We start from the raw sequence: 59,156 nt of genomic DNA, 5'->3' as shown, positions 1-59,156 counted from the left end.
ATGAGAAATATTTTAATAAAAAAATTATATAAAAATAAATTTAATATATACTTCTAGATGAGCTTTAAATTTCATTTATATTATGGCTTAGATAATTATATATTATCGCATTAATTTTGACATGTCGATCAAATCGATGGATCAGTATAAGTATTTGTTATCATGAAATATTATATACATATACACCAGGAGCTAGCTATGGATCATCATCTCCATAATAAATAATTAAAGTCTTTAAGTTTAAATTATAAAAAATGGTAAATAGATAAGGTGAACATGAGATATATAAGGACTCTTAATACGTTAGTACTTCATGTTCTTATTCAGTTGGATGGGGCCGGCCGGGTCAAATCAACATCAACTGCACTAAAGACTAGATACAAAATATCGATCGGACTGCACAAAGGGTGGTTCTCAATTAGTTGTCAGACGATCCAAAACTTTAAGGAAAATGCTACATGCCCCGCTGGGGGCTCCCGCTGGGGCATGTAGTATTTTTTTATATATATTTTTAAAATTTATTTTTATATAGATATTTTTAATAATTTTAAATATTTTAAAAAATAAAATAAAAATTATAATATTATTTAAAAATATTTTCTTAATTATGAAGTAGAATAAAAATTAATATTTAATGATTTGTATTTTACTTTCTGATTAAGAAAGTGTTTTTCTTTTTTACTTTCTGATTAAGGAAGTGTTTTTTATTGATTTATTTTTTACTTTCTGATTAAGGAAGTATTTTTTAATTATTATTTTTTTACTTTCTGATTAAGGAAGTGTTTTTTAATGATTTTTTTTTTACTTTCTGATTAAGGAAGTGTTTTTTAATATATTTTTTTTTACTTTCTGATTAAGGAAGTGTTTTTTAATGATATTTTAAATTTATTTTATTTTTTAAAAATATTTATAAGTGTAAAAAAAATCTATATAAAAAATAAATTAAAAAATTACACATAAAAAAGTACATGTTAAGCTCAACGGGAGCCCCCAACGGGGGCTGTAATATGACTATTTTAAATATTTTTAAAAAAAATCATAATATTATTAAAAAATATTTTCTTAATCATGAAGTAAAATAAAAAATTATAAAAAAATATTTTTTTATAATTTTTTATTTTACTTCATGATTAAGAAAATATTTTTTAATATATATTTTTTACTTTTGGATTAAAAAAATATTTTCTTAATAATATTTTAATTTTATTTTATTTTTTTAAAATATTAAAAAATATTAAAAAATCTATATAAAAATTATTTAAATAAAATATATATTAAAAAATACTACAGCCCCAGCGGGAGCTCCCAGCGGGAGCCCCCAGCGGGGGCTGTAGCACTATCCAAACTTTAATTTAGGGACATTAATGCAAAAGAGTACTAGACGTCGCTCAAGCATTGGTGGTCGGCTATACCGTTTAAGCGGTAAAGTTAAAAGAACTTTGGAAACTTCACGCCTCGCATGGCATGAGGTCTAACTCCATTCCCAATTGCATAGAAAAAAGCGTATATATTTTAGTCGGAAAAATATTTGCATCAGCCCCACACCAGCACACATTCAATCTATTGAGTGTAAAAAAAAATAAAAAAAAATAATGTGAAGTGTGTGCTGATGTGGGGCTGATACATAGCATTCCCCATTTTAGTCAGTCCATCGATCGCTTTATACTTAAATCCATTCCAAACAGATTAGAATGGCATGATTTGTCGATCACTCATCTAGCTTTTGCCGCCGTTGCCCTTAATTCCTTTCCCATCAAGAGATCCAAGAGGCAAGAGCCTCTCTCTCTCTCTCTCTCTCTGCTTTTGGCATAGTCAATTAGTATAGTACTACGTCTTTCTATTCTTAGGTTTCAAGAATATTAGATACAAATCTTCACCTCTAAATCTTTTCCACGAAGAATATATATTTAAGCATCTAATATTCTTGTTTATCTAGACTTCAACTAGCTTATACTCGAAATGAAATTAAATGAGAGAAAATAGAAAAATAAAATCCCATGTAGAATCTTTCAAAAGAAAAAATAAATCTTAATTAGAAAAAATTGATTAACTCAATAAAAAAAACATAAAAAAGTAACAAATAAATCTTATGTAATTGGTCATCTCTCTAATTGATTTAACACATTTCTGATCTCTTTTTTCTCAAAACTCGACTTTTATTGAACTTTTCTTGTTTCATGATTTTTTTTTTTTTTTTTTGGAATCTTTTGGCTCCCAATCAAGCCCTTTATTTTCATAGCAAGTCATTGATTTATAAAGATGTTAGTAATGTTCCCTAATTACCAAAAAGGTATTCATTAGCATGAGTTTTTTTTTCTTTTTTTTTTTTTTTTTGCTTGAGTATTCTTATGATTATGTTTGTAAATATATATGTTGATATTGGGATTTCTTTTTTTTCTTTTTTTAATTCTGTTATGCCTGATCAGTTTACTTTATGATGACAAAGCTTTTACTCCTGTACTCCATCTGATCTTTAGATTTCTAGTATTGCTAGTGAGACATAAGTAATCCAAACACTCTCTTTTTAAAGGTATATTCACTTTTTATCATTATTAGTTTATAAACAGCAAAATCTGCTTTTCTGAGTGTTCATAAAATTAAAGATTTTTGGATTCCAATTTGTTTCCCATATAATTACCTTGTTTATTGAAAATAATGATTATAATTACTTCTAAGAATCTAAAGCAAGTTTGTAAAACCAAATTTAATAAAATTCTCTCTAAATTAGTAATTTCCCAATAAAGATTAAATGAGCTATCAATTGAAAATGTGATATAAAGTCTTAATTAGTAATTTTGCATTGCAAAAAGATAAAAAAAAATTAATTTTTTAAATAAAAACATAATATAAAAACTAGAGTTAAAATAATTTTATAGAATTTTATTTTATAAATATAAAAAAAAAAAATTGCCTTAAAGTTTTCGCCTGATGCCCAACAAGCTATTGAGCCGGCCTTGCCGGCATGTTTAGAATATCGGACTTATATAGTTTACTCTTGTTTTCGATTATTCTAGGAACCATATCGGATACAAAATCCTGGTTCGAACCTTTCATTTTTTTGGGGAAGTAATCGAGGATTAATTGTTCGTTTTCTTTTCATGAACAGAACAGGAATATATCTTCGGTTATTTGGCGAAACAAAGCCATGAAAGTTGGAGATGCTGCTGCGGGAGCAGCGTTGGGAGAGATATTTAATGGTTCGTGTAAAGTAATTACGCATGTAACAAAAAGAACCATTCAGTTCCAATCCTATTTGGAAGGCCTCAAATCTACGCTGTCTAGACTAGAGGTATTGATCGAAGATATTCGACAGTCACACGAAGAGTTAGGCCTTTCCCCAGGAGGAGAAATAAAGGCATTGGTCGAGTTGGTGAAGAAGGGAGAGAAGCTAGTAAATGAGTGCTCGAAGCTCAAGTGGTGGAAACAGAGCATCAGATTCGCTTACGCGGACAAACTCCGGAACCTGGACAAGGAACTTCTGGTGTTCTTTCAGAGGGACATCATGGCTCGGATTATGAGGGATTTGTCGGAGTCTGTGAAGTTGGTGATTGAAATTCGTGAGAGAGTAAATCCTACCGAGAGGAGTACTATTGATCATGGCGAAGGGGAAGGATCCGCCTTCCATGGAGATCATGAAGAAGATATTGCAGCTTCTGCTGAGCCGGAAGGATGATCTTGATCTCGTGTCCATGCATATAGCGACGGATCGAGGATGCCGGATGACCACGTTTGTGAAAAACTATGACTTCTTCAGGACGAGGAAACCGATCGCTATGTTTATCTTGATTTTAGATCTTTTAAGTGAAGGGAATTTAATATACGAGAGTTGTTATTTCACAGATCGAAATAGTTTATATATAATTTATTTTATATAATCGTTTTGAATAAAATATTTTTCTTAATATATTAACTCAGCAATTAAAAAATATTTCTCGAATTTTATACATGAATGACGCTAAATACAGTCGCAAGCAAGTCTCGCGCATCGGTACGTAGGACTACTATTAGTAGTACACGGTATGGGACAGAGTGAAGGCCCTTCTCACCTCCTACAAGTCGCCCGACGAAGTCAATGGGTTGATACTCGGAAGCTTCCTCCGAGCTTTTGGACTTGTCGAGTTTTTGTTCACTTTGGTTTCTTAGGTATTTGATACGAAAATCTTTGCTTCCATTTAGTTTTGTAACATCCCATATTTTAGTATATTTTTAATGAATGAATTATTTTTAATAATTTAGAATTTATTCTCTTATTTTAAAATTATTAGATTTTTAATTGAAATATTTTTATGATTTTTAATTTACAAAAATTATTTTAGAAGTTCTTTCCTTAAATTAATTATTGTTATGCATTTAAATTTCTTCTCAAATTAAATTAACTTATTATTGGGTTTAATTATTTATTTTCATTGTAATCACTGCGTTTAAATTATTTTATTTCACTGGCTATTTTAAAATCGTTTCCGTTGAATCATTTGTATGACTCAAGATGTGAGGATTAGACCTTATTTCTTTCCCTGCATTTTCTCTTTCCTCTTTTCTTTTTCTTCTTTTTCTTTTTCTTCCTTCTTTTCTTTCTTTTCTTCTCTTTCCCTGGTTCTCTCCCGTGCGACCCAGCCCGCCCTCTCTCCCGTGCGTCATTCTTCGTCCACCTAGCCCCGCCACGTCGCACCGCCATGTGCGACACCGCCCGGCTCCCAAGCTCCCCCAGCCGCCGGCGACCACCACCCTCCGATTTCAGCCCCAACCGCATCGCCGTTAGCCCCCACGCGCCACACGAAGCTGCAGCACCTCTTGTGCTCGCGCGCCGCCGTCACACCACCTTTGGCCGCCATTTCTTCACTACATCATCATCGACCTCCTAGCAACCCATTGAACCCAACCCCACCTCCGATCCGTCACCGGTGAAGCACATTTATCAACATTTTTCGTTTTGGGTATTTTTCACTTCAACCACCATTTGCGCCTCCACCTACGGCCAACCACCACCACCACTAGCTTCACCGACATCCCTAAGCCCTACCCTATCAATCTCGGGTCTTCGTTTGCATCCGTTCAAAAGTGGATTTTTGAGACCCACGGCCACAGTGCATTTGGCACTGTTTTGTTGCTGCGTTGCCGCTTCTAGCACCTCCATGATCTTTCAAAAATTACATTATAGCATTGTAAGTATTTTCCCAAAGAACTTTTGAGATTTAAATGTATTTATGCGCTAACTCATATTTACTGTTAATTGTTTGGTTGTGCCGGACTAAGTCCAAGGAGTAAGGGGGTCGGTTGGATTGGATTATGGAGTTTGAGTGATTCGTTTATGATGAGAGATTTATTGACAGTTTCGGGTTTAAATATTGGTGTTTTGAGTTTGAATTTGGTTATGGTAGATATTGATGATTTTAGAAAGTGATGATATATTTTTGGAATTATGAGGGTTTTAAGTTTCGAGGAATTAAAATAGGTTATTTTTGAAGTTTAGGCTTAAATATCGAAATACGTGATTGATTGGAAACTTACGGAAATTACGTGATTATCTTTATAGGTGACGATTTATAGTCGACTCGACATATTTGAGGAAAATTCTGTAAAAGTTAAGTCGTCCAGGTAAGAGGGGTTCCTATTCTAGGTTTTTATACGGATTATTGAGATTGAGGTTGACTTTTTAAAAAACTCTGCATATTTTGTGATGAAATGAAAACTTGAGAAAAATCAACCTCGGTCGTTTATTTGCATCACTCATGAAACCTGTAAAAAAAAAAAGAAAATATTTTCTGACATGCATTGTGTAGACATGAGCAATATTTGACAAGTTTCTGAAATATGCAAAAGAGCGAATATGATATCATTGAGATTTTTATGCATGTGATATGAAATGATTTGGATATGTTTTTTATCAAATGGAAATGATATGAATATGTTTCGCACGTGTTTGATATGATATGGATATGATAAAACTTTGGCATACTTATATGTTCTGAATATGGTTCTGATATGATGATACTGTTCACGTGATATGGTTGGTACCACCATGATATGATAGAGTGCACCCACTTTGGAAACAAAGTGGTCTTTTTACGTGTTCTTTCCTGTGTGCACACTCGGGCCTCCGAAATTGAAAAAGGGGAAGTTCACCACATGATACTGCCTGGTTTGGCCACTGGGGATAGCATAACCCTACCACGGGGGTTAAACATGGTATATGATTTGATATGATAAGATAAAGATATGCAGTTATGTTATGCCAAAGCGTTTTTTAATATGAAATAGATCCTTAAATATGAATTGTTGATTTTGAGTATGAAAAGATTGAAAAGTCGCTCTGATTTTCTGATAACACGTTTTTCTGAGATCTGCATATAAAAATAAAATATTTTTGTTTCTGCATACTGAACTTTCTGAAAAGGCTCATGTTTACATACTAGTATATGTTCTCTGCTTACTGAGTTATTGATAACTCACCCCTTATCTCCACAATATTTTTCAGATGATTTGAATGTTTCAGTTGAGGATCAAGGATATGGAGCATGGGTGCGAAGAGTTAAGAATGATGGTTTACGTATAGAAGGTTTATATGGGTATTGAGGATTTTCATTCAGTAAACTTGTTGTGCTATGATGATGTGATTTGTTGGGAGATTGATGTTTATATTAAGACTTTGTATTGTCTTAGAATAGTTATTCTGGAGTAATTGATGTAAATATATGAGTATTTTGTGCGATAGAGAAAAATTAGAGTATGTACTATATGGAAGGAAAATGATTTTTAAATGACATGAGTTAACTCTCCGGACCCTTGGGGACGGGGCGTTACAAGTTTCATGTGTTATTGGAGCTTAGGGTTTATACCGAAGGAAAGAAATGGAAAATATGGTCTTGGGTGTAGCTTTCGAAAAATTATTTTCGGAATTGTACAAGACAGTGAAGGATGTGGTGATCAAAAACCTTGAGTTCGATGCTATTCTCGATCGCCTCAAATCCACGCTAGCGGTATTAAAGCCTTTGATCAGAGAAATACAAAGGGAAAATAGAGAATTGGATCGCCCAGAAGAGGAAATTCCGACAGGCTTGATTGAAAAGATGAAGAAAGGCGCTTCTCAAGTTAAGGAGTACTCGAAGCTCCCGCGGTGGAAATTCATCTCGAGATTCATGTACGCAAACGAACTTTGCAAGTTGGAAAAGGACCTCATTAGGTTCTTAAAGCTTGAGGTGCAAGCAATGAATTCGAGTAATGTGCTGCAGATTTTGTTGGGGATGAAAATCAGTCGTGGTTGGTCTTCCTGCGCGGTTCCTCGACACCAAGGTGGACTTCATCATTGGGTTTGAGGTGCCTTTGAAGGAGTTGAAATTGCATCTACTCAAGAAGGAGCTGAATATGCTTGTGGTGACTGCTCCCCCAGGATGCGGGAAAACCACTTTGGTGACAATGCTATGTCACGATGAGCAAATTAAAGGTATCTTCCTTCCTCGAATCTTTTTTCTTTTCTGTGAAATTTGATACATAAGCCAATGATCTGTCTCACTGCCCTTGCTAATTTGGGTTCATTCATTACATGATTGGTGGCATTTGTCTCAGAAAATTGCTCTTTTAATTTGATCTTCTAAACTGATCTTTTTCTGGGATTGGGTTTTGGGGTTCCGTTCCTATCTTCATGTTATGCATAATTGAGAGATGTTTTTGATGAGTTCACAAACCGAGGGTTTTTTATGATAGCTTTGTAACTGAATCTTATTTGTATATACAAGCATATATAAGGACATTTTTTTTGTCCCCATTTCAAGAACCTGCAAGTTATTGTAGACAAACTCTTCCGTCATAAGGCCAAGAATCAAGTGCTTGAGTTTGTAAGTGATGAAGATGCAATCGACTAGCTAGAGCAACTGCTGAATCAGATTAATGGTCATGTGTTGTTGATCCTGGATGATGCCTGGTCTGGATCAGAATACCTTCTTGAGAAGTTTATTAAGATTTCAAAAATGCCAAATTGCAAGATTCTGGTGACTTCGAGAACTACTTTTACAAGATTTGACTTTACATACAAATTGAAAAAATTAAGTCCTGAAGATGCAATGAAACTTTTTCGACACTCAGCAAACTTGACAGAGAACAGGTCTCAAAATCCGAAGAAAGTTATCAAAAAGGTACATTTATGCTTGCTTGGATAGCTAGGACATTGCGCCAATATGCGTTATGTCCTCAACCTTCAAACAAGAACGGATTTTTTTAGTGGCCTTGGATTGCAGATTGTGAAAAGCTGTGGGGGGTTCCCATGGGCACTTGAAGTGGTCGGGAGATCACTCCGAAGGCGTTCTGCTTCAGTCTGGCTCAGTAGAGAGACGAAATGGTCTAGTGATCCTATTAATGGTTCTAAAAAGGAATGTTTGTTTGTTTGTCTCGGGCAAAGCTTAGATTTCAAAGACAATGAGATCATCATCCAGAAATGTTTCATGGACCATGGATTGTTTCCTGAGGACCAAAAGAGACTCGCTGCAACCCTGATTGATATGTGGTTAGAATTATATGATCTAGGTCTAGATGTTCGTGCCATCAAAACACCAGATGACATCGCCATCTGGAATCTGGTTAGTATTTTGGCCATAAGGTATGATCTGGCTTTTTCTTTGTAACTTTGAAAAGGTATGTACTGCTTTGTCGGAGTTGCCACAATCAATCAGAAGCCACCATAACTTAAACCTTCTTGATATATCTGCCTGCCTAAGCATTATCAAGTTGCCCGAACACATTGGAAAGTTGCGTAATTGGAAAGCGTTTCACATGAAGGGTGCTTGAGATTGCACAATAGGCCATTGCCACGATCAATTATGGATCTTAAGGAGTTGGAGCTTGTTACATGTGACGAAGTTATCAAGGCCAAGTTTTGGGAGCCTATCAAGAAGGAATTTCTTACCAATCTAGAGAAAAAGGTGCCTGAAAAAGATAACAACTTGAATTTTCTTTTCTGAGAATCGTTTCGTCTGGGATATTGTAGAGCAGTTGTAGATGGATTGAAGTTGTGTAGGCAATTGGGTTTGAGGAATATTTTGGTGGAATCAGATTCAAGTGTTGTGGTGGATGGTTCTTGCCGAGAGTTTGTAGATTTTGGTATTTATGGGAGTTTTAGAAGGAAGCTTTGGAGCTCATCTACTCGCTCAATGCTTAGGTGCGATATATCTTTCGAGAAGCAAATATGGTGGCAGATTTTTTGGCAAAGGAAGGTACCGGGGGGGTTTCTTTGGATTTTATTGGAGATAGTTATGATAAGGGTTGGTTTTGTGGTCTTGTACATACAGATAGATTGGGACTTACCTTATATTCGGTCAAGATAGAATTTTTATTGGGTTTGTACAAAATAGCTTTGGGTCTTTATTTCTTTTGATGTCTGGATTTGGTCTATATGTAACTCCAAGTGTCTGGATTGTTACCACGATTTTTCTCCGTCATAAATGAGGGTTTCAGTGAAAATAGATATGGCAAAGGCCTATTATCGAGTGGACTGGGCATTCCTTTCGCATGTTTTGGCATCATTTGGTTTTTCTACACAGGTGTATGAATTGATTGAAGCATGTATTTCTAGTTTTGAATTTTTGGACAAAGAACTACACCTTACCCCAGGTTGTGGCCCAAATGGATAGACTGAAGTTTCTAATTGTCACAAATTATGGTTTCTCCTCAGCCGAATTAGGTAATTTTCAGCTACTTGGGTCTGTACCCAATCTGAAGAGAATCAGATTGGTGAAGGTTGCGATTCCCTCCCTTTGCAAAACCTCAGTAGAATTGAAGAGTTTGAAAAAAATATCCCTGTTTATATGTCATATTGGTCAAGCTTTCAAGAATTGCAGTATCTAGATTTCAAATGCGATGCCAAATTTAAGGGAGATAAACATTGACTATTGCAATGATCTGGTGGAATTGCCTGTTGGGTTGTGTGATATTGTCACCCTCCAAAGATTCAACATCAGCAACTGTCATAAGTTGTCTGCACTGCCAGAAGGGATTGGAAAGCTAGTGAATTTGGAAGTGCTAATGCTCCGGTCATGTACTACTTTGTCGGAGTCGTCACAATCAATCAGAAGTCACCATAACTTAAACCTTCTTGACATATCCGACTGCCTAAGCATTATCAAGTTGCCCGAACACATTGGAAAGTTGCGTAATTTGAAAGAGTTTCACATGAAAGGGTGCTTGAGATTGCACAATAGGCCGTTCCCACGATCAATTATGGATCTTAAGGAGCTAGAGCTTGTTACATGTGACAAAGTTATCAATCCCAAGTTTTGGGAGCCTATCAAGAAGGAATTTCTTACCAATCTAGAGAAAAAGGTGCCTGAAAAAGATATCAACTTGAATTTTCTTTTCTGAGAATCGTTTTGTCTTGGATATTGTAGAGTACTTGTTGATGGATTGAAGTTATGTAGGCAATTGGGTTTGAGGAATATTTTGGTGGAATCAAACTCAAGTGTTGTGGTGGATGGTTCTTGTCAGGAGTTTGTAGATTTTGGTATTTATGAGAGTTTTAGAAGGAAGCTTTGGAGCTCATCTACTGGCTCAACGCTCAGGTGCGATATGTCTTTCGAGAAGCGAATATGGTGGTGGATTGTTTGGCAAAGGAAGTTACCGGGGGGATTTCTTTGGATTTTATTGGAGATAGTTATGATAAGGGTTGGTTTTGTGGTCTTGCACATACTAATAGATTGGGACTTACCTTATATTCGGTCAAGATAGAATTTTTATTGCGTTTGTACAAAATAGCTTTGGGTCTTTATTTCTTTTGATGTCTGGATTTGGTCTATATGTAATTCCAAGTGTCTGGATTGTTACCACGGTTTTTCTCCTTGAAGGTAAATGAGGATTTTAGTAAAAATAGATATGGCAAAGACCTATTATCGAGTGGACTGGTCATTCCTTTTGCATGTTTTGGCATCGTTTGGGTTTTCTACACAGGTGTGTGAATTGATTGATGCGAGTATTTCTAGTTTTGAATTTTCGGACAAAGAACTACACCTTACCCCAGGTTGCGGCCAAATGGATAGACTGAAGGTTCTAATTGTCACAAATTATGGTTTCTCCTCAGCTGAATTAGGTAATTTTCACCTACTTGGGTCTGTACCCAATCTAAAGAGAATCAGATTGGTGAAGGTTTCGATTCCCTCCCTTTGCAAAACCCCAGTAGAATTGAAGAGTTTGAAGAAAATATCTCTGTTTATGTGTCATATTGGTCAGGCTTTCAAGAATTGCAGTATCTAGATTTCAGATGCGATGCCAAATTTAAGAGAGATAAACATTGACTATTGCAATGATCTGGTGGAATTGCCTGTTGGGCTGTGTGATATTGTCACCCTCCAAAAATTCAGCATCAGCAACTGTCATAAGTTGTCTGCACTGCCAGAAGGGATTGGAAAGCTAATGAATTTGGAAGTGCTAATGCTCTGGTCATGTACTGCTTTGTTGGAGTTGCCACAATCAATCAGAAGCCACCATAACTTAAACCTTCTTGACATATCTGACTACCTTAGCATTATCAAGTTGCCCGAACACTTTGGCAAGTTGCGTCATTTGAAAGAGTTTCACATGAAAGGGTGCTTGAGATTGCACAATAGGCCTTTGCCACGATCAATTATGGATCTTAAGGAGCTGGAGCTTGTTACATGTGACGAAGTTATCAAGGCCAAGTTTTGGGAGCCTATCAAGAAGGAATTTCTTACCAATCTAGAGAAAAAGGTGCCTGAAAAAAATATCAACTTGAATTTTCCTTTTTGAGAATCGTTTCGTCTAGGATATTGTAGAGCACTTGTAGATGGATTGAAGTTGTGTAGGCAATTGGGTTTGAGGAATATTTTGGTGGAATCAGATTGAAGTGTTGTGGTAGATGGTTCTTGTCGGGAGTTTGTAGATTTTGGTATTTATGGGAGTTTTAGAAGGAAGCTTTGGAGCTCATCTACTCACTCAATGCTTAGTGCGATATGTCTTTCGAGAAGCGAATATGGTGACAGATGTTTTGGCAAAGGAAGGTACCGGGGGGGTTTCTTTGGATTTTATTGGTGATAGTTATGATAAGGGTTGGTTTTGTGGTCTTGTACATACTGATAGATTGGGACTTACCTTATATTCGGTCAAGATATAATTTTTATTGGGTTTGTACAAAATAGCTTTGGGTCTTTATTTCTTTTGATGTCTGGATTTGGTCTATATGTAACTCCAAGTGTCTGGATTGTTACCACGGTTTTTCTCCGTCTTAAATGAGGGTTTTAATGAAAATAGATATGGCAAAGGCCTATTATCGAGTGGACTGGGCATTCCTTTTGCATGTGTTGGCATCCTTTGGTTTTTCTACACAGGTGTGTGAATTGATTGAAGCATGTATTTCTACTCCATGGTATTCTTTTGTGATGTATGGCACGACAAGGGATTTTGTTCAAGGGGAAAAAGGATTCCGTCAGGTGATCATTTATCATCGCATCTCTTTATTATATTGCAAGAAGTGCTATCTCAGCTTATTAATTAAAGGTGTTTGGAAAGGCGTATTGGCCAGTTTTCACAACCTCGCAATACTCATTTGGATTCTCATCTTATGTATACCGATGACGTGGTCATTTTTTCTAGTGGTGCCAAGAAGTCTCTAATGTGAGTTCTCCATACCTATGAAGATTGGTCTAGGCAAAGAGTTAGTAAGGAAAAAATAGAAATTTATTTCTCTAAACACGTAAGGGTTGAGAGGAAACGAGTTGCTATGAGGATGACGGGTTTTTCAAAAGGCACTTTTCCTTTTAAATAATTGGGAGTTCCTATTGTTACAGGTAGGTTAAGGGTCAGAGATTTGGATGAGATGGTGAATAAAGTAGGGAGAAGAATCGGGGGATGGAAAATGAGGCTTATTTCTGCTGGGGGTAGACTCACTTTACTTAAACATGTATTATCTAGTATGCCTTCTCACCTTCTTGTTGTGATGCAACTTCCTAAGGTTACTCTACATAGGCTGAACCGAATGTTTAGCTCCTTTTTTTGGGGTGAAACAAATGGGAAGGCTAAAAAAAATGGTTGTCATGGAGTAAATTATGTGTTCCGTTCGAAGAACTTGGACTGCAAAAATTCGAAGATGTGCAAATGGCGTTTCATTCGAAATTTGCATGGAAAATTATGACAGGTGACTCACTTTGGGCGCAATTCTTTAGAGGGAAATATGTGGGTGAAGGGCACCTCTCTTTGGTGGATCCCAACAAAGGCACCCTGTTTTGGAAAGCTATTCTAAAATGCATTCCAATGGTGCTTGAGCATTAGAAGTGGTTGATTAAAGATGGAGATGTCTCATTTTGGTATGACAAATGGCTGGATGACGGTCCAATATGTTACGAATTTCCTGTCTCGACTTACCCTAAGTTGAAAGTCATGGACTGTAAAATAGAGAGTGGATGGGATATTGATTTGCTACAACGTCTGGTGGGGGCAAATAAAGCTAAGGTAGTTGTGTTCGTATTTGGCAAGCAGTCGAGAAGGAAAGGACGTATTGGTTTGGACAAAGAGTATGGACGGGTCTTTTTCATCTAAGTGTGCTTGGGACTGTGTGAGAGTAAGAGAACCAGAATCACGTTGGTCAGCATGGATATGGCACAACTTTATTCCTAAGAAAGCTTCAATTATTATGTGGAAGGCACTACATGATTGTTTAAGTGTTGATGATCAAATCCGCAGAGTGGGAATTCCTATGGCATCTAGGTGTGATTGATGTCAGGAAGGTGGCTATGAGGATTTGAATCACGTTCTGTATGCAGGTGAGTTTGCTAAGGAAATTTGGCAAATATGTGGTGGACATTTCGGTGCTGTAGTTAGGCAACTAAATTGGAAGGAGCATGTTCACTATTGGTTTAGAAGGACTTCGAAAACAACACAAACAGGGATGTTAATAGGTGTTTTGCCAATAATTGTAAGCTGGAATCTCTGGTCCCGTCAATGTTTGGCTCTCATGGAGGGCAAGTACGAAATGGTGGAGAAGGTCTGGACAGATATCAAGTTTTGGCTTTCAACTGTAGCCAATAGTATGAACAAAGTGGAGAAATTAACACAAAAGGATTTGTTCATTCTTCAGGAGTTGAATATCCCATCAGTGGTGCCAAGACTCAGACACTTCAAAGCAGTGAAATGGTTGAAACCGAGAGTGGGAAGGATCAAATTGAACACAGATGGATGCAGTCTAGGGAACCCAGGCAGTGCAGGAGCAAGAGGGGTGATTCGGGATCATGAAGGGAATCTTCGGTTTGCATACTCAGTGTCGCTGCCCTCAGGTTCGAGTAATTATGCAGAAATGTTGGGTGTGTTGGAAGGAATTAAACATTGTAAACGGATGGGTTTTAAAGATGTGGATATCGAAGTAGACTCCATGGTATTGTTGAATTGGCTAAAAAAGGGTAGATGTGGTGTTTGGTATTTGGAAGACTACTTGGATGGAGTTTTGTATTTTCTTAGTTTTATGAATTATTCCATTCTTCGGGAAGGTAATGTTCCAGCGGATTTCTTAGCTAAGATGGGAGCGCATGGTGTTACTAATTGTTGCAATAATTTGCAGGATTTGCCGTTGTCGTTTAGAGGTTGGGTCAGGTTGGATAAAAGTGGATAATGTTCCAGCGGATTTCTTAGCTAAGATGGGAGTGCATAGTCTTTTCCTTTTTATTTTTCCTACCTACTAGGAGCACATGGTGTTACTAATTATTGGAATAATGTGCAGGATTTGCTGTTGCCGTTTAGAGATTAGGTCAGGTTGGATAAAAGTGGATAATGTTCCAGCGGATTTCTTAGCTAAGATGGGCGTGCATAGTCTTTTCCTTTTTATTTTTCCTACCTACCTAGGTAGTAGGTAGGAAAAATAACTTGAGGTGGGTAGATCCCCACAATTCATCCTCCTTAGCTTATGAAGTAAGATTGACCAAAAGTGACTTAAATCTATTTGCCCTTATAAACCCGTCAATCTCCTCAAGCAAAGAAAAAAATGTTTTCTTGTCCTCCAAGCCCTTGACCCTTTCATCTCCTTCCTTCCTCCTTTCTTTTCATTCTCAAGAGATCAAAGATTCATCTCCCATTCACCAAGCCCTGCGACCCAAGCAAGAGAGAAAATGGTTTCCTTCCTTCCTAACTGAATGATGCTCACTTGTCTTTACCCATTTTCAGTTTATTTCCAAGTTCGAATCCAAGATTTTGTTCACATCTTTCCAAAGGGAAATCCTTGAAGGTAAGACCCTTTTGATTCACTTTCTATTATGGTTTTGAATGGGTTTCGATTTTCTCCAGGTAAGGTTACCTATTGATATTCGGTTTGGGTTTTTTTTTTTCACGCTATTTGGGTTTTTCATGTTGACAATTCATCGGTCTGTTGCTTGTCTCCCTCTCTCCTAAACTATGAGCAAATCGGAAGATTTCCCTACTAAAGTTATGAAAATCGAAAGATTTTATTCACTGTGATTAGGTTGTTTTTTGGTATCATATATCCATATGGACTTGTTTGAGTTGGGGTTATTTTCTGTGAAGTACTAATCCACCTGATCAGTTGCAAATATGCAAATATGGTTTTTATTCTGTTTGGAATTTTTTTTTTCTTTTGGTCATGTATATGCGTATGATGTGATTATAGTGTAAGTAATTCACTCATGCAGTACTGAGAGAAGAAAGAATAAGAAGCATACCTAGCACTGTCGAGATTCAAGAGGAGGAGCAATTCGAAATGGAGATTTTCTTTTTTTTAAGAAAGAGAGAATAGAGAGCACAAACGGAAGGAAAATATTAAGTTTCATATTTGAGTCGGTTTCAGTCTGTCAGAGGAAGTGATAAGATTGTAAATATAAAAAGACAATAATATTTAGGCGATGAAGCAAAACGAGAAACAAAAGTGGTAATTTAATAATAAATGCAAGGGTAAAATTGGAAACAAAAATATTAGACGAAAATATTGTTCCTCTGGCATTTGCATTTATAGATATAGTAGATATATATATTTGTTTGGTCTTTCGATAATATAGAGGAATATACTTTAGAGAAAGTGAGATAAGAAAAACAAGTTTAGTGAGTATATATTTTTAAGAGTATTTTCAGATAAAATAAATGTGTTTTTTTTGTAAATCTTTGAGCTCAACCACTTGTACAGAATTAGTTCTGCTTATACGACGATCAGTTGGGCAGTTGTATCTTGGATGAGTCAAGTCTAGAGGAGTTCTGCTGCACTAATGAATTTGAGACTTTATACACCGCAGAGGCCTTAAATCTACTTAAAGAAAGCGAGATTTCTGGATTCAGTCCAAACTGGTTTCGTTTGAATATTAATTTCATTCTAATTTTTATTATATTATTGTGTATTGCATCACGTATATAGTTTACTTGCTTTCGATTATACTAGGAACCATATCGGATACAAAATCTTGCTTCCTTCCATTTTTAAGGGGAAGTAATCGAGGATTAATTGTTCGTTTTCTTTTCCTGAACAGGACAGGAATAAATATTCGGTTATTTGGCGAAACGAAGCCATGAGAAATGGAGAAATTATTAGAGATGCTGCTTTGGGAGCAGCGTTCGGAGAGATATTTAAAGGTTTCTTTAGAGGAATTACTTGTGTAATAAGAAGAACCATTCAGTTCCAATCCAATTTGGAAGGCCTCAGAACTACGCTGTCTAGACTACAGGTATTTGTCCAAGATATTCGACAGTCACACGAAGAGTTGGGAGGAGAAATAAATGGATTGGTCGAGTTGATGGAGAAGGGAGAGAAGCTTGTAAATGAGTGCTCGAATCTCAAGTGGTGGCAACATTGCATCAGATTCTTTTACGCGCACAAACTCTGGAAGCTGGACAAAGAACTTCTGGTGTTCTTACAGATAGACATCATGGCTCGGATTATGAGGAATTCGTCGACGACTGTGAACATGGTGAGTGAAATTCGTGAGAGACTGAATCGTACCGAGACAAGTACTATTGATATAGAAGTGGAAGTAACCGCCAACCATGAAGATCTGGCAGCCGTGCGTGAAGAAGACAAGATGAGTTAGGGTTCGGTCGTGTGATGAAGTCTGAAGGATTAAGGATTAGGAGATCTATGGGCCGGGCTATTGTGTGGGCCTTGGTTGAGTCATGAAGTGGCCTTTGATTGGGCTAGTAGCAGTACTTACGTTTATGTTGTTTAGTTGGTGTTTTCCTTGTGAATTGATTATCATTCATCTGCTGAACATTCATCTGCTGAACATCTTGGTTTGTCCCAATGAAAATTGCACCGTTGAAGCTATTGTGAGCAAGCTTCAAAATTCTCAATGGCAAGCAACCTGTATTTAATCCTCTTGGGACCCCGCCTGAGAAATGATTGAAAGACAAATCTAATACCTTCAAATGAAACATTCCACTAATTGAGGAAAGAAGATTACCTTCAAGATTATTATTGGAAAGATTTAGATATACTAAATTTGGAAAAGTCATGCCAATGTTTTCTTGAAGTTTTCCTTCCAAGTGATTGGTCGAGACATCCATCAGGGTAATATGCGTGTGGATCAATGATGGTAAATATAACTGACCAGTAAAAGAATTATTTTGAAGATGTAGCACGCGTAATTTTCTATTGTTTTCAACCAACCAATTCGGAAAGCTTCCGTTCAACTTACTGTGAGAAAGATCAATTGTATCCAATTCATGCTGGACAAGAAGAAATTTCGGAATATTGTCGATGAGCTTGTTCAGATTACAATTGGACAATTCAATGATCTTCAGCTGAAACAAAGGGGACCAACCCATGGAACCTTCAGTTTTTATTTCAACTTTATTATTTTGGCCCTTGAATCTAAGAACCTCAAGCTTAGAGTAATTGGCAAATAAGTTGAATGAGAATATGCCCACAAACTGGTTATAACTAAAATCAATGTACTCAAGACTTATTCCGCTGGCTTCTACATATGATGATGAAGCATTTCCATTGAATTGGTTACCGGAAATATCTAACACCACAAGAGATGTCATATTGTTTAGGCATGGAGATAGGATCCCCTCAAAGTAATTGTCAGATAGATCTAACACTTCAAGCTTCTTCAATGTACAAAATTCTGTCAAAACAGATAGCATCGAAATTGATTATGCTCTAATCTAACAGTCAGTCAGACCAATCACATTTATGTTCAATTTAAAAAAATGGTCAATTCATAAGTAATTATAGATCAATAGGGTAATGCTAACAAAGTGTAAAGGCCTGCACAAAAGTAGTTTCACAACAAATTGAGAAATGATTCCCAAGTACAAATTTGCACTGATATCCAAATTAATTCTCTAACTTGCTTAGATTGGCCAGCTCTACAAGAGACATGGTGTCAAGTTTACCAACTAACTCTATAAAGATGGACTGCTTATGTTTTTCGCCTAGCAATTAATTACTATGCACTATTTTGATACTTATTCTTGAACTTTGACTTATTCCCCCACCCCTATATATATATTTATATATATATAAAGACTTATAAGTGTAAGTCTGAACATAATTGCTTTTTTAGTATCAATTATACATTTGTAAAAAAATCACAATTGATTTTATAACAAATATATATGTCTAAAGAGGCAAAAGTATTCTTAATATTAACCCTAATCATCTCCAATTAAATGAAAGTTGATAATTTCATCTTTTTATGTGTATATTCTTGTTAAAACAATGGGTACTTGACAATGGAATTTCGAATTAAGGTCATAGTTACATTGTGTTCTTCATGTGTAGTGGATGCAAAAGATCTATAGAATACTAATTCTTCATGTCATCAGATGAGATAACTCTTTCTTACCTTGGATTGCTAGTCGTCCACCAAAATGATTACCTTGCAAGATAAGAACCTCCAAGTTTGTTAAATTTGCATAACAGTAAATTAAAAAAAGTGAACACATTTTAATTATAGCATAATAGAACTTGTTCTTATAACATATTTCATGCTGCCATTGCACAAGCCCCTAGTGTCAGTACTGATGAGTATCATCATTCTCTTAATGTCAATAATTTAGATTTAGATTATCAAATCAATCTTATGATTTCAATTTTTTTTTTTTTTTTTGTTTCTAAGTTAATATGAAATTCAAGTTTAAAATCTTGTCCAAATCTAAATAATGTTGACATTTGATTCCAAGCGGTACATACAAATGTAATTCACTTGTATCTCAAAGCCTACGAATCTATGCATTAAAATTATTGTTCAAATGCCAAAGAGAGATTAATTCTGGTAATTTTTTTTTAATTAACATGCATGCTATATATGTCACATATTATATACATGTAATCTGACAAATGACGTCCTACAAAATTAACATACCTTTGGTTGGAAATGATCCTGTCAACTTATTGCGTTTAAGATTGAGAGTCTTAAGAGATTTGACTGCAGCAATTGATTGAAGAAAATTAGTGTCGTTGAGGGCATTGAAACTGAGATCTAATGTCTCCAGATTCTCCAATCTTGACAACATTTTCCAACCTGTAGTTAATAATTTATTAATTTATTTTTTTATGAAACGAAGAAAAAACCAATACAATTAGAATGAATATTAAGAAAAAGTGTAGATGTATTATTACAATCCCATCTTCAGAGCACACATTACTTTGGGTGGCTTCTCTGAGAGTATTTGAAGCACTACTACTACTGCTTCAGCTAATTAAAGAAAGAAAAAATAATTGGATGGAATTCATGTTATGCGTAGTTGAATAAGGGCTTTAGACCCATGTAAATACAAGCGTATAGGATATTACATACCAAAACCTCTTCGTAATCTATAGTTTAAAATATGGTCTATTGTGGTGTACGTTTTATGCGAATGCATAGAAATAGGCAAGAAGCCCTTGGGAATTATTGAAATAATAGAAATAAAATAATATCATCTCTCCAGACAGACAAATTGTAGTGAAGCACAAGCAACTATAATGGATTAGAATTAAAAAAAGAAAAAGAAAAGGATTTTATTGAACGGACCCATTAAACCATCCCATTCTAATTGCATGTTGAATTGATCCACATACATCTGCCAAAGCACAAGATTTCAAATACGTAAAACCCATATCCGTGATTATCCACTTTCCTTTTTTATCATTCGACAACCGTCCACTATTAATTAATTTAGTTTTCCAAAATAGAAAATATCAATTTGGTATCATTTTTATTAGGAAATTAATTTTTTCTTACTCAATGATTAAGAAATTATTTTTTAATACTGTTGTAATTTTTTTTATAAAAATTTAAGGATATAAAAAAATATATGGAAAAAAACTAATTAATTAAGAAAACATAATAAGTGGACTTGAAAAATAAGTTTTTGTTAATATATATAATGCCATTGTCCAGCAAGCTAAACAGTTGATTGAGGAACTTAGACAGATTATAAATTAATATATAATATTCTGTACCATAACCACTCCTTGTAAGGGATGTACGCAAGTCCGTTAGAAACGGGTCAAAAGATGGATTGCAAATTAATAAATCATATATATATATATATATATATGTATGTATGTATGTATGTATGTATTATACATACGGGAAAGAAGACTAGTATAATAGTGAGAAATATCTAATATCTACTCAATGATTAAGAAATTATTTTTTAATAATGTTGTAATTTTTTTTTTATAAAATTTAAGGATATAAAAAAATATATAAAAAAAAAAACTAATTGATTAAGAAAACATAATAAGTGGACTTGAAAAAAAAGCTTTTGTTTCCTAAAAAAATTAATTAAGTGGACTTGAAAACATAAGTGGGTTAATATATCACATGTATACTTGAAAACAATGGGCACTTGAAAAATTAAGTGGGCTTTGGACCAGCATTTGTTTGATAATAAGTGGCCGCATGCTTGAAATGCCAACCACAAAGACTAATTCATCAGTATGTAATCTAGCAAATATTTGGACAACATGACGTAATATTCATTAATATTACCTTCACCTCCTCCTTGTAAATAACTAATTATTAAGTCCATTAGAAACAGTTTAAAACAAACATATATGGATTATTGTGAGAGAATTAATTATCATGATCAATAATATTACCTTCACCTCCTCCTTGTAAATCATTAAACGCAAGACTCAATGTCGTAAGAGATGTAAGCCCACTTAGAGATGGTATGATGCTGTCATTAAAGCCATTTCTATCAAGATTCAATGTCTTCAGATTTTTCAATACGCATAGCCTTTCGAAAGTACGGCCACCTTGCAAGAAAATTATCGGAAGACACAACACAACAACAATTAAAAAGAAAGAAAGAAAGAAAAATAAAATATTAAAAGAAGCTTTCCACTCACATCATTTAAAAATACACGTGTAAGAATACTTCTAAAAATATTGATAATTAAAGCGACGTGCACCTGCAGCTAGCATGGCTCAAAAACACCCCTAGCTAAGGGTTAACCCATGCGAATCTCAAAGCGGCACACAAGTACTGTTTAATTAGTAATACAGTTCGGATATAAAACCATTTCATCTAATTTTATTATTAAAATTTTCATAAATTTTTATATTAAATATAATAAAAATTTAATTTTTTTTAAATTTTAAAATAATGAAAATATTAAAAAAAAATTTAATAATATTTTATTTAATTATTAATTTTTATTTAAAATTATCTTATCACATTTCATTTAAACCGCACATGTACTCTATGCATTAAAAGTATTGTTCAAATGCCAACGAGAAGGATTAATAACATGCTGAAAAATCGACATATACACCAGCTTTGATTTGACTGCAGCTAATAAATGTATGAAAAAATTAATTATAAGAAAAAAAAAATTATATATGAGATTATAAATTGATTATACATATATGAAAAATATTATTCTTATAGTTAATTTCTATCGTTAATTTTTATTATTGTAAGTTTTTTATTTTTTTATTATTATTTTTTTACTTAATGATTAAGTATATATATTTTAATAATATTATGAATTTTTTTTTATTTTTTTAAATATATTAAAATATGTTTAAAAAATATATGTAAAAAAAAAAAAACAAAACTCATTTCAAAAGCACTAGCAGGAGCCAGTGGCCAGTGGGAGCTCCCAACGGTGGGAGTGGCACCACTCTACATACATAAATACATATATATATATATATATATATATATATAATGAAAAATACTATTTCTACATAAAGTTTCTATTGAATTGTATTTTCTTTTCTTTTTTTTAATTTTTTTACTTAATAATTAAAGAAGTATTTTTAAATGAATTTATGATTTTTTTTATTTTTAAAAAATATATAAATACTTTAAAAAAATGAAAGCAAAAAAGACAAAAATCATCATATAACTAGAGCTGAGAGTGATTAATTTCCTACGCGATACATCACATAGATATGCTAGTTCTACATAACATTAAAAAAATGATAACATTTTAACTATAGCATAATAGAATTTGTTGTAATAACATATATATTTCACGCTGCCATTAGTATCAGTACTTGTGAGCATCTTCATTGCCTTAACGTCAATGATTTAGAATTAGATTATCAAATTAATGATTTCAAATTCTTTTGTTATTAAGCTAATATGAAATTCAAGTTTAAAATGTTGTCCAAACCTAAATAATTTTGGTATTTTATTCAATTAGAGTAGAGTATTTGTTGTTGTTAAGTCAAATTTAAGCTTATATTATGTTGCCAAGGCATGTAATGCCTAACATAACGCTAGGAGTTATGCAATGGCCAATAAAGCCATTTGGCTGGGCTTAAATGTCCAGCCGTAGGTTACATGGAGGTGGATGTATAATATTTAGTAGCACCTCATCTCCATGTTAAGCATGACAAAAAAGGTGAAAATCTCTCTCTAAAGTGTGTCTCTCTAGTCCCAATATTTTAAGTTGTGGAACATATGGATGTTGTTCTGGCTTTCTGACTTTCTACCAAGTAGCATATTGCACCATCGATGGGATAATTTCGGAAGAACTATGACAACGACGAAAATCAATAGAACAACTATACTAGATTTAAGATTTGCTAACAATGTAATATTACTTCCGTTGTAGAATTTGATGTATTTTTCTAACATAAGCTAAAAATTGCATTCCTTCAGTTGGAAAGGATCCCGTCAATTCATTGCGAGCAAAATTCAAAATCTTTAAGGATTTGACCGCAATAATTGATTGAAACTAATTAGTGTCGTTTATAGAATTTTAACTAAGATCTAATACACTACAACACAATTGCTTTTTAGTGACGGTTGGAAAATTGTGACAGTCCCTAGACCGTCACTAAAAGGCATTTTCTGTGACAGTTTTTGGAAACCGTCACTAAAGATAGAATGAGATTTTTTTACATTCGAACGTATGGGAAATATGCGTTCGAACGTCACATATACGTTCGAACGTTATGTCTGTTTACGTTGGAACGTAAAATGTTTTGGCGCAACCGTTCGAATGTTATTAATTTTACGTTCGAACGTAAAATGTTTGCACCAATGTTCGAACGTTAAGTAATAACATTCGAACGTTCATTGTAAATTTAAATTAAATGACTTTAATTTAAAAATTATGTGATTTTTATTGTGCATAATTTGTGAACAAGTCTAAAAAATTGAATTGTATATATTTATATATACACACTTTGTAATATATAAATATATATTATTGATTTATATATATTTGAAATGCAGTGATTTAGTATTAAAGTTGAAAACTATAACATCAAAGAAGATTAAAAATTGAAATGAAAAAACGATAAAAATATTCCATAATATTTTTCGTTACAAATATTAAAAATAAAATACAAAAATTGATAGAACGTAGTAAACAACAGTCAGATGATAACGTTATCCGCAAAAGTCGAACTCCGTACTTCCTCAGTCAAGGTATCAACCTTGTCGTTGAGGATAGTTACACGATGGGTGAGTTCGGCAACAGACGCCGATATAGCCTCGAGCGATCGATCGATCTTATGATCAATATGCGCAGTCAGCTGTGAGATGACCGCATCAACCCAAGCAGGCCGCACATCTCCTGCAGATGTACTCGGCGTATGCTGACTACTACTCCCGACATGACCTGGCTCAGGCTGCGTCGGAGGAACTAGATCCTCTACAGGGGGTGGCTGACGTCCCCTCGCCTGTCCAATGCTACGCCGATGCGTGGTCATGTCGAGGGGGCTCATCTGATCTTTGACCCGCTCCTCTGGCTGGGTCGGCACTCCCCGTGCAAGTAATAGTCGGCTGATGAGGACACCATATGGGAGATTATCCGTGGAGACGATGCTCGCCTCGTAACGGATCCTCTCAAAAATGTGCAGTGGCAAATCTATAGGATCTCCACGTGCCACTCGTATAAAAAATTGTGCCCGAAGCCGACTAAATGTGGTTTTATGAGCCACAGGATCGACATTTGTTGCAACAATAAGGTGCAACATGCGGAAGAAATGCAGCAGATGGTTCTGGTTGAAGGCGTTCTTCCGCTCGATCTGCATGCGATCCCTCCCGGTGAGGATGTAGAAATCTTCGTCTCGGTCATCATCCCGAGCCTCGACGCCAGTATCCTCAGCCTCTGACTGGCCTGCATCATCGGCTGATGCTGGCTCACATCCCCGGCCAGTAGATGATGCAGAAGTGCCTACATCCTCACGGGGTGTTGAGTGTGTAAATGTCTGAGCACCTCGATGAATCCCGAGGTGCTCGCCGATGACATCTGCCGATACCTCAATGGAAACACCGCGTACAGTCACGGTGTGAGAGGATGCATCCGGAGGCATGTCACACATCCCCATATAGAATTCTTGAACCATTGAGGGGTATACCTTCCCCCTCAATGTGCAGATATTTCCCCAGCCTCTACTGAGGAAAACATCTCTTAGGTTCGTCTGCTGCCAACAGAGTTCGTCGAACTCATTAATTAAGACCTCTCTCTCTACCATAACAGTACGAGCTCCGATACGGGCAGTGTCCGACGTGGCTCCTTCCCTCCCTCGTTTTCGTGTATGCAGTGGAAGAGCCATATCCTGAAAATAGAAAAGGAAAAAAAAATTATTTAGAATAATGCATTTTTTTGTATTAATTTTAAGATGCTCTGGATTAACGTTCGAACGTTTTATCTTTAACGTTCGAACGTTAAAGATAAAAACGTTCGGACGTTAACTTATACGTTCGCACGTAAAATAATGTAAATAAATTTACGTTCAAACGTAAAACAAATACGTTCGAATGTACAGATGTACGTTCGAACATAAGCAGTAAACAAATACGTTCGAATTTAAGTTCGAACGTATTTGTTTTACGTGTGAACGTAAATATGAACGTCCGAACGTCGAAGCATGAATAATGTAGAAAATCACTACGTTCGGATGTTATAATTAAACGTCCGACCGTATGTGATTTACGTGCGAAAGTAAATATTAACGTTCGAACGTATGTCGTTTAATAATATTCACGTCCGAATGTAAGACGATTAACGTTCGAACGTGGAAGCTGTAACGGCTCGGTAATTTAAACGTCGTACGTTCGAATGTCTTGGTGAAACGTTCGAACGTTTTGACGCAGAATGGCTGAGTCGACTCAGCCATTATTGAAATCTCGAAAATTTCTCTACAAGGGTCTAAATGCCGAAATGTCACCATGTAAATGAAGTATACACTTCAAGAAACATTTCTACGGTGACTATTCGGCCAATGACTGGTCGTGGTGGCCGGAAAATGAAGTTGAAAATCCGGTAATATTTATCCGGTTTTAAACCAAACTCAATCCAAATGTCAATCTAAATCTCAATAAAATACATGTTATTTGCATAAAAGATGAATACCTACCTTTTAGTGACGGTTGTGGCGGAGTTGACGGCGGCGGTGACGGCGGCGTGGCGGCAAATAACGGAGAAGACGATGGATACGGGCAGGGAAATGCGTTTCGACGTTCGGTTTTGGCCTTATATACATAGAACGTTCGAACGTACTTATTATTACGTTCGAACGTTTGTCAATATAATATATTATATTATAAATGTTTAAGTTATATATTAGGATGTTATATAATATTATTGACAATTAGATTATTGGTTTTTTTGTGAGTGCTTCTTATATTTATAAAGTTTAGCAATATATAAAATCCGCTCCGACTCCGACTCCGACTTGTCGGAGCGGAGTCGGATTTTTTTATTATTTTTTTTATCTTTTTTAACTTCATATTTGACCCACTTTTTTTTTAAAAAAAAATTTGTGAGCTTTTAAATTTCAATTTTCTCAACATTACAATCTAAATTAATTAAACTTTTGATTATAACAAAAAATACAACTAAATAAAACAAGTAACATAATAACATGCATTCAAAAATTAAAAAGAAAGTCCTATTGCAATAGAAACGACGCCGTATTGTATAGTAGTATACTAACTAATATAAATCTATTTTATATATTATATATATATGAAAATTTATAAAAAAAAATATATGATATATATTATTATATATGAATATTAAAAAAAAAGCACCGAAATATTAATAATAAACTAATATACTTGATATATATATATATATTAAATCTCTAATCTCTTATACTTGATATATATATTATATAAATATTAGTTATACTAATAATTATATTAGTATTAGTTATTATTAATACTATATATTATAGTATTATACTAATAGTGATATTAATACTATATCACTATTATAGTGATTAGTATAACTATATTAGTATTAGTTATAGTGATTTAGTATAACTATATAATATATTAGTATAAGTTATAATACTATAAGTTATAACTGTAGTCTATATTAGTATTAGTACGACGCCGTATTGTATAGTAGTATACTAACTAATATAAATTTATTTTATATATTATATATATATGAAAATTTATAAAAAAAAATATATGATATATATTATTATATATGAATATTAAAAAAAAGCACCGAAATATTAATAATAAACTAATATACTTGATATATATATATATTAAATCTCTAATCTCTTATACTTGATATATATATTATATAAATATTGGTTATGCTAATTGTAATACTATCGTAGTATACTAACTAGTTATAGTGATTTAGTATAACTATATAATATATTAGTATAAGTTATAATACTATGGTTATGGCTGTGTCTATATTGAAGTCGTGTTGTATATTATAAACTAATATAAATTTATTTTTTATGTATTTAATATATGAAATTTATAAAAAAAAAATATGATATATATTGTTGAATATTAAAAAAAAAGCACCGAAATATTAATAATAAACTAATATACTTGATATATATATATATATTAAATCTCTAATCTCTTATACTTGATATATATATTATATAAATATTAGTTATACTAATAATTATATTAGTATTAGTTATTATTAATACTATATATTATAGTATTATACTAATAGTGATATTAATACTATATCACTATTATAGTGATTAGTATAACTATATTAGTATTAGTTATAGTGATTTAGTATAACTATATAATATATTAGTATAAGTTATAATACTATAAGTTATAACTGTAGTCTATATTAGTATTAGTATTAGTTATAGCGATTAGCATAACTATATATTAATATTTGCTATAGTGATTTTAATTTAGTATAACTATATAATAGTATTAGTATAAATATTATTATATTACACTAGCTATATCACTGATAGTATTAGTATACTAATGTCTAATACTAATATATCACTATAGTTAATAGTATCACATAGTAATATAGTATTAGTAATTAATACTATAGTGCTTTATATAGTAATTTATATATAGGCTTAAAGTGGTTTACTAATAGTATTAGTATTAGGCCATAAATCTAATTATTATACTAATGTATATTAGAATTACTAATATATTTATCAAAATGAATATGTTGAGAATTTATTAGGTCAAAAAATATAATTAATACAAGATATTGTTATATAAAATTGATATGAATAATACTTTAGTTATTATACATTAGTATTATATGTTATTATAAATTTATAGATTAGTGTTTATCCATTAGTATATGTATTACAATATTACATGTTGATGTTATTATGCATCTTAGTGTTTATAGTATATTATATATACATTAGTATTACATGCTATTATATTTATACATTAGTAATTTAGAACAACATGGTAGTAATATTGTAAATTTTTAGTAGTATGATATTTACATATAGTCATATACTAAACTATTATTAGTAAATTTAGTCTTAATATTATAGTATAAATATATTATTTAACTAGTATAAATATAAGTAATTTAGAAAAACACATATTTTGTGCATAATATATAAATTATATTATGCACAAAGTACTATACAATGTAGTATATATATTATATTATAAGTTAAGTATAGTAGGAATCTTACGTTCGAACGTTTGAAGTTAACGTTCGAACGTTAAACTAAGAGGCGGGAATTTTCCCGCTCGATGTTTAATATCTGTGTGATTATTTAGACGTAAGGACGTTTATACTATACGTTCGAACATCAAATCCGTCAACGTTCGAACGTTAGTCAAATTAGTGCGGGAGATTTCCCGCTCAAATATGGTAACACTTTCATGAAATGTACGTTCGGACGTTTAAGTAGTATGTTCGAACGTTTATCTATAAATCTACAAACGTTCGAACGAGAAATTGTGATACATTCGAACATATATGAGGAAAGTGCGGGAACTTTCCCGCTAGATTTCATGTTATATCATAAGAAGGGTACGTTCGAACGTGTATTTTAAACCTCCGAACGTTCTGGGCGGGAATAATTTTAGAATTAACGTTCGGACGTTTAAAGTTAACGTTCGAACGTTTAAACTAATAATTTTAGAACTTAATCAGTACGCGCACGGGAGGATGCCCATTATTTCTTTTCTCCCGTGCGCGCAACAGAAAGAGAAAGAGAGAGAGAGAGAGAGAGAGAGAGAGAGAGATTTCGACGAGAGAGAGAGAGAGAGTTAGAGAGAGAGAGAGAGTTAGAGTGAGAGAGAGAGTTGAGTTAGAGAGTGAGAGAGATGTGAGTTTTGGTAAGATAATATTTTTATTTCTTGTCTTTATTTAAATTTTATGATATTTATAGAATGTGTTTTTGTTATAGAATATTTCTAATAAGTTTGTGTTGTATTTTTTTGAAGGATTGCTTGTTTTGGGAAGTTTGAAGATTTTGATTTGTAAGAGGATATTGTGAGTGCTAGGTATATTTCTAAACTTTATCAATATGTTGTTGTAATTTGATGCTTACTTTTTATCATATTGTGATTATTGTTTGTATAGTTTGTAAATAGTTTGTGAGTTATTCTAAATATGTTGTGATATAAATTTGAAATATTGTGTTTATTATTAAAAATATATTGTCATTAGGCTTTGTTAATACATGTTTATTGCTTATTCAAGTTTAGAAATATGTTAATACATGTGGCATGTTATTTTGTGAATATATTGTGAGTTATCACTTTTATATGTTGTGATATGGATTTGATATATTGTGATAATAGTATTTAAGTATGATAATTAAATATTTATAATAATAATTAATATATAAGTAATAACAAGCATAAAAGTAACTCTTTAAGAATTATAATAATTAAAATTATTGTATAACCATTGAAATTTAAGTATGATAATTAAATATTTATAATAATATTTGAAATTAAGTAATAACAAGCATAAAAGTAACTCTTTAAGAATTATAATAATTAAAATTATTGTATAACCATTGAAATTTAAGTATGATAATTAAATATTTATAATAATATTTAATTTTAAGTAATAACAAATAAAAGTAACTCTTTAAGAATTATAATAATTAAAATTATTGTATAACCATTGAAATTTAAGTATGATAATTAAATATTTATAATAATATTTGAAATTAAGTAATAATAAATAAAAGTAACTCTTTAATAATTATAATAATTAAAATTATTGTATAACCATTGAAATTTAAGTATGATAATTAAATATAAAGGTTATAAATAATTAAAATTTATATTATAACCTTTGAGCATAAGTATAATAATTAAAATTCAACTCTACGAATAGTAATAATTAAAATGTGATAATAATATTTGAAATTAAGTAAAACAATTAAAATAACTCTTTAGAATTATAATAATTAAAATTATAGTATAACTTTGAAATTAAGTATAACAATTAAAATTATACTTTAAGAATGATGATCTTGTACACAACGAGGGAATATTATCTTGAAGAAATGTTGGAATTTTAATTTAATTGCTTGACTGTCATAGTCTCTTCGGCCTTGAGAGTTGTCAAGGTCGGACAGTTTGTGATGGTTAAGTAATTAGACTAAAATTTAAACATTTCTTCAAGATATTCTCTCTCGTTGTGTACAAGACACGAAACTTAGGGTCACATAATCTTCCATCTCTCTTTAGTTTAACAATATAACACTACTTGAAGGTGACATTGTTAATTTAAACAACATGGAGATATTGTTGTATGATTTTTTGCTAGATGCGTGTGACATTGCATAAATACCCTTAGACCCGTTTGGGAATCAGTGTACATTTATGTGTCCACTGATTCCTGAATTGTCCAGTGTGGACAGTTTGAGATTATATTATCTGTATTGCACATTTTTGTTACTCGTTACTTTCCACGTTTAATATGAAGTTTCGGTGTCTTCTTCTACTGTTCTTCGGGTATACTGTTCGTAGGGTCACAATCCTCGATATTTGAACATGTATACTTGGAGAATTATGGGGAGGTGCTGCCGAAATTTCTACTAACGTGGAAATTAGTAGAGTGACGAGATTTGTGCAATATGGAGAATATAATCTCGAATGGGATAGGACCAACTACCTTATCAAAAAAGCAATGAGAATTGGAGCATGACATGCATGTGAATTTTCAATATACGTGTTATTAATATATAGATGTTTTTAGAAATGGACAAAAATTGGATGCGTCTGGACGATAGACTTGGAAAGGATTACGTACCCTATGCATGTGGAGTAAGAACCTTCATTGATTTTGCACGGGCCTCTGCTGATAGTCGTGGTTACATTAAGTGTCCATGTCGAGGGTGTAAAAATTTGTGTGCGATAGGATTGGATGAAGTAGAGCGTCATATATTTGTGAACGGTATGGATCTGGGGTATACGCGATGGGTACTGCATGGTGAGCCGTATGAAGGGTCAGCAGATGTATTGGTCGATCATCACAATTATTTACGGCACATGGATGATGATTATGAGCATGATGAGATGGAGGAGATGTTGGGTGACATTGGAGCTGGGATGTTTATGGATGAGGTTAACGACAATGCCTCAAGTGGTGGATCAGGGACTGATTGTGAAAATTTTCCTTCACTGTGGGAAGATGCAAAGCGCGAGCTTTACCCAGGTTGTACAAAACATTCCAAAATGTCGTTTATTGTGCGGTTGCTTCACATAAAATCATTGTGTGGGATGTCGACGAAAGCAATAAACATGGTATTGGACTTATTTAACGAGGTGCTTCCCGAAGGGTCTGCATTGCCTAAGAACTTTTATGAAGCGAAACAGTTGAGAAAGGGATTAGGATTTGAGTACAAGTCCATACATGCATGCAAGAATGATTGTGTATTGTTTTGGAAGGAGAACGAGGAGATACAAGCATGTCCTGTATGTGGAGAGTCGAGGTGGAAAGGTAAGAAAAACGTGCCGGTTAAGGTGTTGCGGTATTTTCCCTTGAAACCTAGGTTGCAAAGACTATATATGTGTAAGAAAACAGCTCATGATATGAGGTGGCACGAGGAGAAAAGAGTTAAGAATGACGGGTATATGAGGCATCCGGCTGATTCACTTGCGTGGCAGTCTTTCGATAATCAGTATCCAGAGTTCGGGTTAGAAGCTCGGAACGTGCGCCTGGGACTCACAACCGATGGATTCAACCCTTTTGGGAATATGAGTACAAGTTATAGCACTTGGCCCGTTGTATTGATTCCGTACAATCTTCCACCATGGAGGTGCATGAAGGCGCCAAACTTTTTGTTAACTTTACTCATCCCTGGCCCTAGATCACCTGGGAATGATATTGACGTATTCATGCAGCCGTTGATTGAAGAGCTGAAAGAGTTATGGGAAACAGGGGTTAGAACTTATGATGCATCTAAGTCGACATCTTTTCAGATGCATGCTGCGGTAATGTGGACCATAAATGATTTTCCGGCGTATGGGAATCTTTCCGGCTGGAGTACGAAAGGGAAGTTAGCGTGTCCGACGTGTAATAAAGAAACTGCTAGTGAGTGGCTAAAATTTTCTCAGAAGTTGTGTTTCATGTGTCATCGACGTTATTTACCAGCAAATCATGCATGGAGAAGAGAATGTGCCAAGTTTGATGGGAGAGTAGAGGATAGGATTGCACCAAAAGAGTTGTCTAGAGAAGAGATAGTGAAACAACTGCAACATGTTAGAGCGAACAATTTTGGCAAAGGTCGGGGAAAGAACAAGAGAAAACGAGCCGTATCAGAATTGAATTGGACAAAACGTAGTATTTTTTTTATTTGCCGTATTGGTCGTCATGCAAGTTGCGACATAGTTTGGATGTAATGCACATAGAGAAGAATATTTGTGATAATATACTGGGTACATTGATGAGTATTAACAAAAAGACGAAAGACACGATCAAGACGAGGAAAGATCTTGAGAGAATGAGAATTAAACATAATCTGCATTTGCGGGTGGAAGGCAACAGGGTGGTCATGCCGCATGCATGTTTTACGATGACGAGGGAGGAGAGGATTGATTTCTGTAAATGGTTGCAAGGTGTGAAGTTGCCAGATGGTTATGCTTCAAATATTGGTAGATGCGTGAGTCCTGATGATTGGAAAATCAATGGATTGAAAAGTCATGATTGTCACGTATTTTTGCAGAAGTTATTACCTGTGGGAATTCGTGGGAAGCTGACATCTAATGTACGTGTCGCCATATCTAAACTATGTATGTTTTTCAAGGATTTGTGCCCTCGGGTAGTAAATCGAGATGTGTTGTCGAAATTGGAAGAAGACATTGCTACTATACTATGTAAATTCGAGCAGATCTTTCCACCATCATTTTTTGATGTCATGGTCCATTTAGCAATACATTTACCGCGAGAGGTACTTCTGGGTGGACCGGTGCAGTTCCGTTGGATGTATCCAGTTGAAAGATATTTGGGTCGATTAAAGCGCACTGTTGGGAATAAAGCCAAAGCTGAGGGTTCAATAGCAGAGGCTTAATTAGAATTGTTGTGCTCAAAATATACTTCTTTTGCAATATGTTATAACAGTGACCACATGGACAAACTTAGAACGGAAGGCGTAGAAAATATAGAGGCAAGACACGAGGAAGAATTTTCCGGATGGTTTGAAGAACGTGTATGAACTAAAATTATATATATGTTATATTGTGAAATTTTTAACTCTGGATAATAAAATAATAAATATATACTATTTCAATTTTTAGATTTTGGAACAACGTGCTCGTGATCCCGGATCAATTTCTTCTGAATTGTATGCATTGGCCCGTGGTCCCTCAAATAGAGCACTTCGATATACTGCATGCACGGTTCGAGGTTATAGATTCCATACTTTGGACCGTGAACGTAATAGAAAGACTCAAAACTGTGGTGTGTTGGTCGAGGGGAGTCATGGAACAATGATATTGACTATTATGGTGTCATACGTGATATTATCGGATTGAAATATCTGGGTGGGTCTGTAACATATGTCTTCAAATGTGATTGGTGGGATCTAGGCGGTGGTCGGGTTTCGATACATAGGGATAATCACTTTACGAGTGTCAATACTGCATCTAAATGGTACGAAGATGATCCATTCGTATTGGCTTGTCAAGCTACCCAAGTCTATTACTTGATTGATCCAATGAAAAGTGCTGATGAAGATAGTGGGGAGATAACTTGGCGAGTTGTACAAAAATTTGTTCCTCGAAATATATATGAAGCAGGAACGAGTGCAGATTACGAGAATAGTGGAGATGAAGATGACAATCCGATTGTTGAGGCATACCAGGAAGATGGAGAGGGTATTAACTTGTTTGTTGACCTCGGTGCACTCGAGTTGCTCCCCTTGTGTAGAGATGATGTCCCACCCGTACATCTCGACCCGTCTGTATTAAATGATCATTCAATTCAAGTCAGTTTGGAGGAAGATGAAGAAGACGAGTCAGAAGATGAATACGAATCAGAATCCGGGCATGAGGTGGATAATGATGATGAAGATGTTATTGATGGAGATTCTGAAACAACTATGGAAAATTCATCTGAAGAGTAAAAGTACTAAATATTTTATTTATATAGGTGACTATAAAATATCTTAAATTTTCATAATTTCTTCTAATTAATTTTCTTTGATATAATTAATTATTTTAAAGAATGCCGCCAAAACGACAACGAAGAAATGTGCCTCCGCCAAGTCCAAGTCCTGAATCCATTGAGGACTCCCCACTCGAGGAATCCGTTCCTGAAGATCAAGCTAACACAGAAGAGAACAACAGCCAGTCGACACCTACCAGTAAGGAATAATTATATATATAGTTAATAATTTTTTCTCAATAACTATATAATTATAATTATAGTATATCTATTATTATCATGTAGTTGATGCATCTGCACGTCGCGGTCGTGGCTATACACGTGGAATCTCTCTTGAAAAAAATAGAAGGCACGGTAAACTGAAGGTCACAATTCCTGATAATTCCACTGGAGGAGTGGATGATAGTGCAGCAGCGCTTTCCTCCTATATTGGCACAGTAGTTCGAGCTTATGCTCCATTTTATGTGCGCTCATGGCGAGATGTTCCGAATGAGATTAAGGAGCACATTCGAAGTCGTGTGCTGGTGAGTTTACTTTTCAGTACATTTTTTTCACTTAGATTAATCTATTATATTTTTTACCTGATTCCCTTGTTAGGATGAATTCGACCTCGACTTTAGCCGTAGCGAGGATTTGAGAACCGTGAATGAGTTGATGGCTACACTATTCCGACGTCACAAAGGACGATGTCATGACCACTTCAAGAAGTTTGAGATGTTGGAAGAGGCTGCGCAGTCTCCTTTTCAGCAGATGAAGTTAGATGATTGGAGAAAGTGTTGTGATCTTTTCGCATCTCCAGATTATCAGGTATTTTACATTTATATCTTTAAATTATTTACATTCATATTCGTTTTATACATTATATGTATACATATTACAATTAACATTTTTAATATATTTTGTAGCACTTGAGTTCTACAAATGCACAGAATAGATCCGTTCTGACTGTCCACCATCGTGCCGGTTCAAGGTCATTCCACCGTCTTGCTGAAAAAATGGTAATTAAAAAATTATAGAATTCATTTATTTTCCTGATATTCTTTCTGATAAGTACTAACATTATCTTTTTAAAATTGCTAATATTGTCGCTTTGTTAGAAACGTGATGATCCTGAAAACTTTTCCCTCGTTCATGTCTATGCTGCTGCTCACACTAATGAGCATAGTGAGTGGATGGATCCTGTCGCTGCAGATAATTATGTAAGCAGTGTTAATTTTGTTAAATAAATTTTTTATAGAACATTTTAATAGTTTATTTCTTATTTCTATTTCTTTTAATACGTTACTAATTATTTACGATCATTACCTTTTAAATTGCAGAACAAAATGTTGGAGATGCAGTCGACTTCTGCGGAATCCTCTCCTAGTGACATAGACATATTCACCCAAGTGCTCGGGCCGCAGTCTAGTATGGCAAGAGGTTTGGGACGATCTATCAAGCATAAATGTTCATCCTCCTCAACCTCATCGGCTTCACAAATTAATAATCTTACAGCAGATTTAGAAGCTGCACGGCGTGAGAATGAGTATATGAGGTCGAGACAGCAAGAGTTAGAGTCTCTCTTAGAACGACAGTCTCATTTAGAGACGCGTTTGCAGGACCAACAGAGAGACCAGGAGGAAAGAATACGCAGTGAAGTGCAAGAGCAAGTGCAACGAGAGATGATGGTGCAAATGGAGCGTGTTATGTCGTTGCAACAGAATCCCCGTGGGCGAGGGAAAAAGAAGAAATAAATTTTATCAATATTTCTGACTAGTTTTAATATCTAATTTTGTACTTTTATAAGACATTGTTACTTCTTAATTGGGTATGTAATATGATACTATTGGTATTTTATTTTTAAATTTTATGAAATTAGTATTTCTGATCTGTACGTTCGAATGTAAATAAAAATCGTTCGAACGTTGGTTCACACTGTACCAAACGTTCGAACGTAAATACAATTGAATCGTTCGAACGTTAAACCGACTAACGTTCGAACAAAGAACTTGCATTCGGACGCTCCTTCGTTTACATTCGAAATAACGTCCGAACATTAAACGCGCTACGTTTGAACATTTACGTTTACGTTCGAACAAATATTCGAACGTTTATTGTAATTAACGTTCGGACGCATTAACATGCGAACGTAAATATGATACGTTCGAACGATATACAACAAACGTCAACTTCTCTCATTCGAACGCCAATCGGGTCGGGTATAACGTCCGAACGTTTAATTGTACGTCCGAACGTGATTTTCTGTGACAGTTCATAACCGTCACAAAAAAAGAACGTTCGAACGTTGTACCGAACAGAACACTTCCAACCATCACTAAAAATATTTTTTGTGACGGTTGAACAGTAAACCGTCACCAAATGTTTTCTGTGACGGTCATGGTGACGGTTTCAAACCGTCACCAAATATGTTTAGTGACGGTTTGCCATTTTTTTGTGACAGTTTCCTCTGTCACAAAATACACATTCTGTTGTAGTGATACTAATTTTCAAGTTCTCTAATCATGCATGACAACATTTTCCAATATGTAGTTAATTTATTAATTTATTTTATTATGAAATAAAGAAAAAAAAATCATATAAGAATGTATTTAGAAGAAACTTAGTGATTTAGAACTTATAAACTAAATATGCAAGATTCAGACTTTTATTCATAATAAAGAATTGAAAATTAATAATCATGAATATATATATATATATATATTTATATATATATGAGAGTGAAAACAAATAATGACAAATTAAACAAAGTAATGAGGACTAGTGCTGCATGTAATTGAATAGTTTGGAGAACACGTACATTTAAGAACGCGAAATCCAATATAAAGGCTAAAAAGGCTTATAACACGTCAATATTCATCTCTAGAAAAATTAGTTTAATTACATGCAGAAAAATCCCAATCAAAGCTAGAGCTTATTATATATATATATATATATATATATATATATATGTGATCAACTAAAATCATAAGCACAAAAACACTTAAACTCGTAAGTACTATTAATTAGGGACAAATTTATATACTCATAAGTACCTTTGAGTTTGGGGATGAAAGTGATCCATTCAGAAACGGTATAAATTAAAATGACTAAAAGCAATCAAAATGACTAAAATATTACCTTCATCATCAAATGCGAAAATATTGTTTGAAAGACTTAATGTCATAAGGGATGTAAGGTTACTTAGAGATGGTATGATGCTGTAGCCAAAGCTATTAGAATCGAGGATCAATGTCTCCAAGTTTCTCAGTACTACTAGCCTTTCGAAACCTGCAAATTAAATTAAGAAAATAACTTTTTTCATTGTCCTTTTTTAAAACAAAATAAATTTATCAATTACAGCACGCACTTGCCTTGATTTGGGAGGGTACCATTGTACCCATTCCAGCTTATATCCAGCGTGATCAAATTTCTCAACGTAAATAATTCTACATTAATAATCCAAGTTGACGATAAAGTATAAGATTATTAGATATGTAAGTGAATGCTCTGATTTAAAATATATAATTAGATAGAAGAGATCACTTTAATAACGTACCTTGTGCTGGAAAGCATCCCTCCAACTTATTCTCAGTAAGATTTAAAGTCTTGAGTGAAGTGATAGCACCCAGAGATTGTAGAATGCTATTGTCATCAAACGAGTTGTAACCAAGGTTTAAAATTTCCAAATTCCTTAGGGTTGAAAGCTTTTCAAATCCTGCAAAATATTTCTTAAGAAATAGATTGGGTTTACAGATTGAGTGAATACTAATCTTTATATATCCGAGTGGGTATAGATTAATCTTTGAGTGGAGCCGTATAATTTGCATACACCCTGAATACAAATGTATATCTCTTGGCCGCCTATTGAAAGTGAAACACATGCTTTAACGTTAGCTTAGCTACTTATACTTACAAAATTACAACTTGTAAAATTACAAAAGTATTTATAATTAAAGACCTTTTATATATAAAACCAGTGCTGTTTCGAACAAAAATAACAACTTAATTAGGTAATTTTAGAATTTTTAGTTGAAATAATTCAAACTTTTCCAAAAAGGATATACAAAGGCATTATTACAAATAAGATTAAAATTAAAAGTAATAGACACAATATGTGAATTTCAGAATATTATATATTAAAACTCCTCATTCCTCACAACATACGTACCTTCATCTGGTATGCAACCATCGATTGCATTAAAGGATAGATCAAGACTTCTTAACTCCTTGAAAGGCTCTAATAGAGACACATTTAATAACCATGAACGTTTCTCGTAATATTTCTCCATTTCGTAATAAGAATGATAATCACTATAGGTATAACGAGGATCCTGCATTAAATTGTCGAGGGACAGTTCTATCAGATGACCTGTGGTGGAGTTGCACGTGACCCGCTCCCAATTACAACAATCACTCTTCTCATGGTCGACCCATGAAGGAAGATGATAAGCTCTGAGAGACGGAATGGATATGATAAGAAATGACTTCAAGTGAAGCAGACCAACTCTCTCTTCCTCCAAGCAACCCATGTACTCACGAGTTTGAACAAAAACCACTAAAACCCAAAGCAATGCCTTCATTGAGAAATAATATTGTAAGACACCCATATTCATTTCTATATAAAATCTGCTTGTTTTGGCTGTTCTATTGCGAGTATCATGGCTTTCCACAACTCGAATATATATAAGAAAAATGGAACACGGGACTTAATTAAGAGTGTGTTAGAGTGGCTGAAATTGAAAGTTAGACTAATTAATAATTAGACCCATATCTTACGCATGCATGCAGTAGTGGAGATCACTAGTGCCTTAACTTCCACGTTTAGATAGATATGGGTTGTCATTTTCCACATTGATGTCAAGACACAACTATAAATAATAAATCTACATATTTCATAAGCTGAACATTTTGAGATAAGTGGTGACTATACACTAGTCACTACAACAGAAAGGGTATTTTGGGACGAAAATTTTCGTCCCAAAAGACCCCAATTTCGTCCCGTAAAAATTTTTGGGACGAGAAAAATTCGTCCCAAAGTCGTTCCAATATCACTGTGCCAAAAGGTATTTTGGGACGAAAATCACCATTTCGTCCCAAAAAATTTCTTTTGGGACGAAATTGAAGGAAACCGTTCGAACACGTTCGAACGAAAAAAATTTTTCGTCACGGTTTAAATTCGTCCCAGAAAATAGTTCGAACGGGAAAATTTTTAAGTTCGAACAGTAGTACCCTGTTTGAACGAGTTCGAAATATGTTCGAACACACATGAATTCGTTCGAACGTTATGAATTGTCTTTGTGTTCGAACGTTAAATGGTCAGGTCGAACGCGCTATATAAATTCGAACGGTATAGGATATGTTCGAACAAGACTGAAATTATTTACGTTCGAACGTTGTGTGATCGTTCGAACGTATTATCTACGTTCGAACGCTATTGTCGTTACATAGAGTTCGAACGTTTTACGTTCGTTCGAACGATATCTCTTTAATTTAAATCAATAATAAAAAACCAAATAGACATTCATACTATTTGCCACAATACATTAGAAACTGTTTAACACTCACAAAAGTGTGAAAATAAGCGCAAAGTAAATAAATAACATGCGAGACAGGTATTGTTCGTACATAAATAGATAATCCCAAAATCCATCAGTTGTTTGGAGGCCTGTACTGTTGCATAAGCTGCTGCATTTGGAGTTGCATCTGTCTTCTGAACTCTTCTTGTTGTTCTTCATGTTGTTTGAGGCGCATCTCCATATCTGCTTGTTTTGCCAATTGAGCCTCTAACTCATGCTGTCTTGCAGTCAATTCTTCGATTCTGGAATTCGCATTCTCTAGCGCTATAGAAGTCATAGATGCATTCCCAGAAGAAGAGGAAGAGGGACCAGGCTTTACACAACGACCCAAACCCCTCAAATATCCTGAACGTTGACCCAGGACTTGTGTAAAAATCTCAATATCACTTGTTGAGGAATTTTGATCTGACGCAGATTCAGCACGTAGGGCAACCATTTTATCCTAGCCATATATAAGATAAAGAATTAATATCGTCATAAATATTCTAATATATTTAATTCAAACAGGTTATAAAACTTACATAATTTTCACGGGCATCAGGATGAGTCCACTCTCCATTACGATCAGTGTGCGATGCAGCATATAATTTTGTCAGATCATAATTAGTATCTGAATCTTGCTACAATAAATGTGTTAAAGATATAAAGTCATTATGATGAGTCCAAATAATTAACTATATCCAATAAAAAAAATAGCAATACCAATTTCTGAGAAAGACGATGGAAAGATCTTGAGCCTGCATGATGATTAATCTTCAATTTTGATCTATTTGTTTTGTTTATAGAACTTCGCTCCTGCAAAGAAATTGAAAATATTATGAAGCGAAATGACAGATATGACAAGTAAAATAATTAAATTTCATTATACCTGATATGATGGATCCTCAAACATGTCACAAAGTTTTTCCCACTCAGAAGGTCGGACATCCTGGAAAGGATGTTGGCGTGCATCTTCCTTCTTCTCAAACTTATTATAATGCTCATGACACCTCGCCTTATATTTGCGGAATGCATTACCCATAAGCTCTTCCACAGTCTTACGCTCCTCTCTCCGACCAAAATTTAATTCGAAATCATCCTTAAAAAAATAGTCACAAACACATTATCATTTATAATATTCTAAATTTAAGTAAAGTATAGGAATTTATTCTACTAAATCAATATTTTAAATATTACCAAACAACGCTTCTTGATAAGCTCTTTAACATCTTGGGGGACTTTCTTCCATGAAGTCGTTGCCAAAGGTGCGTAAGTTCGTGTAAGAGCACCCACATGTGATGCAAGCCAAGCTGCTGGTTGTCCTTCGCCCCCAGTATGTTCGTCAGGAATGTTAACCTTGATCTTACCCACCTTCCGATATTTTTCCAACGTCACCCCTCTAGTGGTGCCTCGACCTTGACGAGATTGTACTGTAGATTCTATAAAATATAACATTGTAATCAATTGCATTTATATTTCTATTACAGGACCTTAATTAATAACTTTTATGAGTATTAAATTTTTACCTTGTTCTGTAGAATCAATCTCTAATGGTGAGTCTGAAGGAGAGCTAGGAACAGGTGGAGATGGGTTGCGAACTTCCTTCCTCTTTGGCGGCATAATTTTAAACTACTGATACATTCAATAAGTAAAATATTTGTCATCAAGTGGAATGTTAACACTTAATTGGTCAATCAGAATCTGTATCAGTTTCATTTGACAATTCGCTCTCATCATCTGTAGATACTTCAGATGATTCAACATTTTCCTCAACTGTCGCATCAACAATTTCAGCCTCAATATCTTCTCTATTTAATGGAATCATCTCATACTGGCTCAAATCCACAAACAAATTTATCGCGGGTTGACTCTCTTGGTATGCTTCTTGAGTAGAAGAGTCATCTTCTTCTTCATCTTGTCCTTCCACCTGAGGGATAACATCATATATATTTCTTGGAGAATATTTTTGAACTACTCGCCATTGATTTCCTAACTTCGGGTCATCTAAGTAGAATATTTGAGATGCTTGAGAAGCCAAAATAAAAGGATCATCTTCATACCATTTTTTTGATGTATTAACACTCAAAAAATATTCATCATCACGGACTCCAGTACGAGGATTGCTTAAATCCCACCAATCACACTTAAACAGATACACCGCAAGCTCTCCCAAATATTTCATTCCAATTATATCGACAATAACCCCATAGAAATCAATATTTTCTCCATCATGACTTCCTTCGACTAGGACACCACTATTTTGGGTTTTCCTATAACAATCTCGATCCAGTGTGTGATACCTACTTCCCCGAGAAATACATGCAGAATATCGAGCAGCGCGTCTCGATGGGCCACGCGCCAATGCATACAGTTCATCAGATATATCATTTGGATTATTCGCATGCAATTGTACAACCTACATATTGAGTAAAGCATATACTATATCAAAGTTGAAATTAATATTTTTTCATTTGTTATTGAGTAACGCATATGTAATTTCATTACCCGTTCTTCAAACCATCTCGGGAACTCCTCTTCATGTTTCTGGTTTATATCATTTACTCCTAGTTCCTTGAGCACGTTAATATGATCACTGAAATTGATGATTACCACAAATATATTATATTTTGTATTTTTTCTCTGACGTAATGAGGCAATTTAAATTAAGAAAAAGTTATAACTTACTTCAAGTAGTTCTCTATCTCAGGGCAATTGTTCAGCACGTACCACTGAGCTTTCTCGAACTCTCTTCCACACAAGTCATAACCACGCACTGCACCAATTGGACGAACTTGTTGGGAAAACACAGAATATATAGTCCGTTGTCTTGCTCGGTCAACGTCAAAGTTTCTTTCTGGCCGATCAAACCGAGTGTCAACTCCGTGGAAATATTTGGAACAGAAGGTATGCCACTCATCGTCAATATATGCTTCTGCAATTGATCCTTCTGGACGGGCCTTGTTACCCACTGTACGTTTCAACTTTCCAAGAAATCGTTCAATGGGATACATCCATCTATATTGAACTGGTCCTGCAAGTCGAGCCTCACGTGGCAAATGAACGGCTAGGTGAACCATGACATCGAAGAATGACGGTGGGTAAATACTTTCTAGCTTACACAATATTATGACAATTTCTCGTTCCATTCGATCCAAAGCTTCTACATTCAACGTCCTCGCACATAAGTCTTTAAAAAATGCACCCAACTCAGTCAAAGCCACACGCACATCTCTGGTCAAGTACCCACGGATACCAATAGGCAAGATACGCTGTAAGAAAACATGACAATCATGACTTTTTAATCCAGTTATTTTCCAATCATTTGTTCTCACACACCTTGTTAGATTCGAGGCATAACCGTCCGGTAATTTGATCTTCATTAGCCACTCACAAAATGTAACCCTTTCATTCCTTGACAATGTATACCACCCAATCGGCATGTAGACAGACGAACCATTTTCTTGCAACTGCATTTCCCGTCTTATTCCCAACCGCTTCAAATCCTTCCTTGAGTTTATTGTATCCTTTGTTTTTCCTTCAATTGACATCAATGTTCCCAATACGGATTCGCAAATATTTTTTTCAATATGCATAACATCAAGGCTATGTCGCAATTTTAACTTCGACCAGTACGGGAGTTCGAAAAATATACTCTTCTTTGTCCAATTCAACTCATTCGTAGCTCGTTTTCTCTTTCGTTGTTTTTTACCAAATTCATTACAACCAACATCTATAAATTGTGCAAGTACATCTTCGCCAGACAAATATGGTGGAGGTTGGCCCCATTCAACAGTTCCATCAAACATTCCAGAATTTCCACGCCATTTATGGTCACCAGGTAAAAATCGACGATGACCCATGAAACATAATTTCCTCCCGTACGTAAGCCATTCAGATTTGGTATATTTGTTACAAGTTGGACATGCCATTTTCCCCTTAGTACTCCAACCTGACAAATTCTCATAAGCTGGAAAATCATTTATTGTCCACAACACCGCAGCATGCATCTTGAACGACTTGCCTGTTGACGAATCAAATGTGACAACCCCATTCTCCCACAAATCTTTCAATTCTGCAATCAATGGCTGTAAGTGTATGTCTATATCATTTCCCGGTGACCTCGGACCTGGGATGAGCAAACTCATCATGAAATATGGATCTTTCATACACTTCCAAGGTGGTAAATTATACGGCATAAGTACAACTGGCCAAGTACTATGACTAGTACTCATGTTCCCAAAAGGATTAAATCCATCTGTTGCCAACCCAAGTCTTACGTTACGCGGTTCTTCAGCAAACCATGGGTGTTCCTGATCAAATTCCTTCCACACCTGGGAGTCAGCAGGATGTGACAAAATATTCTCGTTCCTTACTCTATCTGATGAGTGCCATGTCATATCTACAGCCGTTGCGCGTGACATAAATAATCGTTGTAATCTAGGTATCAATGGAAAGTGGCGGACGACCTTTTGCGGAACATTTGCCTTGTCCGATGTCCATCTTGACTCGTGGCATATAGGACACTCGTTCAACTGCTCATTCTCTCGCCAAAATAATATGCAGTCATTCGTACATGCATGTATTACGTTGTAATCAAATCCGAGTCCTCGTTTCAACTTTTTTGCTTCATAGAAGTTACGAGGTAAAGTATTGTCTGTCGGCAGTGCCTCTTTAAACAGCTCAAGTAACATATTGACTGCCTTAATAGATAATCGACACATTGATTTTATGTGAAGCAATCTTACGGTAAACGACAACTTACTATGTCTTCTGCATCCTGGATATAGCTCACGCTGTGAATCATTCCACAAGCGTGCAAAAGTGTTATGGCCCCCATCATTTGAGCTTAATGTGTCCGTGTCACCTTCATCCACAAACATTCCCGCACCGATGTCACCTAACATTTCCTCCATATCCTCATCGTAATCATCTCCAACAATCTCTGGTTGTACATCTTCATCGATCTCTTCTTCTTCATGTGGAGCCTCAAATGAAGTTGGATATGGTTCGCCGTGTAAGACCCAATCAGTATAACCCTTATCAATACCTTTGACAAACAGATGTTCTCTCACCAAGTCTATCTTATGAGAACGCAAATTCCTGCATTCTCTGCATGGGCATCTGATACGCCCATCACTATCACATGTACCCAATGCAAACTCCAAGAATTTCTTAACACCTTCAGCATATACATTGTAATTCTGACCCAATCGATCGGTAACTCTCATCCAACTCTTATCCATGCCGACTATATTCATTACAAACAATATTGTAATGCATCAGCAAACATCCATATATCATGTACCAATTAATGAGTATGCCACCTTTCACCGGGTAGTTGGTCCTATCCCGTTCGGGATTGTAAGATCATAGTCGCCAACCTATGATCTATTATCTGTCACGTCCAACAAAATTTCGGCAGCATCTCCCCATAGTTCTCCAAATATGCTCGTTTCGTTGTGTGCACTGACGATTAACACATCGTTGCACCATCAACGAAACTGCATATCCAGAGAACAATGGATGAAATGTCAACCTCATAATGTTGGACGACAACAGATATAGTTCTATAGTTTGCGAGAATGATCTTACAATCCCAAACTGTCCACTCTGGACAATTCAAGAGTTATCAATCAAGCATTCATCCGAATTGATAACTCTCGAACGGGTCTAAGGTTTATTTTGATGAACAAAAAATACAAAATATGGTAATATATGTCAAACAATAACAACATATTATTTACACAACAATACAACAAAAACATAATTAGTAGGTATTATTTCAATATTTATTCCAGATTTTAATTTAAATATTAGTTTTACATGTTTATAATTAAGTATTTTAATTTAAAGATTTAGTAGTATCTTAATTTGAATATTAATTTTATTAATTTATCTTGAAGTATTTAAGTATTATTAAATCTTAACTATTTCTATTTTAATTTAAAGATTTAGTAGTATTTTAATTTGAATATTAATTTTATTAATTTATCTTGAAGTATTTAAGTATTATTAAATCTTAACTATTTCTATTTTAATTTAAAGATTTAGTAGTATTTTAATTTGAATATTAATTTTATTAATTTATCTTGAAGTATTTAAGTATTATTAAATCTTAACTATTTAAGTATTATTAAATCTACCAAAATTTATATTTTATTTTAAAATTTTAGTAGTGTTTTAATTTGAATAATAATTTTATTTATCTAGAATTAACAATATTAAATGGTAGTAGTACATATAATTTACACAACTATCCCAAACTATTTGTATTATGTATATGAAATGTCATTACCCGTTCGAACGATGATGCCCTATGTTCGAACAAAATTAATACGTTCGAACGGTAATCCTAATCCGTTCGAACGTATTCGTTCCAGATTCCAGTCGTCTTCAACAACGCCGAAAACTCCATTAATTACAAACTCTAACAAACACAAACACCAATTTCAAAGCATACAACTTTCTAACATTGCAAAATATTAAGTTCAAATCATACATTTCTATTTTAAAAGAAATACCTGACAAATTGAAGATGAAAATGAAATAATCCGAGAATAATCTGAAAATAATCACAAACTATCCTACACATATTAATCCGAGAATAATGGAGTGAGATGAACAATTTTTTTGAGCTTAAGGGCTAGTTTGAGAAAGAATACCTCTAATATGCGAAGGGTAATCTTCAGAGCACGGAGCGACAGCGCGGAGAGAAAGGAAATTGTGAGGTTCTGTCGTGTTTTTGAAGAACATTTCATGTTCGAACGGTTATTTACTAACCGTTCGAATGTGAAAATATTAAGCGGGAGACAATTCCCTCCTAATTTTCACGTTCGAACGTATAAAAAGTATGTTCGAACGTTATTGAATTATTCCCGCTCGAAAATTTATCGTTCGAACGTTAATTTCTAACTGTTCAAACGGTATTACAAAGTTTTATTTTTTTTTTTTTCATTATAATGTTGAATAAAAAAACAACATTAATATATGTAGACATATTAGATGATACTATATTTTAATTGGCGGGATATTTTCCCACCACTGCAATAATCCGTTCGAACTATAAAAAATTACGTTCGAACGGTAATCCAGCTGTCTTTAATTGGCGGGATGTTTTCCCGCCATTTCCCTTGTCCGTTCGAATGTCTTATTTTACGTTCAAACATTAACATATGTGTTCGAACTGTTTATGAGTACCGTTCGAACACATATCCTTTATGATTAAATATAACTTTTTTCATCATTAAATGAAAAGTACTATAACATCATATGTATTAGTTATATATACTATCATATATAATGTAATATATACTATCATATATATGGTAATCTATACTAATTATATAGTATATATAGTAATATATATTATCATATATATAGTGACCTATACTATCATATATATTATTAAGATCATATGTATTAGTAATATATACTCACATATATATAGCCCCAAATATACTAAGGTCACATAATAAAGTATGTAGAAATTAATAAGATGATAGTATATTAGTCGTTGTCTATACTCTATGTATATATGTTGTATAATATCATATATAACTTTAGTAGGTAAAGTATAATGGAATATGTAATATGACATATATTAGTTAAGTATAAACTCATACCATATAGTACTACATGCTATTATATAGTACTATATATATCTTAATATCTCATATATAACACTTTGATAGTAAAGTATTATGATATATTACTATTATACTATAAGAAAATATTTTATAAGATATTATGCTTTCAATTAAAGTATTCTACTATTATAATATATATTATAATATTACATAGTAGATTACAATATATATAATCTACTATAATAGTATATATATTATAATAATTTATATGAATATAAATATAGTATACATTTAATATATTTTTTAATAATATTGTAAAACTTCCGTTCGAACGTGAAACAGTAACGGGCGAACGGTTTTACATTAACGTTCGAACGTTTAATATTAACGTTCGAACGGTTCTGCAGGTATAAGTTTATCGCGGGCTTCCTTCCTCTCACGCCGCCGTCTCCACCGTTTGAAAAAGTGAGAAAACGTTTGAACGCACGCTCTTCACCGCCGTCTGCCGTCGTGATCAACACATACGTACAACATTTGTCCTCCCAACTAAAGGTATGTACTTTCAAACTCATTTTACCGTTTATTTTATAATTTTATGGTTTTATTTGGTTTTTTTCCTTAAAATTATATTTTCTCATTAATAATTACCGTAGAACATCATAAATCTATCGTAGGATGTTTAGGAATGAAGAATACTTTGTTTTTGAGTCGAAGAAACCACGGAATCGAAACATTTTTGAGTATTTTCATGGCTGCTGAGTTGACTCAGCCATGGCCGAGTTAGATCTGTTTTACGTTCGAACGGTATTAACCAGTACGTTCGAACGGTAAACCTGTACGTTCGAACTTTATAGACACGTTCGAACGTTATTAATTTTCCGTTCGAACATATATTTATACGTTCGAACGGTAATTATTAAGTTAAATCCATTAACATTTTATTAGCTTATTAAATTGTTTTCATCGTTTAATTGATTATATGTTCTATCAATTAATTTATTAAATTGCTATTAGTATATAATTTTGTAAATCTTTTAGTCGTAATTAGATTTTATCACTAATCTTGAATGTATATTTTATTGTTTTAATTGCAGGATCATAATAATGTCTTCTCGGGGCCGTAAACGTGGTAGATCAGGAGAATCTTCCATCCAAACAGTTCGAGAGCGGACCGTTTTACTTGAGCGACAGGTAAAACTGTCTGATTTTGTCGCTCTTATATGGGAGGGTCATTCCCTCCCATCAGTATTTAATGATCGTGGTTGGGCACCGATCTTAGATCAGCGAGAAGAAGGAATGGAGCTCCTTTCCTTCATTGAGATCGTTACTGAGTTCTATAAAGAGCTCGGTGCTGCTAGCCCAGACGATGGAGGGGCATATAGGATCTCTGTCCGAGGAGCTCCTGTTATATTTTCAGCGGATGGACTCGCTGCATATTTGGGTATTCCTAGGCTTCTTGATGCCTATCCAAACCTACCAGTACGGGAGTCTGGTCCCTCAGGTGATGCAGCTCAGTCTCAGGACGAGGGACTAGATTACACAGATGAGATAGATACACTTGCTGATCACGAGGTCAGGGACTTGATTGTTGGTCCAGATGCTCCAGTGTATGATGGCTCCAAGAGTATTAGGCAGGCAGATTTATCTTCTTTCTTCAAGATTATGAATTTGATCATTGCCAACAATATTGACCCACGGCAGCACAAGACCGAGGTCGGCATGGATCGAGCGAGATTTATGATACGGGTCGCTCGTGGCATCCCGATCGACCTCGTTGGTTATATATTTGAGAGGATCCGATCAGAGGCACGGTTTATTACGACAGATATACTGCCGTTTGGGATCCTCCTCACTCGATTTTTGCTACATGCCGGGGTTGTGCCCGAATCTGCCGAGCGTTCTCGATTTCCGATGGCACCGATCAACAGCACCACCCTATCACGGAGCACGGGACACTCTAGATTTCGTTTTCGTGGAGCTGTTCCAGATAGGGCTGAGATTCAGAGAGATGGGCAGCCAGGAGATACTGGAGTATCGGCCGGTGAGACATCTACACAGCCTGAGACATCACGCACATATATTCGCGAGGAGCTGGCTGACATATTGCGTGCTGAGATCGGTGTACACACATCAGCAGTGATTGATGCAGTGCATACTGCCATGTCTGAGTTGCGTACAGAGATTATGGCTACCGTCTCTGGGTTACGTACAGAGGTTGATGAGTTACGTACAGCGATTAATGCCAATAATGCAACTCAGGTCACAGTTAGTACTCGACTGACACAAGTAGAGACACAATTAGCTGCAGTCGAGGATGTGTGTAGAGACCTCGCATCATAGTTTTTATCTTTTATTTATATTTTCTTTTGTTGTAATTATGAACAATATATATGACATTTTGATTGATAATATTTGCTTTATTTGGTTGATTAATATGTATGTGATTGATAATATTTATTTACTAAATATCTTATTTAACGTAAAAGAAATCATTAAAATATTTTAAAATTAATTACATAAAATTAATTAATGAATTTGTATATATGATAGATATTTTTTATATTTTGAGTTTCGTACCGAGATTAATATTATACCTTCGAATGTATAAATGTGGTGCTTGAATATGTTCTAACTAAATATATTCCGTTCGAACGGTTTAGAAAGCTTCCTGCCAGGATTTGCCACCAAATATGTTCCGTTCGAACACAACAAATTATCGTTCGAACGTTTTTGAACTTTTCCCGCCATAATAAAGTAATTATCCGCCAAATTTTACTGTTCGAACGTATTTTTTCACGTTCGAACGGTAAAAATTTTTTGGGACGATTTAATTCGTCGCAGAAAAAACTGTTCGATCGGTTATTTTGACGTTCGAACGGTTTTCTAAATTCATCGATTTTTTGGGACGAAATTTAAATTTTGTCCCAAAAAATGACTTTTAGGGACGAAAAAAATTTCGTCCCTAAATAATTTCGTCCCAAAATCTCAAATTTGTTGTAGTGAGTGTATTATGTCTTCAAGTTTTTGGAACAAATAGTAATTTTATATAATATTAGAGTAAAATTTTTGAATTTAAATTCTGACTATACACTTCATTACTCATTTAGTTAAATGTTATTGTACAATTGAAAAATAGTATTGTGCCTTTACTTTGGTAGATTTCTTTCTCGTAAGAATGACAAACAAACTGATCACATATACTCAATATAATTTTTTTTGTAGTGAGAGGCCGATATTAGCCTTGAGTTCGTTCTAATTTGATGAATTGTTCGTAACTAAACTTTTTCAAACTTTTTCATAAACAATTTCATCTCAAATTTCTAAACAAAATAAAGTAAACATTAATTTAATTTTTTCAAATTTTAAAAGAAAAATAATATTAAAAATGATAACAACTTTCGCAAAAAAAAAAAAAAAAAAAAAACTTCCACAATATCATGACCCTATTCGCTTGATTCACATCCTCATTTTGTATTTTGAAATATTAAATTAGAGTGGACCCTTTCAAAACAATATGTAATCCAATGGTCTTCGTACATATATTATATTATATCATTTTTTTTTAATTTATGATTGTATTTAGACTTTGGACCAATTAAAAAATATTATGAGAAACTTTGGAAAAATGGGTTGCCGGAGTTTAGAGTACTGCATGTTCATTGGCTGAAGTTTAAAGTTAGGATGTGTATTTTCCACATTGACTTGGAATCTTGGACTAGTTAGACCCATTACTTACGCATTAAGAGGCCGAGCAATGACTTAATTTCCAAATTTATAAATTTGGATTGGAGGTGTCAGTTTCCACAACGACTTCATTGACTTGAGTGCCTTCACTTTCAGTACCGGTTGGAATTCAAAATTTTGAGCACTATTGACTTGGACTGAGGCAAACATGACCTCAAAAGAGTGGAGTTTGTAGTTTTGGGTACATAAAATATCTTATCTTATCTCATCATTATAATTTTTTCAAATTTTCATATAAAAATCTAATAAACAATTGAAAATTTTCAAATATCAAAATAAAAATTATATTAAAAAATTATATTTAATAATATTTTATCTAACATTTAATAAAACAGTTCATCTCATCTGAACTGTGTATCCAAATCCACCTTGGGTGCTTTTCCCAAAAAGAACATATAATTAAATGTACATGCCCTAATTCTACTAGTAGAAGTAGAAGTAGAAGTTTTAGGCACTGTATATATTTTATATACTGCTCACTTTGTCCAATTAACAGACACCACGTGAATTATTAAAAAGAAATTTAAAAAATATATATTCAAAATAATGTATAGTACCCGAAAATACAAAGAGAGAAAGGGTAAAATCTTAAATTCTTTCTACCCTTTTATGTTTGTATTTTTAATTTTTTTAATAAGTCATGTAGTATCACAATATGGTCTCGCATCAATGGAACAAAGTGAGCGGTATAACTTCAGGGCTACTACAATTACTCTATAACAAATTTTTTTTTTTTTTACTTTATTCTTATATTTACACTTTAGACCTATAGAATTTAGAAACATTAGGACACCAAGTCCACCATCATAGGAGTTTTTGGGAATACCTTTTGTGTGTGGAATTTGTTGGATGGTAGCACATTTGTTGGTGATACTGTTCATGCAAATGATGCGGACTGCTATCTGCCCATGTCTAGGCAATTCTGGCCCTTTAATATTTTACTTATTCTCCTATTGATTTACTCCAACAGCAACAATTTCAAACAAAAAGGAACATATAGGTGTTCATGCCAAATAAAAAGAGTAATCTAGTTTCCATTAATTAAACAACTTAATTTTATTTTTATTTTTTTGTAGTGAGAGGTTGATATTAGCCAATTGGTTCTTTGACTGTACGTGGCCTACTATAGAATAAGAAAAATAGTATTATTTGATGAATTGCTCGTAAGAGTCTGATCTCAAGTCATTTACATCAATTAGTTAGTTGTCTTCGAAATTAGTTTGCGTCCAAGTTTTGAATTGGCATAAAACATTAATGGCACATTAATGGAAGAACGCGTATAGAGAAGACTTTAAATGTTCCGTGAATAAAACTTCACATAAGTGAGGAGCTAAATTATTTCCACCTTGATATTGATTGATTGGAATCTAATCCTTTGTATGAAAGACTCTTTCATACTATAGTATAGAATAAGAAAAATAGAATAAGAAATTATTTGATGAATTCGTTCTTAATTGGTTTTTTTTATTGTACATGGTCTGCTATAGATCTAATAAGAAAAATAGATATTATTTGATGAATTGTTCGTAAGAGTCTGATCTCAAGTCATTTACAATAATTAATTGTCTTCAAAATTAGTTGGTGTCCAAGTTCTGAATTGGCACAGAACATTAATGGCACATTGACAGAAGAACGCATATAAAGAAGACTTTGAATGTTCCGTGAATGAAACTTCACGTAAATGAGGAGTTAAATTATTTCGATAGTGACATTAACTAATTGGAATCTAATCCTATGCATGAAAGAGTAGTAGTGCCTTTAATTTCCACGTTCACATGGATAGGCTTTAATTAGTTTCCATGTGCACGGACTGTGACTTGGTCTATAATCCATGCACTAGCATTTTGAGTCAACCAACCCTATACAGAAAATAATTGATCCGAGAATGATGGTCAGATAATGTTCCAGCAGATTTCTTAGCTAAGATGGGAGTGCATAGTCTTTTCCTTTTTATTTTTCCTACCTACTAGGAGCGCATGCTGTTACTAATTGTTGGAATAATGTGCAGGTTTTGCCGTTGCCGTTTAGACTTTAGAGATTAGGTCAGGTTGGATAAAAGTGGATAATGTTCCAGCGGATTTCTTAGCTAAGATGGTCGTGCATAGTCTTTTCCCTTTTATTTTTCCTACCTCCCTAGGTAGTAGGTAGGAAAAATAACTTGAGGTGGGTAGATCCCCACAATTCATCCTCCTTAGCTTATGAAGTAAGATTGACCAAAAGTGACTTAAATCTATTTGCCCTTATAAACCCGTCAATCTCCTCAAGCAAAGAAAAAAAAGTTTTCTTGTCCTCAAGCCCCCGACCCTTTCATCTCCTTCCTTCCTCCTTTCTTTTCATCCTCAAGAGATCAAACATTCCACTCCCATTCTCCAAGCCCTGCGACCCAAGCAAGAGAGGAAATGGTTTCCTTCCTTCTTAACTGAATGATGCTCAATTGTCTTTACCCATTTTCAGTTTGTTTCCAAGTTTAAATCCAAGATTTTGTTCACATCTTTCCAAAGGGAAATCCTTGAAGGTAAGACCCTTTTGATTCACTTTCTATTATGGTTTTGAATGGGTTTCGATTTTCTCCAAGTAAGGTTACCTATTGATATTCGGTTTGGGTTTTTTTTTTTCACGCTATTTGGGTTTTTCGTGTTGTCAATTCATCGGTTTGTTGCTTGTCTCCCTCTCTCCTAAACTACGAGCAAATCGGAAGATTTCCCTACTAAAGTTATGAAAATCGAAAGATTTTATTCACTGTGATTAGGTTGTTTTTTGGTGTCATTTATCCATATGGACTTGTTTGAGTTGGGGTTATTTTCTGTGAAGTACTAATCCACCTGATCAGTTGCAAATATGCAAATATGGTTTTTATTCTGTTTGGAATTTTTTTTTTTCTTTTGGTCATGTATATGCGTATGATGTGATTATAGTGTAAGTAATTCACTCATGCAGCACTGAGAGAAGAAAGAATAAGAAGCATACCTAGCACTGTCGAGATTCAAGAGGAGGAGCAATTCGAATTGGAGATTTTCTTTTTTTTAAGAAAGAGAGAATAGAGAGCACAAACGGAAGGAAAATATTAAGTTTTATATTTGAGTCGGTTTCAGTCTGTCAGAGGAAGTGATAAGATTGTAAATATAAAAAGACAATAATATTTAGGCGATAAAGCAAAACGAGAAACAAAAGTGGTAATTTAAGAATAAAGGCAAGGGTAAAATTGGGAAAAAAATATTAGACGAAAATATTGTTCCTCTGGCATTTGCATTTATATATATAGTACAGATATATATATATATATATATTTGTTTGGTCTTTCGATAATATAAAGGAATATACTTTAGAGAAAGTGAGATAAGAAAAATAAGTTTAGTGAGTATATATTTTTAAGAGTATTTTCAGATAAAATAAATGTGTTTTTTTTGTGAATCTTTGAGCTCAACCACTTGTACAGAATTAGTTCTGCCTATACGACGATCAGTTGGGCAGTTATATCTTGGATGAGTCAAGTCTAGAAGAGTTCTACTGCACTAATTAATTTGAGACTTTATACACCGCAGATGCCTTAAATCTACTTAAAGAAAGCGAGATTTCTGGGCTCAGTCCAAACTGGTTTTGTTTGAATATTAATTTCATTCTAATTTTTATTATATTATTGTGTATTTCATCACTTATATAGTTTACTCTTGCTTTCGATTATACTAGGAACCATATCGGATACAAAATCTTGCTTCCTTCCATTTTTTAGGGGAAGTAATCGAGGATTAATTGTTCGTTTTCTTTTCCTGAACAGGACAGGAATAAATATTCGGTTATTTGGCGAAACGAAGCCATGAGAAATGGAGAAATTATTAGAGATGCTGCTTTGGGAGCAGCGTTCGGAGAGATATTTAGAGGTTTCGTTGGAGTAATTACGCGTGTAACAATAACAACCATTCAGTTCCAATCCGATTTGGAAGGCCTCAGAATTACGCTGTCTAGACTACAGGAATTGGTCGAACACGAAGACTTGGGAGGAGAAATTAAGGGATTGGACGAGCTGGTGGAAAAGGGAGAGAAGCTTGTAAATAAGTGCTCGAATCTCAAGCGGTGGCAACACAGCATCAGATTCCATTACGCGCACAAACTCCGGAAGCTGGACAAAGAACTTCTGGTGTTCTTTCAGAGGGACATCATGGCTCAGATTATGAGGAATTCGTCGACGACTGTGAACATAGTGAGTGAAATTCGTGAGAGACTGAATTCTACCGAGAACATGGTGAGTGAAATTCCTGAGAGACTGAATCCTACCGAGACAAGTAGTATTGATAGCGAAGTGGAAGGATCCGCCAACCATGAAGATCATGAAGATATTGCAGCTATTTGTAACAAATCTGGCAGCCGTGCGTGAAGAAGACAAGATGAGTTAGGGTTCGGTCGTGAGATAAAGTCTGAAGGATTAAGGATTAGGAGATCTATGGGCCGGGCTATTGTGTGGGCCTTGGTTGAGTCATGAAGTGGTCTTTGATTGGGCTAGTAGCAGTACTTACGTTTATCTTGTTTAGTTGGTGTTTAAGGGCCGGTCAGCCCAATAATCGCTTTGAATAAAATATTTTTCTTAATATATTAACTCAGAAATTAAAAAATATTTCTCTAATTTTATACATAACGCTAAATACAGTCGCAAGCAAGTCTCATCTGTGACCACTTTTAAGAAACAGTGACGTCTTTCTTTACTACCTGTATCTATCGGCTTATGTGTCATCTTATTTTTTGGATCTTTATTCCTCTAAAGTTACTCGTATATCCATTTTATGTTCACAGGATTTGTGTGGAGGATGTAGCTTTGTTCCATCTGGGTCATGAAATTCGAATCTATCCTCCTTTTTTTCGACACTGTCATCATCCTTATCATCAAACTCATTTGTTTTTCTTTTTTGTTTTCCTTTTCTGTTTATATGTGTTTTAAGAGTAGTTTTGAAGTTTTAGTAATTAGATTATGTGTATATATATATATATATATATATATATATATAATTAATTATAGGATAGAGTAAGGGCCCTTCTCAACTCCTACAAATCAACTGGCGGAAAAGACTTTTTGAACAGAGTAAAAAGAACTTGGCATCGTCGGATCGATGTCTTCCTTAGAGATAGAGCTAAGCTCCGACTTCGACGGAGTCAAAGTTGACGTTTCCGACCTCAAGAGTCAGAGGAAAATTTTTACTTCGACTCCGATCGAAAGTCGGAACTTCAACCTTTTATTGGGCTAAATGAATGCCCTTTTTCGACTTTTGGGCTCACCAAAGCCCAATTCCAAACCTGTAAAAAAAATATTGAAAAAATTTAAAAAAAGTAAACAATAGTTTAAAAACTAAATAATATGTAGCCGTAAGTTGTAACAATCATATTTATTACAACATTGATTTAATTTTTAAAGATAACTATTAAACACAGATTTCACTCAAATCTTAATGGTCTATTAGTCATACCTGAAATGAAGATAGAAAATTGTAATCAATAAAAGAAAAAAATTGATAATAAAAAATTGAACATGATAAAAGTATAATTTGATTCTCACCAAAAAATGGGATTCTCTATAGTCCATAGTCTCTCAACTCCTTCCTAACTCTCAAGGGGCATCCGTCTCAGACTCTCAGTAATCAGCAATTATGCTAGAGTTTACAATTAGGTCTATAAAATCATTAAAAATTAGAAGTTAGAAACATTAAAAATAATTAAATAATCATTTAAAAGCATATAAAGTTACCCGATTCAAATCTATAACTCTCGACATCAGCGCCAACGGTATTCAGTCCAATGGGCGTTTCACTTATCCAATTCTATGTACAAACGAGGGTCTCTACAGTTGACAGAAACAATGAACTCCGAAAATCAAGAAGTCAATTGCAGCGAGTAAAAAATTGCCGCCAAATAATTTTGAAAACGAAAAATTAATTCACGGTGATTTTCTAATCGTCGTTGTTTACTTATTCGTAGCAATAGTATGGTCGCTGCATTGAGTATATCTCAATTGCAGTGATGTCAAAATCGCTGGTATTAATATATGCCAACGAACTTTAATCACTGCAAATGTTATTTCAATACCGTTAATTCTATTACGGCGATTTGAAACCATCGCTGGTGAAGAATATTCCAGCAAATTAATCTCTTTGAGTGACAGAAATTAATCGCTGGAAAAAAGATTTCCCAGCGTTTAAAAATGGAATCGTATCTTTTTTGCGGCGATTGTAGTGGGATTTAGCGGAGACTTATTTTCGCCGTGAAAAAAAAATTTGCCAGTGATTTTTTCGTTCCGTTGAAGTAGATCTAAAGTGGGGCTTTAATACCGGCGATTATTCAGCGAATTTTAAATCGCTGGCAAAGATATTTACCAGCGATTTTTTGTGTTTTCCTAGCGAAAACAAATCGCTAGTAAAGCTATTTCCCCTTGTAGTGTCAGGTTGTTTCATATACACCTCTTCATCCAATTCACCATTTTGGAAAGTAGTTTTAACATCCATTTGGTGTACATATAAGTTATATATTGAAGCCAGTGCCATAAGGACTCTAATGGATTTAAATCTAGCCACTGGGGCATACGTATCAAAATAGTCTATGCCCTCTTTTTGTTTAAAAGTTTTGGCTACTAATCTGACTTTAAATGTTAGAAGAGACTCATCTATATTGTATTTTCTCCTAAATACCCACTTACAACCAATAGGTTTTGATCTATGAGGCAAGTCTACTAAAACTCAAGTATTGTTTAACAATATTGAGTCCATTTCATCATTTATCGCCTCTTTCCAAAATGAAACATCTCTAGAAGTCATAACTTCTTTAAATATTTTTGGATCTTCTTCTATATTTAATAGAATAGGTATCTTATATAAAACATCATCTCTATTTCCTTCCAAAAGGAAAACAATAGCCTGAGATGACACAAAATCTAGATCCAAGTTTTTTTCTTTTCTAACTCTTTGACTTCTCCTCGGTTCAGTCAATGTGTCAGGAATTATACAATTCATTTTCCGACTCAAGTTAGATTCTAGTGTTTGAGTAGGATCTAATACTGCTTTAGAATCATTATAGAATTTATCTTCAATAAATTCTACATCATTTAATTCTACTATAACGTTAAAATCCAAATCCAAAAGTCTATATGTTTTTAAATTCTCAGCATATCCTACAAAAACACTATTGATTGCCCTTGGACCTAATTTTATTTTTTTTTGTGTTCGGAACTCTATAAAAGGCTAAACAACTCCATATCCTTAAGTATTCCAGATTTAGTTTCCTACCTTTCCACAATTCATGTGGTGAAATTTTGAATTTCATAGAACGTATTCTATTATGCAAATAATAGAATACAATTTTGCATTCAAAATCATAGCATTTACCATATCAGCTAGTGTCCTATTTTTTCTTTCTGCTAAACCATTTTGTTGTGGGGTATAGGGTGCACTAGTTTGATGTGTTATGCTATTCTCCTCGTAGTACAAAGAAAATTCAGTAGGAAAATATTCACCGCCTCTGTCACTGTGAAGAATCTTAATTTTATTTTCCTTCTAATTTTCAACAACAGAGTTATAAGATTTAAACATATTGAAGGCTTCATTTTTACTTTTCATTAGATATACATATGTATATCTTGAGAAATCATCAATAAGAGTAATAAAATATCTATTATCTCCTCTAATTAAAATACCATTTAATTCACAAATATCATAATGCACAAATTCTAATAATTGTGTATTTCTGTCTGTTTTAGGAAAAGGTTTCTTTGTCATTTTTGCTTGAATACAAATTTCACATTTAGCACCATGTCCATGATTATATGGAATTAAACTATGTTTAGACATAAACTTTAAAGATTTAAAATTCAAATGTATTAAACGATTATGTCACAAAGTAGAAGATTCAACAATATAAGTGAAATCAGAACTTATTTTATTAATACTTAGTTTATACAATCCATCATAAGAGTACCATTTTCCAACAAACACTCCCCCTTTGGAAAGAATTACATTGTCAAACTCAATTACGGTCTTGACACCCTTTTTACAAAGCAAATTTGTCGATACAAGATTTTACTTTATT

General features: G+C 34.1%; 4 protein-coding genes and 1 pseudogene across 8 annotated transcripts; 4 read left to right on the top strand and 1 right to left on the bottom strand.

Moving 5' to 3' along the window:
• The first annotated feature begins 6,857 nt into the window (after window positions 1-6,857).
• Window positions 6,858-8,778, top strand: LOC108983864 (probable disease resistance protein At5g66900). Its single transcript, XM_035692450.1, has 5 exons — window positions 6,858-7,155; window positions 7,253-7,441; window positions 7,930-8,129; window positions 8,232-8,570; window positions 8,626-8,778. The coding sequence occupies exons 1-5, from the start codon at window positions 6,858-6,860 to the stop codon at window positions 8,776-8,778; spliced, it is 1,179 nt and encodes a 392-aa protein (XP_035548343.1).
• A 32-nt stretch (window positions 8,779-8,810) lies between these two features.
• Window positions 8,811-10,347, top strand: LOC118343765 (annotated as a pseudogene).
• A 4,486-nt stretch (window positions 10,348-14,833) lies between these two features.
• On the top strand, window positions 14,834-17,230 carry LOC118349015. Of its 2 annotated transcripts, none has more exons than XM_035692144.1 (2): window positions 14,834-15,205; window positions 16,452-17,226. In XM_035692144.1, the coding sequence occupies exon 2, from the start codon at window positions 16,491-16,493 to the stop codon at window positions 17,007-17,009; it is 519 nt and encodes a 172-aa protein (XP_035548037.1). In that variant the 5' UTR covers window positions 14,834-15,205; window positions 16,452-16,490; the 3' UTR covers window positions 17,010-17,226. The 2 variants fall into 2 exon arrangements, with proteins under 2 accessions (XP_035548037.1, XP_035548038.1); XM_035692145.1 differs by having other exon boundaries at window positions 15,167-15,205; window positions 16,457-17,230.
• A 20,061-nt stretch (window positions 17,231-37,291) lies between these two features.
• On the bottom strand, window positions 37,292-38,854 carry LOC108983197 (receptor-like protein 13). Of its 3 annotated transcripts, XM_035692142.1 has the most exons (5): window positions 38,530-38,854; window positions 38,379-38,493; window positions 37,767-37,925; window positions 37,582-37,656; window positions 37,292-37,498 (listed from the first exon to the last, which is right to left on the bottom strand). In XM_035692142.1, exons 1-5 carry the CDS (start codon window positions 38,821-38,823, stop codon window positions 37,293-37,295), a joined length of 849 nt encoding a protein of 282 aa, XP_035548035.1. In that variant the 5' UTR covers window positions 38,824-38,854; the 3' UTR covers window position 37,292. The 3 variants fall into 3 exon arrangements, with proteins under 3 accessions (XP_035548035.1, XP_035548036.1, XP_018810300.1); XM_035692143.1 differs by having other exon boundaries at window positions 37,578-37,656; window positions 38,379-38,854; XM_018954755.2 differs by having other exon boundaries at window positions 38,379-38,854.
• Window positions 38,855-53,131: 14,277 nt separating this feature from the next.
• Window positions 53,132-55,877, top strand: LOC108984589. Of its 2 annotated transcripts, none has more exons than XM_035692141.1 (2): window positions 53,132-53,610; window positions 54,876-55,877. In XM_035692141.1, exon 2 carries the CDS (start codon window positions 54,910-54,912, stop codon window positions 55,465-55,467), a length of 558 nt encoding a protein of 185 aa, XP_035548034.1. In that variant the 5' UTR covers window positions 53,132-53,610; window positions 54,876-54,909; the 3' UTR covers window positions 55,468-55,877. The 2 variants fall into 2 exon arrangements, with proteins under 2 accessions (XP_035548034.1, XP_018812141.1); XM_018956596.2 differs by having other exon boundaries at window positions 53,138-53,610; window positions 54,871-55,877.
• Window positions 55,878-59,156: the final 3,279 nt, after the last annotated feature.

The sequence above is a fragment of the Juglans regia genome, chromosome 7 (assembly GCF_001411555.2).
Source record: "Juglans regia cultivar Chandler chromosome 7, Walnut 2.0, whole genome shotgun sequence".
In the NCBI taxonomy this organism is placed as follows: Eukaryota; Viridiplantae; Streptophyta; class Magnoliopsida; order Fagales; family Juglandaceae; genus Juglans; species Juglans regia.
This window is presented reverse-complemented; position numbering and strand designations above follow the sequence as displayed.

What these genes read in the sequence shown, in the direction of transcription:
- LOC118349015 (XM_035692145.1), top strand. Translation starts at nt 16,491, where the DNA reads ATGAGAAATGGAGAAATTATTAGAGATGCTGCTTTGGGAGCAGCGTTC.
- LOC108984589 (XM_035692141.1), top strand. Translation starts at nt 54,910, where the DNA reads ATGAGAAATGGAGAAATTATTAGAGATGCTGCTTTGGGAGCAGCGTTC.
- LOC108983864 (XM_035692450.1), top strand. Translation starts at nt 6,858, where the DNA reads ATGGTCTTGGGTGTAGCTTTCGAAAAATTATTTTCGGAATTGTACAAG. An exon ending in CATGTACGCAAACGAACTTT is followed by an intron (nt 7,156 to 7,252) that starts GCAAGTTGGAAA and finishes GATGAAAATCAG; the next exon opens with TCGTGGTTGGTCTTCCTGCG. An exon ending in ACATCGCCATCTGGAATCTG is followed by an intron (nt 8,571 to 8,625) that starts GTTAGTATTTTG and finishes AACTTTGAAAAG; the next exon opens with GTATGTACTGCTTTGTCGGA.
- LOC108983197 (XM_018954755.2), bottom strand. Translation starts at nt 38,823, where the DNA reads ATGAATATGGGTGTCTTACAATATTATTTCTCAATGAAGGCATTGCTT. An exon ending in TGGTTGCATACCAGATGAAG is followed by an intron (nt 37,926 to 38,378) that starts GTACGTATGTTG and finishes AATATTTTGCAG; the next exon opens with GATTTGAAAAGCTTTCAACC. An exon ending in TGGTACCCTCCCAAATCAAG is followed by an intron (nt 37,499 to 37,581) that starts GCAAGTGCGTGC and finishes TTTAATTTGCAG; the next exon opens with GTTTCGAAAGGCTAGTAGTA.